Here is a 72,089-nt window from a genome sequence, read left to right as displayed (position 1 = left end):
TTAATAGGGTTTGACATATATTTCATACTGGGTGGTTAACTAATTTTATTTAATATTTTGTTAAATATTGAATATTTTAATATTTATTAGCAATCATGGATGATTTCTTCTTCATGGATGATTTAATATTTATTAGCAATTTTATTATATTTAATAAAATTATGCATCTGTACCTTTGAAGACCCACATATAAATCTCTTAGGGGTGAGTAAAACTGGCGACCTCTGTTTAAGTAGACAAGACATACAGAACTCTATTGTGTTGTCAATCACAACAAAAGCACGGGAAGGTTAAAGGAAACATTGTGAGTACTTGAAACATGTGATGGCAACAGAGAAAATTTTGAGTTGATATAAAATGCTAGGGATTTGTAAGGCCTGGTGAGCCGTGTGTCATCTCTGGATTATGTACCATAAACACTGCTGTAAAAGCAGTAGTCAGATGGTGTAGACTGTCATCACTCAACTCGTCAGCACATGTCAGTTCCGCCTGAGTTTGAAAGCAAAAACTAAAATACAGAAACACACGGAGTTGGCGATATAAAATTGCTACTGCCCTACGTATGAATTCCCAAAGGCAATGCTACAAAAGGGTGCTCAAAAGCTCATCAATACTCCTTGTAATTTTTATCTACTTTGGATTAGCTAGATCCTTCTTGGTTATTGAATATTTTTTGAAGCCTATTAAGGGTAAGAACTTCCACTGACTTATCAATAAAATGCTTTAGATGATGTAAATCTTAACCCCCACCTATGAAAAGAATGAAATTAGTTAACCACCCAGTATGAAATATATGTCAAACCCTATTAAACATTGCAAGAGGTGTAAATCACAGTTACAATTTATTGAGAGTTTTTTGCTTGCTAGAATCTTAATTTGTACATCATCTAACATGATCCTGACAATGTCCCTTCAGGTAACTCTTATTACTATATTTCCCATTGTGAAATGGAGGCTCAGAGAAGATAAGCCACTTGTCCAAATTAATAGAGCAAGTGGATAGAATTTAAAGCCCATGTGATTCTAATTTTTGCTATTTTTTAATAACACAAAACCGAAGTTTAAAATACAATCTTGGTGTCAATTAAAACATTAGGCTATACAATAAACGAATAAGAATACGGGCTTCTAGTATTGGCTCTGTTGCTATGCCACTGTGTGCAACTTAGGAACATGGCTCCGTCTTTTTGAATTTTAAGTTTCCACATATGTGAAATGAACATGTTGAACCAAACAATTTTCACAGTCCCTTCTAGCTTCAACATCCCACCACTCTATCAAAAAAAAAAAAAATCCATGGCCCTGAAATTGGACACCTATTTCCCCTGTATTCTGGTAACAGTAATCCACATATCTTTAGAGGGGACCACCTTTTCCTCTCTCTCTCAGCATAATTTCTACTTCTGACCTCAGAATCTGATGCAAGGTTGAACACATGACTTAAGTGGAAAAATTAGAATAAAGTCTGGGAGTTGTTTGTGATTCATTAGAAGAAATCATCCATGATTGCTAACAGTAAGGATAGTGAGTTAATTCCATGCCTAACGTCAGATCTTCCTCTAAAGTGTTCAGTTTCTTAAGGCAACACATTCTCTGTTCTGCTAAGCAAGTTTAAGTAAGTATTGGGTTGGCCAAAAAGTTCATGTGGTTTTTTCCATAAAATAAAAGACACACCAATAACTTTATTGATTTGGATATTTTGAGTATATAGGCTCTCTCCCAAAAGATATAACATTGATTATTCTCAATTAATGTCTGGATTTGATCGCTATCAACTTCAGCGGGTCTACCTGACTGTACAGCATCATCCAGTAAGCAAACTCTAGCACAAAACTTTGTAAACCACTTTTGGCATGTTCAATCAGTCACAGAACCTTCTGTGTACACTGCACAAATCCGTTTTTGCATTTCAGTCCTGTTTTTACCTTTCTTGAAATAATAAAGCATAATTGCCAAAATGCCCCTTATTTTTTTCAGCCTTCAATATTAAAATGGCTATAAAAAATCCACCAATTTTAATAAGTTTTTTAAAAAATGCATGCCAATATGACAGCTGTCACAATGCAATCTAACAAAATTGTTTCATATGAAGTTAAAGACAACTAAGCGCAGAGACTTCCAGTCAAGATAGCAGCATAATTAAACATGGCATGTCTTGTCATACAACCACATCAAAATTACTACTAAATTACAGAGCAACCATTGCTCAGAACCGTTAGAAATTGAGTTGAATGGAAGTCTGACAACTATAAAATTAAAGAACCCACATCCATCCAGACTGGTGGGAGTGGCGGGGGTGTGGAATGGGCTGGTCCCACATCTATGTGTGGCAGATAAAAATTTAGGAGGGATATCTCAGGAGTGAGGAGCTCTAGCCCAATACCAGGCCTACCAGCCCAGGGTTCCAGTGCCAGGAAGACTAGTTCCCACAACTCCTGGCTGCAAAGACCAGTGGGTACTGAGTTGGTGGAAGAAACTTCTAGAGTCTCAAGCAGTTCCTCGTAAAGAGCCCATACACAGACTTATTCATACTCACTCCCTCTGAGCTCCAGCACCAGGGTAGCAGCTTGAAAGGCACCAGTGGCACACAGGGAGGAACTGAAGTGTCTGGCATCAAGGTGACAGATGGGGGACAGCTGTCTTCCAGAGAGAAAGGTGGGCAGGGGCCATTGTCCCTTTTCTGAGCCCTTCCTCTCTGGAGCCACCGAGCAAACCAGTAGGTGCCATATCTGAGATTCTATCAAAGTGGCTAACTAACACTGTTTGCCCCACCCTGGAGATACCCTGAGGCTCCATCCTACCCAACTTAGGGGCCCACCTAAGTTGTTAACAGAGACTTTTCCAAAGGTTGGTTGGTCTCGGCTCAAGCTTCACAACTTCCTAAATCCACTTAAACAAACAAAAGATGACCTCAGTGACTCCCCAGCCCCCTTGCGTTTTGCTAAGTAGCCCCAGGCCCAATACTAGCAGCAGCCAGCCTAGATTCACAGCTTGGCTTTGCCTGGGAATCTCTAAGCCCAGCACAAGTAGCAGTGATCTCAGATTGCTTTATAGGCAGGTAGGGTGGCCGCAGGCAGAACATAGGTGGGGGCTGACCAGGGCCTGCACCACCTGGGGAAACCCTATAGCCAGTGCACCCAGTGGACAGCTACAGACCACATTGAAGCACCACCCCCCGCCCCCAACCCCTGCACAGCCGATCCTCAACAGAGGGTGGAGATTGGTGGTCAGTGATCACAGCCAGACCTTGCAGCTAACTGGCCTGGGTAAATTCCTCCTAATGACCTGCCAATAGCAATCAAGGCTCAACTATAAGATGAGGGCATACTCAGCCCGCACAAAGGGTGTACCTCAAGTACCCAGCTTGGGTGACAGAGGAGGCTGTGCCACTGGACTCTATAGGACACCTACTACATTAGGCCATCCTACCAAGATAGGGAGTCATAGCAACTCTACCTAATATGTAGAAACAAACACAGGGAGGCTGCCAAAATGAGGAGACAAGGAAACATGGTCAAAATGGGTGAATAGATCAAAAGTCCAGAAAAAGAACTAAACAAAAGAGAGATAAGCATTCTATCAGATGTACAGTTCAAAACACTGGTTATAAGGGTGCTCAAGGAATGTGGTGAGGACCTCAGCAGCATAAAAAAGATCCAGTCAGACACAAAGGATACACTAATTGAAATAAAGAACAATTTACAGGGAAACAACAATAAAGTGGATGAAGCTGAAAATCAAATCGATGATTTGGAACAAAGAAGCAAAAAACAACCAATAAGAACAAGAAGAAAAAAGAATAAAAAAACGAGGATAGTGTAAGTAGCCTATGGGACAGCTTCAAGTGTTCCAACATTTGCATTGTAGAGGTACCAGAAGGATAAGAGAAAAAGCAGGAAACTGGTAATCTATTTTAAAAGATAGTGAAAGAAAACTTCCCTAATTTGGTGAAGGAAATAGACATGCAAGTTCAGGAAGCACAGAGAGTCCCACACAAGATGGCTGCAAAGAGGCCCACTCCAAACACATCATCATTAAAATGCCAAAGGTTAAAGATAAAGAGAGAATCTTAAAAGCAGGAAGAGGAAAGCAGATAGTTAGTTACCTACAAAAGAGTTCCCATAGACTGTCAGCTGATTTCTCAAGAAAAACTTTGCAGGCTAGAAGGGATTGGCAAGAAATATTCAAAGTCATGAAAAGCAGGGACCTACAGCCAAGATGGCTCTCCCCCACAAAAGCTATCATTAAGAATTGAAGGGCAGAATAAGAGCTTCCCAGACAAGAAAATAAAACTAGGAGTTTATCATCACCAAATCATTATTATATGAAATGTTAAAGGTACTTATTTAAGAATGAGAAGATAAAAACTATGAACAATAAAATGGCAATAAATATATATATGTAGACAACTGAATCTAAAAAAAACAATTAAGCAAACAAGAAGAAAAGAGACAGAATCATGGATATGCAGAGTATTTTGATGGTTGCCAGAGGGGAGGGGTTGTAGGAGAATGGGGGAAGAGGTGAAGGGATTATGAAGTACAAACAGGTAGTTACAGAATCGCCATGAGGATGTAGAAAGTACAATATAGGAAATGGAGTAGCCAAAGAACTTATATGCATGACTCATGGACATTAACAGTGGTAGGGATTGCCTGAGGTAGTGGGGGGTGCTGGGTGGAGAGGCAGCAAAGGGAGAAAATCAGGACAATTGTAACAGTATAAATAAAATATAATTTTTAAAAAGACAACTAGGCATTACTAAGCACTACGTAACGGATTAACTTTTTGGCCAATAAAGTTTCTGTGTATTGGTTCATAGGTGCTGATAAGGATATCTGTGAAGAAATGGGCTGGATTCGCATTAGGAGAAGACGTTTGTGGGGGGGAAAAAGCTATGCCCCAAATCTTTGAGATGGGAATGACTCCCTTAGCTGGATTGGAAGCAAAGTATGAAGTCGCAATTAGATATCAGTAAGGAAAAGTTGTACAGGACCTAATTGTCATAGATTCTGAAAGCCTCCCGGGAAATTTTAGACTTGATGATTATGTCAGATTTATTTTTCAAAAAATGCCTTTATGATGTTTTCTTTTCTATCTCTCCTCTTCCCAATCTTGCCATTTTTGGACCTTCTCCTATTGATTTTGGGTGAGTTTTTAGAACTTCCTCAACAAATACAATGCGATTAAAGTAACAATATATTACTTCCAAGGTTAGATCAATAAAAAGCATTATCTTTTCTACCTGGTTCTTTCTCTTTTAGGACATTTACCCTTGGAACTACACTCCATGTCGTTTTGAAGCCCAGGTGGCATGGGATGGCCATGTGTGGGCATTCTAGTTGACAGCCTGTATAATAAAAACATTATCTTTGTCCCTACCTCTAAAACCTTGGAATTTCCTAAGTGATATGAGTATCTTTGTTACTCGTTTTGTTTCTTGATAGGTGACTAAGGATGGGCCCTTAGATAGTTTAAACAAAGAAGATGGCTCAGGACAAAAGGTGACCACTCCAGAAAAACCACCCATCTGACTAGAAGGTTTGGCTTCTGATATTTGACCAACCTACCAGGAGGATAGGGGAGATGGGGATTGAATCACATGCCAGTGATTTAATTAATGATGCCTATGTAGTGAAACCCTGTTGAAAACTCTGGACACTAAACCTTGGGTGAATTTGCACAGTTGGTAATACTCTGCATATTGTCACACAATGACACACTGGAAGAGTAGGCCCACTGTAAGCACAGGAAGGGCCAAGTCAGAGATGGAGATGTGAAGATGGAAGCAGAGTTCAGAGTGACATGAGGGGTCACAAGCTAAAGATGATAGAAGTCGGGAAAGGCAAGGAGACTGATTCTTCCCTAGAGCCTCCAGAGGGAAAATGGCACTATAGACAAATCTTATTGCTTCTGACCTCCAGAACTATAAGGGAGTAAATTTGTGTATTTTAGACTGCTAAGTTTATGATAATTTTCTCTACATCAGTAATAGGAAACCAATGCAAATACGACAGCCTCCCTTATATGCAGGGATTAAATTCCAAGATCCCCAGTGGATGTCTGTAATAGTGGATAGTACTGCACCCTAGATACTATGTTTTTTCTTATAGGTACATACATAATTTTTCACTTAAAGGAAGTACTTTATGGCTTCTCTTTGGCATGCCTGAGTTGCCAGAATCACTCACTACTTTTGTTCTTTAAGGCCATTATTAAGTAAAGTAAGGTTTACTTGAACACAAAAACTGTGAGACTGTGACAGTCGATCTGATAACGTGGACAGCTATTAAGTGACTAATGGGCGGGAGGCGTATACAGTGTGGGTACACTGGACAAAGCAGTGACTCACACTGAAGGCGGAACCAAATGGAATGGCATAAGATTTCATCACATTACTCAGAATGGTGTGCAGTTTAAAATGTAATCACTTGCTTATTTCTGAAATTTTCCATTTAATATTTTCAAACTGCTTTCCTAGGGTTACCACGACAAGGTACCAGAAACTGGCCGGCTTAAACAACAAAAATTTGTTGTTTTACAATTTGGGGACCAGAAGTCCAAAATCAAGGTATCAGCAGGGGGCCATGCTCCCTCAAAGGCAGTAGGGAAGGATCTGTTTCTGGTCTCTTTGAGCTTCTGATAGTTCCTTGGTCTGTGGCAGCATAGTTAAAATCTTCACATGACATTCTCCCTGTGTGTGTCTGTCTTCAAATTTCCGCTCTTTATGAGGACAACAGTCATATAGGATGACCTTGTTTAAATTCATTACCTCCTCAAAGACTCTATTTTCAAATAAGGTCACATTCTGAGGTACTGAGTTAGGACTTCGACACATGAATTTTGCGACAACCCAATTCCACCCGTAACAGGGTTGTAGGTCCCAAGAGACTAAAAACAAGTCTTGTCAAGAAGATGGGTAGGGTAACAACAATAGCTACTTTTATTCTCACAGGGACTCTCTCTAAGGTAGGTGTTTTTATCTCCTGAAGATGGGCAAACTGAGGCTGAGAGGGGGTAGGCAATTTCTCCACATTAACGCAGTTCCACAGGGCCAGAGCTGGGAGCACACCCAGATTTGTCTGGCTCTAAAGCCCAAGCTTTTCATTACCTCCTGGAATTGCGAAAAGAACAGAAGACCTGGTTTGTAGGCCCAGTTCTGCAACATAAGAAGCCTGAGACATTCAATAAATCACTTAACTTCTCTAGGGCTTAATTTTCTCTTCAGCAAAATGAGTTTAATAATAATATGTGGAGAAGTACAAGTACTTCATAAACTGTAAAGCATCCTACCACTGTAATATGTTATTAAGAGTGGCATCAGCAAAAGGCAAAGACAATTAACATGTTCTCAGTGGAGAATGATGATATATTTGTGTTCCCTGGGTTTTTTAGAGTTTATGTTCCATTTATGACTCTCTACCTTCCTTATGGGAGTCTTTCCATTAGCCCATACAACTGTTTTTTGATCTTCTCCCCAATTTAGACCTGGATTTTGTTAACTACTTGCCGTGAGTGGACAAATAATTTTTAGGTTACTTTTTTAAAAACAAGTTTTCTAACTTAAAACCATTGTTTTATTGAGATGGTCCATGGGTAGCTGTGGGGAAAAAAAAGTGTCCTAGTTCAGACTGTTATAACAAAGTACAATAGACTGGGTGCCTTATAAGCAACTGAAATTTATTTCTCAGAGTTCTGGAGGCTAGAAGTCCAAGACCAAGGTTCCAGCCGATTACCCGTCTGGTGAGGGCCTGACTCTTGGTTTATAGATGGCGGAAGGAATAAGAGAGCTCTCTGAAGCCATTTTTAAATAAGGGCACTAATGCCATTCATCAGGGATCCACTCTCATGACCTAATCACCCCAAAGGCCCCATTTCCAAATACCATTATTGTCGGGCTTAGGATTTAACATATGACTTTTGGGGGGCATGCAAATACTCAGTCTGCAGCTTACAGAAAAAGGAGCACTGGATCTCTTCGGAAGCTTGTTGCATCTCTGTCCTTTGCCAAGTTGGTCTGTTGTCACATTGCAAAAGGGCAAACACACAACCAAACAAAAGACCAATTGATTCACTTAAAAACTTCACATAAATCTATTTTTAACTTAGCTTTTATTTACTTTTTGATGTTACATGTTTATTACATATAACATCAAAAAATACATGTTTAACTGTGAAAAAAATCTATACAGCTGTACAATACAGAGTGAACTTGTATGTAAACTATGGACTTTAGAAAATAATAATGTATCAATATTGGCATAGCAATTAAAATAGATGTACCACATTAAAACAAAATAAGGTGTCACAATAGGGGAAATTATATGTGGGGGAGTTAGGATGTTCTGTACTATCTGCTTAATTTTTATGTAAATTTAAAACTGTCCAAAAAATAAAATTCATTAATTAAAGTCTTCCTTCCAAAAAAAAAATACATGTTTATTACGAAGAATTTAAAGAAACACCGTAAGTACAAAAAAAATAAACCCCATCAGGAATCCCATATCTTATATCTGTTTCCCTAGAGAAAGCAACTGTTAATCTTTTGGTTATTTATGAAAAATTGAACTTCTATGAACATTTTCTTTTTTAAAAAATTATTTTTATTGTTGTTCAATTATAGTCGTCTGCATTTTCTCTCCACCACTTTCCTCCATGAATATTTTGCTTCTTGAATTCATTATTGTATTTTGAGCATTTCCATGAAAAATCAATGACTTGATTTTTAATTATTACATAATGATCTAGACTATAAATATATTCCAATCCATTTAACCAATTCTCTATGGGAATATATTCGGATCATTTCTGTTTTTGCTACTCTAACCAGAGCTTAGAAAAACATCCTTTTACTTAAATATATACATTCTAAGGATATACTGTGAAAAGTGAAAATACTGTGTTAGAGCTTTCTTTATATATTATTGTATCACTCAGGCAACAGAAACCACTGCAGGAGTTTACTGCAAGGCGTTGGGCATCCCACAAATTTGTCGGGAAAGCTAGAGTCTCGGGCTGAGAAGAGGGACAGGAATGAAGGAAAGCTGTGCAGCAAGAGACCCAGCTGAGGCCACGCCACAGATCAGTGCACTGAGGCTGAATGGGAACTGTACTGGCTTTGCTACCACGGCTGGTGCTGAGCCTGGATATTGGACAGTAGACATCAGACTACATGCGGAAACCACAGCCTTACAGGTCCTCAAAACTGGATGATGCTACTGCAGCCAGAAAGAGTTCTGTTCTCTCCCAGCTTGACCGTATGACAGGCAGCAGACACACAATCTTGGGTCATCAAGTACCCAAGTCAAGGGGCTGGCAATGAGAGTAATTGTGGGTTGCACTTGGGGACAGAGAGTACTCTGGTGGGTATACCTCCCATAGAGAGAGATGAGCTCTGCCTTCTTACAAGCTGTACAACATGGGAGAGTCCACTCGCTGTCAATTTGATAGGCAAACAAATAGTACCTTAATATTATTTTAATTTGTGTTTATTAATTTGCTAGAGGTGATGGACCTTTTGGATAGACCCATTGGTGGTTTGTCTATTTTCGTCTGTTAACTATATAAGCATATCTTTTATTGACTTTTCTTTTCTGTTTAATTTTATTTTAATTGTTGTTCAAGTACAGTTTTCTGTCTTTGACTCCCATTGCAGCCCACCCCTGGCAGGTCCTCCCCACCTCCCTCCCATTTCCATTCCTAGTTTTTGTCCATGCGTCCTTTACACTTGTTCCTGTAAGCCCTTCCCCTTTTTCCCTGAAATTCCCTCCCCTCTTGATGACTTTTCTATTTGAATAATTAGCTTTCTATTGGAGTACTTATCTTTTTTATAAGTGCTCCTTTAACAGTGAGTTTATGAACACTTGGACAGCTATATATGTTTCATCTTTCCTCCAATTTGACCTTTAACTTCATTTAGAAATTTTTAGTTTTATGCAGAGGTTTGCCAATTTCATAGAGTGAAGTCTCTCACCTTTTTTCCATTATGTTTTCTTACTTTGCTTTTAAATGAGGAGTTAGAGAAACATTCACCTATATTTTCTGATCAGTCCAAGTAAATCTAATTTCTAAATCTTCAGGTGAACTAGTCAAACTGTCATACATTTGCAGAAGGCAGATCTACATTCTAGATCATGAGGGAAATCCAACAAAATCTAGAAGAAGCCACACAGGATTCCCTTTAGGAAAGGTGTTTAATTGCCTCCTTCTCACCCCATCAGTGAGAGAGGGATTCCTGCTTTAGGATTATGGGGATGGCCAAACACCTGACACCTGGCACTAGACAGACAAGATCAACAGGAGTTTATTGATCATATATCCTTACAGGCTGGGGCAGGTAGACAGTGAACGGCATGCCAGGCCATATGGGGGTTACACTTAGCTGAACAAGCAGGGGCTTTGGAAGGTAGACTTTATAGTATTAAGAAGAAGTGGCACCTCTCGATTCCCACAGAAGGTGTGATTGGCTTGTATGAATAATTTTGTGAGCTGGCACAGAACTGAATCCCCTTACTCAGGCATGGCAGGCACTGTGCCCGGTCCCTTTGATAAGAAGTGTTGTTTGGCTAGGAGACCTTATCCACAAGAACAGAGTAGGGAGGGGAACTTGCAGTTAGGCCATCAAGGACCTCTGGATTTTACAAGATATCAAGGCAGCATATAATATTGAGCCCTAATTTCAAGACTTACACAGTAACAGCACTTCAGGACATTGGTTGATGATGAACTCAAAAGGTTAGAAGAAGAGAAAATTCCGGGAGAGAAACTTAGGTCCTGCACAAAAGTTATTTTATACCTTAAGAAATTAGAGATTTCAAAGCAAACGGAAGAAGGAAAACAAATTATCAAGTCAGGTTGGGAGTGGGGGGTGGGCCAAATGGGTGAGGCAGGTCACAAGGTACAAACTTCCAGTTTTAAAATAAATAAGTCCTGGGGGTGTAATTACAGCCTGGAGACTATAGTTAATAATACTATATTACATATTTGAAAATTGCTAAGAGCATAGATCTTAAAAGTTCTCATTACAAGAAAAAATTAATAACTATATACAGAGGTAGATGTTAACTAGACTTATGGTAATCATTTTCATATATATACAAATGTCAAATCGTTATGTTGTATACCTGAAACTAATAAAATGTGATGTGTCAATCCTACTTCAGTAAAAAGAAATAAGAGAAGAAAGGGTGGAGAGAGACGTGGTGAGAGTCAAAGGACTGAGCTAAGAAGGATCCCATCCATGAAGCCTCTCAGGAGACTGCCCGACTCATGCCCAGTGAATTCAGTAACAGAGACAGTGTGGTTCTGTAACTTCATCTGCCCTCTACAAAAAGTATGTATCCTTCGGTCAATGCTGCACTGTGAGGAAAGGAAAAGAGAGAGTGAATCCCACAGTCCTGGGCTCTAGAGACACACATATCCTGCCATCGGGTGATGACAGCTGGAGGAAGCAGCCAGAGAGACTTCTGGGGGCTTCCCAGGGGTGTTTTGTCTAGGCTGACATAAGGTGCTGGGTGGTACTTTCCAAACCCAGGGTTGACAGCAGAAGGCACAAGGTCGCGTATTATTCGCTTTTCATCAAGTATTTGATGAGCACCTATCAAAAGCTCAGAATTTTGTGTGAGGTTGCATAGGACAGAATTCCTCCCCTCAAGGAGCTCCTAATATGCTAGGGGAAATAGTATAATTTTATATAAAGTAGCAATGTAGGAAAGTGTATTAATATGTTTAAGAAGAAGAGCATAGAAAAAGAATGTTACAATAGGAGTCAGTATGCTTCCCTTATGTTGCTTACATTCTATGCTTGAAATAACTTACTATTCAAAACATATGTGGTGAGACGATGTTTTTGTTAATTTTATTAAATTTATTGGGGTGACATTTGTTAATAAGATTATATAAGTTTCAACTATTTAATTCTATCACACATTATCTGTATATTGCATTTTGTGTTCACCACCCAAAATCAAGTTTACTTTTTATCACCATGTATCTAACCCCCTTTATTCTCTTCTACCTCCCCCAGGCTGCTTCCCTTCTGGTAACCACCGTACTGTTGCCTGTGTCTATGAGTGTGTTTGTTTGTTTGTTGCTTTCTGTTTTATATCCTGTGTATGAGTGAAATCATATGGTCCTTGCTTTTTCCAGTGAGACACTTTCTTTACCTATGAGCTGAATCTCTCACGTACCCACAAACAAATAATGGCTAAAGCTTTTTACTGCTTTAGAATGTGTATACGTTAGTCCAAGTGTGTATGGGCATCTGTTAAAGAGTATGGAGTACAGTACAGAAGTCTCCTCACTCACTTCTCACTTTGTTCTGAGAAAAATGGCAGCCCCTGAGCCTGTCAGTGTTCAGTCTCTCCAGTCCTTCGGCCACCCTTGCTGTGGCCACTCCCCTCGCTCCCTTCTGGCCCCACCCCAAGACACTTTGGAATACCCCAGGGCAACAATTGGAGGAATAAATTGGGCTTTGGTTTCTTGGAGAATAAGCCAGATAAATCCAGAGGGTCTAAGCCAGCTGGAGGGTTTCCTAATACACCTTTTTTCACTCCAGCCAAATTCTTGTCCAAGGGCAGACTTTGAATCACACTGGGTAGGTTTCTGTCCTTCCTGTCCACAGCACTTGATCGTATCAACATTGGCTCAAGAGTTCTGCCCCAGTTTCATGTTGTTCTTGGTCCCTAGGTCAGTGGGGGGCAGTCGTGGCTGTCCCTCAGTCACCTGTGGGGATTTTAACTATACAAGCCCAGGTCCTGTCCACAGACATTGTGGGTTAGAGAGTCTGGGTCTTGTCCTACAATATCTATGTGTCAAAGTGAAGAACAGGCATTTACTTAACATGAAGGGAAAACTTGAAACAATCATAGCTGATCAATAATGCCATCGTCCTTTCTGTGAACTCATTGTTACTGGAAGACTTCCAGCAGAGGCCAAATTTATGAATCATTACTCCTCTTTCTCCATCATAAAGCATAACTATTCCCTAATGCAGCTTTTCTACATTATCTCATTAATCTGCATAAGTGCCCTATGGGATAGATGTCATTATCACTCTCATTTTGAAAATGAGAGAAGTGAGACCTAGGGAGTGTAAATAATTTGTCTAAGATCAAATAGTCAAGAAAAAAATGAAAGCAGGGCTATTGTAGGGATAATTCCTGATCTGTTACCCCATGTGTCCTCAATTTGAAGGCATGTGCTGACCTAGGAAGATGGCTGGAGCCAAGGCCATTTGTCAGTTTATTCAGGGATCCTTAGATCTAATGGAGACCAGGGTGGGGTGGAGTGGGGTCACCAGAGCCAGAGATTTTGCTGCTGCAGATTTTTCTATGCTAGTCCCTCTTACCCATCTCAGGCATTTGACTTCTGCTTGGTAATCACAGAGGAAATAATTGCCACTGTCTCTTAAAGGCATCCCATGTGCCCAGGACTTTTGTGAACTGAGTTACATGAGTTCATTTAATCATTACAGCCGTCCCAGCCACCCCTTTGTTTTACAAATGCAGAAACTGAGGTTGAATGTCTTGCCCAGGGTCACATAGCAAGCCACGAATCAAATTCAGGTGGTCAAAGCCTGTGCTTTGCAAAGAGGTCTCTTTTTGGGCAGTGATGTTCTGAAGGGAAGGTAGGATCTAAAGGAATTATTTGCATACTGGGTGTCTCCCACTATCTCTGTGTAGACAATCGTATAAGCCCAAGGGAGCACTTTGAGGACAATTTCAAACCCAAAGGTAACATTTCATTGGGGAATTTGCAACCAGAACAGTTACTACATATAAGATGCTTCAGGATTCCTGAAATTCAACTGGATATTAGAGCCACAGCAGGTACAACGTAAAACGTGCTGAGATGGAAAGAATTGTGTGTATGTGTATGTGCGTGTGCACACACACACACGCACACTCATATGATCGCATGATGTACATCGGGAGCATGGGGTGTGGCCCTGTCTGCCGCTGTATATTTAAGAAAGTCCAAAGAAAAAGTAGGCAGACTGAGGTCTTTTTGAGGACATGCTTTTACTTTATAGATGAAGCGGGTTGACTGACACTTAGGTCTTCTAAAAAGCCTTGAAACCAACTCCCCCCTCCTCATCCTCCAACCTCAAGCCCTCTTTGGTAGCTATGAATCTCCTCAGGCTACAGTCATATCACCACCCCTGTCTCTGAGGGCCCCTGCGTTTCCCAGAAGGGTCTGGGGTCTGCAGTGCTGGCCCGGAGACCCAGGGGAGGCCACAAGCTCATGCTCATCTCTAAAGACCACTGCCACCCTTCAGGGCTTAGAACCATAGAAAAATCAAGGCTTCCAAAGGGCACACTGGTTTTCCCTTCTGGGCTTGGGAGTACAGCCTCGTTTAAAGCGTGAAATGGAAAATTGTGTTCACTTTACTACTCAGAATCATACTTTGAGTCCTAAAGGGTGCCTCTTGATGCCCTCCTCTTACGCTTCCTGACACTGAATGTGCCATCTGTGTTTGTACTCCTCTGGCCGGACCCTCCCCAGAGCTGAGGGTCTGGAAGTGCACAGAAGCCTTTAGGTACTAGGTACTCTGGGGAGGGACTGCGTGATGGCCCAGGCCTTTTGAGAGGACAGCCTTTTTCAGGAAGTTGTTAATCTGGCACATGACTTTGGACTCAGACAGACTTGAGTTTAGATCTTCACTCTGCCCCTGAATAGCTGTATGCTCTTGAGAAGGTCCCATGCTTCTCTGACTTTTGTTTTCTCCTCTGGAAAAGGAAGGCGCTAATGCCTGCTATGCATTATATGCTAATATATATTATATGCTGGTGAGCACTATGTATTTCCACTAGGAGGATGATAAAAACTGAACAAGAAACCACATTTATCATTTATAGTTCATTGTGAGTTAGTTTAATCAAAACCTTGCCAGAAAATAAGTGATAGGGAATTAGAAGTTGAGGGCTCTGAAGGTGATGAAGTCTGTTTCTCTCCAGTCTGCCTCCAAACACAGAGTCCCTGCACACCTGGGAGCAAAATCGGGCCATGTCTCGTACATCTGAGGCAGGTGGACTGATCACAACTCGAGGCTTACAACTGATGGTTGGCCCAGCAATCTCAACCTTCCACTGAGGTTCTCTTTACTGCTCTTACCGAAAGACTTCTTATAGAGCTATGGAGGGATTTTATGTTTGTCATCTTCAATAAAAAGTGACTCCAACAACGCAGTGTAAGGTTACTGTGTCCCAAGAAGCAGACCTGTTCTCTGTCTGGGTTTGTTTCCTTTTATTGCTTTTGAAATCCAGCACTCCTCTTTTTGTTGCTGGCTTGAGTTTCAGGGCAGTACTGGTTTCTCTCAAGTGGATTATTATTTGGAGTTAATTGAAAAAAGAAGCTGGCTAAAGAAAAGTCAAGCTAGTCCAAAGGATAACTGCAATAGGAATAAAAGGGTCACACGTAAGTCAGATGGGTACCCAAACCTGGTTTGGATATTCCAAATATTGACTTCTGAACACCTGTGTTTCAAGGTGCGCACTGGGCAATGCCTAAAACTTACAATGGATGCAGTGTGTCAATGAGGTTGAATAGAACAGAGCTGAAATGTTGGCTGTGATTCCTGGTGCTTCCAAGATATCCCCACAGTATATCAGGAGTAATGTTTACCGGCAGAGGGCAAAGCCGTGAATCATACAGAGTTTGTCTCGAGCCTGTCTTCCATATCCAGCTGGCAAACTCAGACTGCCCCCTCACTAAAATCACCACTGTGGCTTCGCACCTCAGCCCGCCCAAGGATCTAACTTATTTGCATCCCATTTATTCAAGTCCCGATCCTGTTTTTAAAACCGATGCTTTAACATATGACTTCTGACGACGTGAAGTATTTGGATTTTAACGAGGGTCTTCTGTTGGGGGGAGGGAGGAGGGGAGTATAGGGGGATAAATGGTGATGGAAGGAGACTTAACTTGGGGTGCTGAACACACAATACAATGTACAGATGGTGTGTTGTGGAATGGTGCACCTGAAACCTGTGTAATTTTGTTAATCAGTGTCATCCTAATAAATTCAATAGAAGGAAGGGAAAAGGATGGAGGAAAACCTGTTAAGAAACCATTGTAAAAGTCTTTGGTGATTTGGTTAAAGTGTAAACAAGGAGAAGTGGATTAATGCAGGGAATATTTTACAGGTATAATCTATAGGACTTGTTGATAGCTTATTTGGGACTAAATTGGTGATTAAAGGAGAAAGATGAGATTGAAGATAAGGACTATGTCAAGGATGATATACGTTGTATTCCAGCAAGTCATCCTAATGGTGGAAAGTCAGGCAGTAGGATAGATACTTCAGGACAGATTGTCCTTCAGTTCCCTTCAAGTCCTGCACGAAGGCAGCTGTCTGTTCTGGCTGGGCCGGGCTGGCGCAGATCTTTGCTGTGGAGTCAAGGTAGGTCAAAGGGCAGCAGAGCACCAAATGGAACCGAGAATAGAAAACAGCACATGGAGATGGCATTTTGTCCATGGATTGGGGATTACTATCCTAAGCAGCCAGGATTTTTCCAGTAGAGTTTTATACAGTAAAACAAATGTGTTCTGCACTTTTAGTGTTTAAATAAACATGGGGGATTTATTTCTGGCCATAATGTAAATTGGTGATGTAGAAAGTTATGAAAAAAGAATGCATGCTAAAACTTCAGACCTCCTGGTTTCTGTCAGTGTGCAGTGTGCTTAAATAACACTGGTTTCTATATAAATAACCTCTTAAACAATATTTGTAAGATATTTTACTTTACGAATTCCCCCCTTAGAAAAAAGGTACTGTTAATGCAAACAAAAGTTTATGGAAACTAACATGAGTAAACCAAGGGTAAAGTGCAATATATTCCCATTTGAGCTTTTAATTTGCTGTATTTGTGTTTAGAATTACAATTGAACACATGACCCAAGATGTCCCTTCTTAAAATGTACCCTGGAATAGTGGCTTTCCAACCTGTTTTCACTTTGACCTTCAGAAATAAATCTCTTTTACCACATGATCCAATATACACATATACACGCACACTAAAAGTTTCATAAAACAAAGTTTACACTTGTTATATGCAATATACCCCAGTGTTTCCCATTCTATTCTCTTTTATTTATTTTTCTTTTTTAATTGCTATTACTACCCACGAACAAGTTGAGTCCCACAGTTTAAAAAACATTGCCTTAGAGAAACTTGTGTGCACATATATAAACATGTTCATCGCAGCATTGTTTGAAATAGCAAAAAAAGAGGGAAATGCATAAGCTTAATGATAAACATGTGTAAAAAATAACTGTAGGGGTATACTTGCATGGGGTATTAGAAAAGGACTTTGCTAGGAAATGACATTTGGATTTAGACTAGAAGGCAAAGCCTGGCAAAGAGTATATTGTACACTGAACGAGCCTTGAATAAGCAAGGAACTCGGAAGCTTCTAGTAACTGAAGGAGGCTAATGTGGCTGCATTACAGTGAGCCAAGGGGAGAGACACGTGATGAGATTAGGATGGTAGGTGGGAGATAAATTCTGTAATACTTTGAAGGCAATGGTAAAGGTAGTAAATTTTTCTCCAGGTGTGATGGGTTGCCATTGATCCATTTTAAGCTGGGAAATTATGTGATTAAATTTAATTTTTCCTTTTTATTTTTTATTTATTTTTAAATATTTTTTATTTTATTGATTATGCCATTACATTTGTTCTATTCCCCCCTCCGTTCCTTTCCACCCAGCACACCCCTCCCCCACCATTCCCCCCCTTTAGTTCATGAACACCTGTCTCAAGTTCTTTAGATTCTATATTTCCCATACTATTCTTACCCTCCCCCCTATCTATTTTCTACCTACCGTCTATGCTACTTATTTTCTGTACCTTCTCCCCCCTTCTCCTCCCACTCCCCTATTGCTAACCCTCCATGTGATCTTCATTTCTATGGTTCACTCCTGATCTAGCTGTCCTCTTAATTTGCTTTTGTTTTAGGTGTGGTTGTTAATACCTGTGAATTTGCTGTTCTTTCACTGTTCATCTTTTTTATCTTCTTTTTCTTAGATAAGTCCCTTTAACATTTCATATAATAAGGGCTTGGTGATGATAAACTCCTTGAATTTGATCTGATCTGAGAAGCACTTTATATGCCCTTCCATTCTAAATGAAAACTTTGCTGGATAGAGCAATCTTGGTTGTATGTCTTTGGTTTTCATGACTCGGAATACTTCTTTCCAGCCCCTTCTTGCCTGTAAGGTCTCTTTTGGGAAATCCGCTGACAGTCTGATGGGAACTCCTTTGTAGGTGACTGTCCCCTTATCTCTTGCTGCTTCTAGGATTCTCTCGTTCATTTTAATTTTGGCTAATGTAATGATGATGTGCCCTGGTATGTTCCTTCTTGGGTCCAACTTCTTTGGGACTCTCTGAGCTTCCTGGATTTCCTGGAAGTCTATTTCCTTTGCCAGATTGGGGAAGTTCTCCTTTATTATTTGTTCAAATAAGTTTTCCACTGGTGGCTGTTCCTCTTCCCCTTCTGGTATCCCTATAATTTGGAGGTTGGAACGTTTAAAGATGTCCTGGAGGTTCCTAAGCCTCTCCTCATTTTTTTGAATTCTTGTTTCTTTGTCCTTTTCTGTTTGGTCATTTTTTTCCTCCTTCTGGTCCACTCTTTTGATTTGAGTCCCAGTTTCCTTTCCATTACTAGTGGTTTCCTATATATTTCCATTCATTTCAATTAGTTTAGCCTTCATATGTTCCTCTAATTTGTGACTAAAATCAACCAGTTCTGTGAGCATCCTGATCACCAGTGTTTTGAACTGTGCATCTGAAAGTTTGGCTATTTCTTCATTGCTTAGATTTATCAGCTCTGGGGCTCTGAGTTCTTCTTGAGCCATATTTTGATCTGTCTGCCCCCGTTATGTAGGAGGAGAGGCGCCTTAGATGTTCACTAGGGTGGGCCTCTCAGGTCGCTGGTTTGTGATGCTGTATTTGGGGGTGGGGTCAGAGAGGGAGTAATGGCTGTCCTCTCCGCTTGCCCAGTCCACCTCACCGCTCGCCCCCGCCTATTTATCCGAGCGCAAATGTGCAAGCCGCCACCCTGCGCCGGCTGCCGGGGCCTGCGAGATCTGTCTCAACGCTCACCTCTTCACTGGTTTATCTGCATGCAAATGCGTAACCAACTGCAGACAGCCAGCCAGCCATGCCTCTTCCCTGGGTTCCGCCCGTAAGATATACATTTGAGAGTCAGCAGCCTAGACAGATGAGACCAGTCTGGGATGATAGAACACAACAGAAGAGAGGAGAGAGAGAGAGACCAGGATAAAGCTGTGAGGAGGCTTGAGGAGGAGGAATCCAACCAAAAGTATGGCCACAGGAGCGACAGTAAGCCAGGAGTGTAAACTCCCAGAGGAGCCAACAGGGGAGCATGGTTTAGGAATTAGTCAGTAGTCAACAGTTAGACATGATGAGACAGAGAAGTGTCTTTTGGATTTAGTGACATGAATGCCACAGTGGCCTTAGCAAGGGCTGTTTTTTAGAGATTGGTGGGGTTAGAAGAATACAAGAAAGAGAGAGTGAGTGCAGACAACTCTTGTGACCCTTGGCTGGAAAGGAGAGAGGAGTGATAGCAATACAAGCAGAGGAAAGTGTATCATCAAGGGAGGCGTATTTGTTTGTTGTTTGTTTGAGATTAGGAGATAGAAGCAGATGTTTGAATGGTGTTTGGAAGGTTGAACTGGAGAATAAGAGGCTAAAGATACAAAATTGAGAAGATAACAACCAGAACAAGGTCCTTAGATGGCAGGAAGATCATGAGTGGCAAAATGACTTTCGATCTGTGGAGGGAGGTCTCCTGTGTTGTGGCAAAAGGAGAGGAAGAGGGCCTGTTGGTGGGGAGTTCCTGTCTGCTGAACGCAATATTTGTTCTCAAATGAGTTCAGAAGGTGAGTCAGTTTGGATGATTTAGCTACAAGTAACAAATATCCAACCAAAAGTGGCTTAAACAAAAAAAGTTTTATTTTTCTCCCTTAATGTAAAGACCAGGGCTGAGTAGTTCCAGGGATGGGTCAGTAGCTCAGCAAGGTCATCAAGGACACAAGCCTTTCTAGCCTTCCATCCCATCATCCCGCATGTGATGACAATACCTCTCCCAAGCCTGCAGAATGGCTGCATCTGTGAAAAGAGTTGCTGCATTCTCAGAAGAAAGCATCAAAGCAAAAAGAAGGAAAGGAGATTCTTTTCTAAGGAAACCCTCTGCCAAATTCCTCTGAGGTCTCACTGGCTAGGACTGGGTCACATGCTCACTCCTAGACTAATCTCTAGCAAAGGGAGGTAGAAATACTATAATTGGCTTACTAACTGCTCATTTAGCTCTACCTTGTTTATGGAGCTTAAACTGGCCCAAACCTGTTAAAATACTCTGTAAAAACAGAAATCTAAAATATTTAGTTTTTTTCTTTTTGTCTATAAACAAAAACATAGACATTCACATCAAATTTCATTTTTTTTAGGTCCAATCACAGAAAGGTGAAACAAGTATACAAAGAAGCAGATACTTGGGAATTATAATTTATAGATAAATAAGTGGATTTTATGATTGAAAATGATTTAAGTTTATAGCTATGTATTTGGCATAGTTAGAATTAAATATCTTCCTCCAGAGGATGAAGCCAGCCTTACACCCTGGATTGCATTTAAAGAACTTATTGTCCTGCACTTGTACATTATTAATAGAAATTCTACTTTTTATAGTGCAGTTGAATCTACTTTGTGAAAAGCTACAGAAAATGAGAAAGAGGGGAAGGAAGTAATCCTTTTGTCAGGCATACAAAAGGATTATTAATGATGGTTATCATAGGGCTGCCTGGAAAGTGCCCCCTGGAGTTGTACGTGATGTTGCAGTGTTAGTTGTTGAGTGTACAGTGGAATCTGGTACATACTCTCATTGGGCTGGTCCAACATTTAAAAGGATGGTAGGTATAAACACAGTAGAGGAGAAGTGTTTGATGTGACAGCCAGTAAGAGATGTTCACTTGAGGAAAAATGGATGTTAATTTACAATATTCAATAATGTTTTGGTAAATATTAGTGAAAATGTTTTTCTACCAGCCTAACGAATGAATAAAACATGAGTGCTGATCCTTTTAATCTAAGCTATACTGTTTACCTGTTGAGGTCAGCATGAAAGTTTTCACCTCTTTGTCCTTGAAATCCAACAAAATATGCAACCGAGGCACAATTGTAGACACAGATAAAGGAAAGTACTCATTCGAAAGCGACTTCTCACTATTGTGAATGCCAAAGATTCTGAGGGAATAGCTTTGATACCGACTGGTGTTTGCCATCATGCATTTTACCATCTTAAATATATGAATTTCAAGGTACTAAGAGGAGAAATCCAGGAGCCTTGCCATGGATAAAGTCAGGTACACCATCTTCAACCTTTCCAAGTCATTAAATGACTGTTGTCATTACTCCCACTGCCACACTCTACAAAATAACTTAATTCAAAGCATCCCAATACCGGCCAAATGCCCCCTTTCTAAAACTATACTTAACTCTTAACGGAACTACGTTATGAAGGCATGAATCCTTATCAGGAGTTTATGGTGTCTTCATTAAAAAAGCTTCTCTGATATCAATATTTTGAAACATCTCTTGATTTAGAATATTATAGCTTACATCAGTGTAAAACACCCCACAGTAAGATTTATGAAAGGTGAAATGTATTAATTTCTTCCATAAAGTCAAAGACAGGTAATTGCGAGGGGGGAGGTGAAAATAGAGGACCGGTCAAGCATTTTGAGGTGGATAAGTTCAGAAAAATTTACTAAAGGTAGCTGAGAATCTGTGTTCATATTTCCTTGGGAAGTCTTTGTTTCCCTGAAGATGTGCATAACACAGGTTGAAAACTGTCAGTTTAGCCCAAATGTGGTGCCATTCACGGATACAAAATTAGGATTCTGTAAACATGGGTAGAACCTATGGTGTCTGCAGTAGATGTTCTTTTGGGAGTGAGGAGGGAGAAGGAATCAAAGAAATAGTCAATAGTAGTTGCAGAGAATGGGGACCCAAGCTTTCTAGAGAACAAAAATAAGATTGATGGGCCATGTAGACCACTTGCTGAAATCTGTAATTGAAATTGTATTGCAATACCAATCTGGATTGCTTTTGTTATATTTATGACAACACTTAGTTGCTGAGGTATAGGCACTAAGATATCGCTGCATTTAAACTCTTCAAAAAAATAAAAAGGAGAATACAGTTGAAAGAAGAAATCCGTTTGAATGGGGAAAGCCTGAGATTGGTTGCAGGCAAGGAGAAAGAAGTGACAGAGGTCTCATTTTCCACTGGGTTTTCAGCACCCAGGACAGAAAGAATGAAGGAAAGAAAGGGAGGGAGCAAAAAGGAGACAGAGAAAGAGAAGGAAGCAAGAGAACAAAGACACACAGATTTACAAAGTCTGTTGGAGAGGAGAGAAGATTCAGTGGATGTTAGGCACATATTTTGGGGGGGTTCCTATCAACTGAATTTTTTTTTCTTCAGCAGCTACACCTTGGCACTGTCATGGGTGATCTCACTAATGTGAAGAACTAATGTTCTCCCTTGACTCTGAACATTTTCTATTTTTTTCTTCTTTTTCTCATTAATCTTACAGTAGGCACATGGCCTGATTCTCAGTCCAGTCCAGCTCAGCTTGCAGTGCATGAAGCATAATGCTTTCTAATTTGCTCAGATGTTATGTTACTTTTCGAGTGCGGACCAATAGATCTGACCTAGTGCCATCCATGTGGTTGTGTTTGGGCTTCAGGTCACCTCTGACTCACATTCGTTAAGATGGTCAGTTTAATGGTATAATAGACACAGGAAGAAAATACACCTAAGCGGCCCAGGAAGAGATTACACCCAAGACTTTGATCTTTTTACACAGTGTTCAGCACAAAGGGAAAGGGCAGTCATTGGTCTCAGTTGCTCCTTTTCCAGATCTCTTACACAGTTCAAGAAAACCAAGCCTAAAAAGTGCAATTTTCTCCCTAACTCATTTTCACCACAATTCGTATGAGAAAGATTTAATTATATGACAATGAATGGCGAGAACACAGAGCCTCACTCCTTTGTGGTAGTCTTTTCAAGTAGACTTTTCATTTGCCAGCGGCTTGAAGGCTTCTAGAAAGATCTCTTTAAAATCTGAAGAATAAAAGATGTCCTACATTTGAGAATCTGTGAGTTTCCTGTTCACCTAACCAATGTCCTACCAATTGTGAAATGGAACAAGGAACAACAGGACAAGTTTAAAATGGTTTCTGAAAAGAAGCTGAACGCTGTTAACAAAAGACATGGCAAAGGATACAAGCAAGCAGTGAAGAGCTGAAAATGTGTAGTAAAATTTAATATACAAGTATGTGTTGTTTGGCTCCACAGTTCTTTTCTTGGGAAATTAATGCTTTGGGAATAATTACTACAAATATAATGTATAAGAGAAAGGGATTGTAATGACCTAAATATTCATCACCTAGATTTGCTGAATACGCTGTGGTACAGAAATATGGTTGAATACTTTGGAGCCATCAGTAGAGATGATGGAGTGCTACATTTATTGACAAAATGGGTGTTCACAGCATTAAGTAAAAATGCTAGTGGTAAGAAGAGTGTGATGCGATTGTAAAGAATCTGGAAGAGATGTACTACACCGCAGCATGGCGGGGTAAGAGGAGAAGCTCGCTTTCTTCTTTTTCTATATCATTGATTTTTTTTACAATAAACATTCATTGCTTTAAAAGTCATCAGAACCACTAAAACTGTTCCACTCACAACTTCCGTCAAACACAAAGAAATGAAAATATTTGTGTGAGCTAGTAAGAATTTACATAAAAGGTAGTGCTGTTGAAGCTCCCCCCACACCCTTTTCCCCTCTGGTATCGGAATTCAAGGTCAGCATCACTGTGGCAGTAATGCTAAAGGTTGGATGTTTTAAGAACTTGGTTGAAGAAATTCACAGGCCTGAGGATTTTGAGAAAGTCTGAAAAGCTGCCTCCTTTTATGGTGCTGTGTGTGTATGTTTGCATGCCCTTAGCCATAGCTTCTCACGCATCTTTTCCAATGAACCTCAGAGCCTCTGGGTGAATGTCAAGGGTGTGGACTCTTTTCACATTCTCTCCCTCCCTCCCTCCCCATCCCCGGAGGAAGTCCTCCTTTTAGAATGTGAACTCAGCAGCAATCCTGGGAAAACTTCCCATAGAGAAGACTCTCCCTTCCTCTTCCCTGGGACATTCTTCCTCCTCCAGTCCCCCTCCTCACCACCTTCTGTCACCTGAGGCTACTCTCCAACTGCTTGCTTTTGTGAATTGTTGTCTCCCACGATGACTACCTTCCTCTCACGACCTTCCTCTCCAGGCCCCAGAAAAACATTGTCTTCTATTCCCATGGCCCTGGGGAACCACACTACTATTGTGGCAGGGCTACTTTCTCAGTTAGGAGGAAGCAAAACCATACCATGGTATTGGTAATCAATACCCTGACACGTACTATGTCATTGAGGCTAGTCTTATCTTAGAGACTTAACCTGGAATAAACAGTGCGCGATAGTGTAATTTTAGCCAGAGTTACAGACTAATAAGGAAGGTATTTTGGGTGGGAGGAAGCTAGTTAGTACCAATATAAGGACTAGAAGCTTTGTTTCCTGGTTGCCCAGTCCAGGGTCCTTCTAGAAATAACACACTGCCTCTTGTTTTCTTCTTCATTGAGATTCATCATTCTTAGCACTATTTTATAATGTAATGAAAATTCCAACCCTCATCACTCTAAAAGGAAAATATATATTGCTAAAGAATGTAAATATATTGTATATATGTACACAAAGCTGATTTGAACAGGGTTTTTTGTCATTGTGGTGTCTCAAAGGCCTGTTCCATTACAGTATTTCCAGTTTAAGGCAAAAAAAATTTATCAAGGTACTTTAACCCCACCTATACTGTTTGGCAGATAGCAAGATAGTGAGCTTCAGAGCCAGACTGCCTGGATTTAGTGAGTGTATTACTGCAACAGCTAGCTCAGCTCCATGTTGGCTCTGTGACCTTGGGCAAGTTTACTTAACCTCCCCTGGTTTCCATGTCTTTTTCTGTAAAACTCAGGCAGACAGTGAAAGTACCCACCTTATAGGGTTACTGCTAGCATTAAATGAGTTGATGCACATAAAATCACTTAGAACAGTGCCTGGCACAAAGTACTTAATAGATATTCCCTATTATAATTCACAGTTGGAGAAAAGAAAGGATAGGCCATAATTTACATGTACATTTAGTTGGATGCTCAAGTCAGCAAATAATATGTCAAAAATATTGGTGAGAATAATCAGAAAAGCTTAAAAAACAATAACAAAGGCTTGCATTTCTGGGCATTACAATATACAAATACAAATCATTCAGTGAAATCAACAAAACAAAGTAAGATTATTGCAACAGTAAACAGAACAATGGAAGAGAATAGAAATTCTTGAAGACTATTCTAAAATAAGCATGAATTTAGTATCTTACAAAATTGACACTTAAAATTTGAGAAACTGAGCTGCCCAGTAAGTAGCAGTGAAACAAATGGTGAACAATTAAGGAAAGTTGTCAGATCAATGTTTTATAATTTACACAAAAATCTAGGTCAATTAAAGAGTTAAATTTAAAAACAAAATTGAAAATACAAAAAGATAAAAAATAAATATGGATAATAAAGATAACATTCAATCATCAGGGTGATAAAGGACTTAATAAGCTTGAAATTAAAAGAAGCTAAAAAGAAGCAGCTTAATTTAAATACACGAACATTAAAATAAAGATTTGGAAAAAAGTTGCATATGGGGTTAACAGCTTTAATATATAAAGATTCTTAAAATTTACCTAAGAGAAGTCATCAGGGATAGTTGCCAAAAGGTTATTTGCCAAAGTACTCATTGAACATTTCTCATAATAGAGAAAAAGAGAACAAAACACGGGATTGGATAAATAGACAGTGCTTTTTACACATGAAGGGATAATATGCAGTCATTGGAAATGACGTCTGAAGAAGCTACATAATGATATGGAAAACTGCTCACAGCATAGTAAATGAGAATACTAGCTTATACAACAGAGCAATACCAACATTTTTAATATGAATTTTTAAAAGGCTAAGAATGTACTTTAAATTCTTAACAACTATTTCTAATTGAGGACGAAATTGAGGGTTATTTTTTCTCATTTAAACTTTTAACTTTTTACAGAAAGCATGTATTATTTTAGTTGAAATGTTAATCGAGATCATTGTGCACCCACATGCAATTGTAAGAAACAATACAGAGATCGTAGGCACTCCTGACCTTTTGCCCCTCAAGGGTAACCTCTTGAAAAACTTTAGTAAATGTTACCACCAGGATATTAACATTGATACGATTAGTTCATCTTGTACAGTTTCTTATTTTATTGTACTCATTTGTGTGTGTGGTTAGCTCTATACCATTTTATCACATCTATAGGTTTGTGTATCTGTTACCGAACAAGAGGTCCGAGGGAGGGGCAATACAATATTTGGCCCACCTAGGGATGCCCAAAACTGCTATACAACAGGGGCCCCTCCCAAAAACCAAAATACTAATATCTACTGGGCCCTTCTGTCCGCCACCAATTGGAAAGACATCTCTCAATGCCAGAGATTTGTGAAAAGGAAACAAAATGTTTATTTAATGCTATTCAGGCCTAATGCCACCACTAAAATAGCAAAGTCCTTTAGGGTATACACCTACACCCACACAGCGCTCCCTTCTCCCACTGTCCCAACTCCGGGTACCGTAAATCAGGAAAAGAGCACATGTCCCTTTTTCAGGCTGCTGGTGCCATCAGCTGTGTCACTGTGCAGGATCTCGAGTTAATCCAAAGTACTGTGGTACCCTCTCATGGTCCACTGGCAAGAGTCCTTTGTACCCAGTTCCAGTCAAAGTCTCTCTTGCTTTTCAGGCCCCGCGGCCAAAGGGGGCACCCCAAAGCCGCGTGGGCCTCTTCTACCAAAGCTGCAGGAATCCGCACTCCACCAAAAGCATGTGGCTTTCTTCTTCACCTGGCTGCAGGGATCTCCATTCTGGCAAAGCTGCGTGGTATTTCCCTTTCACCTGGGAAAGAGGGGGTCCGCACCCTGCCAAAACCACGTGGCTCCCTCTTTCACCTCACCAAGAGGGGGTCCTCGCTCTGCTGAAACCGCGTGGCTCTCCCCTTTCATCTGGCCAAGCGGGGACCCTTCATGTCTCGGATCCAGTCTTTTCCAAGCTCCCACCCAGGCCTTCACTCAGGAGCGCAGCCCCTAGTTACCATCTGAGTCCAAGCCCTTCTCACTCAGGAGAGCAGCGCCTAGTTACATCCTCCTGAGTCCCAAGCTACTCTCTTCTTCCTCGCTCCAAACTTGGCCACTGCTATTTAACATATCTATGAAACCAGTTAAAGGTGATAGATATGTTAAATAATCATTCTAGAGGTTAGCTGCAAAACTGTTGCTATGCAAAACAGCTCTCAGTGGCCTGGCTCCATTCGTTTCTTTCCCCTGGGGGGAGGTGGTGAGGACATCTTACATGTCTCTCCAATATTCCTATACACTTTGAATTCTGGGCACTATTCCAAATCTTTTTTTTGGGGGCCCCCCTGGCTGCACCCTGTATCATATCCACCGTCACAGGCAAGATACAGAAGAGTTCCTTTGCCATAGAAGCATCCCTCCTGTTCTCTTTATACCCACACCTACCTCCTTTTCCTCCCACCTCCATCCTAATCCTTAACCTTGGAAGCCACTAATCTGTTCTCTATTTCTAAAATTTTATATTTAATAGGTTAAATAAATGTTTAAATTTGTTAAATAGCCCTGGCTGGTGTGGCTCAGTGGATTGAGTGCCAGCCTGCAAAGCAAAGGGTTGCTGGTTTGATTGCCAGTCAGGGCACATGCCTAGATTGTGCGCCAGGTCCCCAGGAGGGGGTGTGCGAGAGGCAACCACACACTGATGTTTCTCTTTCTGTTTCTCCCTCCTTGCCCCTCTAAAAATAAAAAAATAATAAAAGTCTTTAAATTTGTTATAGAATTTAAAAATTGGAGTGTTAAATAACTAGAACATTAAATGTTCAAAATGTTAAAATATATTAAAGACTGCAATGTAAATGCTAACATTTAAATAAATAGAATAATACAGTAAGACTGGCTTTTTAAAAATGCAGCATAATTCCCTGGAGAGTAATCCAAGCTGTTGCATGTGTCAATAGTCCTCTCTCTCCTCAGCAGTATTTCTCGGTATGGCTGTGTCACAGTGTGTTGAACCATTCAGCTGTTGAAGGACCTCTGGGTTGTTTACCGTTTGGGGCTATTACGAATAAAGTTGCCATGAACATTTGTGTATAGGTTTTCATTTGGACATAAGTACTCATTTCTCTGGGATAAATGCCCGAGAGTGTCATCGCTACATTTTATGGTATTTCTGTGTTTTGTTTTCAGAGAAACTATCAAACTGTTTCCATAGTAGCTGCCTCATTTTACAGTCTCACCGGCAATGTAAGAGTTGCTTTGGTTTCTCTCTGTTCCTCGCCAATGTTTAGCGTTGTCACTGATTTTTATTTCGGCATCTGATAGGTGTGCAGTGATACCTAATTGTGTTTTAAATCTGATTTACCTGTTAGCTAATGATGGTGAACATCTTTTCATGCACTTATTTACCATCTTCATTGAAATATCTGTTTATGACGCTGACTCATTTTTAATTATTTGGGTTTTTCCAGTGTTGAATTTTTATTTTCTATATATTATAGTTACCAGTCCTTTGTTGCATATGTAGTATGCAAATATTTTCTCAGTCGGAGTTGGCAGTTTGTCTATTGATGAAATACTCGTTCACCTGGTATTTCATCGAGCAAAGCTCTATTTTTTTTTTTTGCCTATGAATGTCCACTTGATTTAAAAACTTGTCCAAAGAGCATTTGAGAAATTAGGTATTTTTGACAGTGTAAGATGGCTGGGTTATATACAAAGTTAGTAAATGTCCAAAGGTCCATACTCTAACCTTTGGGTCATCTGTTGCACCAAACAGAAATAAATTATTTGCATTTCTGTCAGACAAGAATCCGTAAGTTCACCTCTACTCCCACAGAGCTGTAAATAGCTCAGAAAACAGAAAGTCAAGCTCAGCATTACATTGCTTCTTCCCAAGTTCAGTAGTGTGCCAGGAACATGAAACTAAACTTAAGGCAGTGAGAATTCTCAGGTCTTGAGCTTCAAATGATCATTTTCAAAGGCGCAGGTAAGCCGCTCCCTGGTGGTCTAGTGGTTAGGATTTGGCGCTCTCAAAGGCGCAGGTAATGACACAAACTTCTGGTTCATGGTAGAATGCTTAGTATAGGGGAAACCATTCATGCTGACCAGTCAACTGAACAAGTTCCTCAGTATTTTATGTTCCAAGTGACTCTGAGGAATGCTTGATAGGCTTAAGTGAAATCTTCCTGGGCAGCAGTTTATAACCAGGGAACTAGGTCAGGTGGCCTCATTGGTCATGACAAAATGCAGGGACAACTCTCTACTCCTCACTATCGTCATTCTAGGTTCCATTTTTAATTGTTGGAGTCCTGCCTCCAGGCTAATAGTTCCTGGAATGCTTTCTTCTTCATCTCAGAGCACATTCATGGGCCACCAAACCCCTTGGGGACTGGCCAGTTAATAAACATGCCTGTGTTCATGACTTCTCATGACAGTGATGGACAGCCCTAATTTAGATCCAGAAGCTGCGGCCTCGACTTCTTGGTTGACAGGAGAAGGTTCTGGCATGAACTAAAAAAAGGACTCTTTTTCCTGGTGCACCAGCCTCCAAGGATATGCAGGGAGTTCTCATTTCTACTGCTTGGAGCCTTTCAAAGGCATAATTCCTGATGGTGTATCTATTACCTTGCTCTGAGGAATTCAAAAGAGCCCATTTATTCATTTAGTGCTTCTGAACCATGCTCCAGGATAACCCAATCCTGCAGGTGGCTCTGTTCATTAATCAAGGTCTCAACTAACTTCTTTACCCTCAGCTCCCCTTCAATGACCTGAAGGTGGTTTCTGTTTCTGGAAGATGTGATTTCTCCACCTCCTCATCCCTCATACATAGACCTTTTCATTAGTCTCCTTTTTCTTTTTGCAAAATATAAAGTATAACATCACAATAAAAGAAATATCAAAGACAAATGCGCCACTGTTTAACGTGAAATTATAAAGTGAAAATCTGCAAAACCATTGAATCAAGAAAGAACATTGCCAGCCCCGAAGTCCCAGTGTGTCCCTTTCCAAGTTCAACTCCTTCTTCCCTTCTCTCTGTGGAAGTAACTGCTCCCTTGACATTTAAATTAATCATTTATTTATTTAACTTTGTAGTTTTACCAATTTTGTGCAGATCTCTAAATAGCGTAGTTTAATTTTGCCTGCTTTTAAACTTATAATGAATGGAGTTATATATCTTGCTTCTTTTATTAACGATTATGTTTATGAGCTTCATTCATTTTATTGAGCCTAAATTTAGTTTGTATTCATTCATTGTTATATAATATCATGTGATTATAGCATATATTTATCCAATTTCTTATCCATTCCACTGTTGTTGATCACTTAAGTTGTTTCCAGTCTTAGGTGAATAGGAATAGTACCATTATGTTACTATAAACATTCTTGTACATATTTTCTGGCTCAGATGTGTCAATAGTTTGTCCGGGGTGAATATCTAGGAGAGGACTTGCTGAGTCATAGTGTATGGATATCTCCAACTTTGTTAGAATATGTCAAAGAGGTTTGTCTATTTCCTCTCTCACCAGCAGTCCCTGTTACTCCATGTGGGTAGGCATGCTTTTAGAGTTCTGGTGGAATGGCCTTTGGTGATTTCATAGAGTGAGGCCTTTCTTCTTTGTGCCTGTGGGTCCTTGCACACCAAAAATAGCCAAGTTACTTAGAGCTCATATTGGGTCTTTGAACACTTAGAAAAACTTTGTAAAGCATAAACGTATTTGTTGCACTCAATGACATTAGAAAACAGGCACCGAATCTTTATGGATGATCCTTTATGCAACAAATTGTATTGTTTTTCTGTGCTTTTTACAGACTTGGCTCAATGTATTATTTCAGTATTTCACATAACTGTAGTCACAACGTAGACATAATTTTTTGTTTTGTTCAATTCCCTTAAGATATTGTGAACATTATTTTCTTACCTGCTACATGAGATTACTAATAATTATCGAACACTGTAATATTTTGCCAATAGTGGTAGTTCAGGGGGTGATAGTTCAGGGGGCAGGTTTCATGCCCTTCATCCCATTCTTCACTTACCACATGCAACCCCAAATATTCAGTGTAGGGAAAAAGAACATTTACTCTGTCTAAATTCAGCTGTAAGACCCCTGGCCGCCCTGCAACACAATCATGTACTCCCCTCTCCCCCTCCACCGTGTGGGAACGCTGGTTGTCCGCTGACTGCCAAGGGCGTGTAACCGACTTGATCGTTCCCCTTAGGTGAGCCTTCAGATTGCGTCCAATCCTTTGAAGCTTTAAGCGATGCTCATTCATATGTCCATTTTTCTGCCTTTGGACTATTTCTATAGCATAACTTCTTGGAAGAGGGTTAATGAGTCAGACAGGAATGTTTTCTGAACCTTGATATATAATAATAACACTTGCTACAAAAGTGGTGTTCCAATTTACAGTTGTACCAAGGATGAATGAATGTACATACTCTACACATCAATGTCTTTAGTTAAAGACTAAGAAATGTATTGGCCCTTCCAGAGGTCCAAGGAGTAAGTCTTGGAGGCTCCACCGCCATGAAGGGTGTCCACACCACACTGTGGGGCTGCTCCAGAAAAGACAGTGTTGCTGTCATCAGGAGACACCGCTGCAGCTCACCTGCTGAGTCTGGGCACTGGCTGATGCAAGAAATTTTGCTGCCCCCCAAATTTCTGCTGTCATCTCCATCAGAAAAAGAATTCTGTGCATCATTTGCTTCCTCCAGTTTCCCTCTTCTATATCAAACTCTTAATTGGATATAGTTGTCGGTGACATGTCTATGTTCCTGTTGCAAAGAAGCATGGGGAAAAGAGTTGTGTATTTTCCTTAAGCGTCAGGACTTATAGTTTGACAATTTACTCAGATATAAGAAAGTTTTTCAGAAGATGCCGGTGGCTAGAGACATGATATATGTCTGCCTCACCACGCATAACTGCTAGCATTGGAAAACTACATTGTTTTTGTAATCAGAAGATAATTCTTTCCTCATTTGTCTGATTACTAAATTAAATTTCCTACCAAGTTTCTGTGTGCTAATTTTACACCCACTCAGATGAACTATCAGTCCACCTTCTTCATCTATTAGAAATCTTATAAATATTTCTATTGGAGATATCTAGAATATATTTATTAATATATTTATCAATATATTTCTCACAGATGTATAGGAATTTTTATATAACACAGAAATTAACTTTAGTTGTTGATCTTTCATCTTTCAACATCTAAATGTCACAATCATTTCTATGCAAAGCAAAGGTCAAGTAGGCTCAGCTTTCTCTGGCCTTTGTGCCCTTGCATTGCCACAATATCATCTATTCTAAGAAGCAGCTAGTCTATAGACATATACCCCCCAAATTCTAAGTAACTCTAAAAGAAGAAGAAAAAAACAAATCCATAATTTCAGATATTTGTTTTATGTCTGCACATCTCATGAACTCAGTTATTTTAGGAAGCATAAAAACATTATGCCTTTAAGTGGCTGAGATAGATATTCATGTCTCAGGTGGTATATTTTGGGGAAAAAAAAGACTTGACCTTGGCATTTTCTCCTATCTTCAGTAAGGAGTGATTGATGAAAGAGGCAAGGAAAATAATATTTGTTCTTTATGTCTAATCTTTATCCAAAAGATCATTAGTTTATAAACATGGACCTCAAACGGGACCCAAACCTAATTAATTCTATATTATATAAATGGCCATTTTAGGTAGGGGGTGGGGGATAGCTAAGTTATTTTATTAAGGTTATAAATACTTTAGCAATGGAGCCAGAAATTGGATATTTCTTAACTTTGTCCCTTACTGTTAGTATCTCATATGCCCTTTACACAGAATTATACAACTGCCAAGTCACATTCTCAGAGCCAGGGCACCAGGGCAACATTCTTTGGGGCACTGGGCCATGCTCTTTTCTCCTCCACCAATAACAGTGAAAAAGGTGCAGGTTACCTCATAGACCTTTGGGAAAATGCCTAAGTCCTTCTGGATCAATCTGCCCATGCTTTCTGACACACAGAGCTTTGCCCTTGTTAATGCTGCCCATGATTGCGAATGTCTGTGGAAGGGCTTTGATGGATGAATGGCATTTTCCACTACTTGGTGAATTGTGTGCTCCCATGGATAATAAAAATAAATCCAACCAACTTGATTGCATTTTAGAGAAGGGGTGATAGAGCAGCGAGCAACCAATCAGAAGTATCTAAAGCACCAAATTACGCCCTAGAGGAGTCATCTTGTATATCCTCGGTTCTGTTTCCATGGTAGTAAGGATTGCTTAGGATATTCAAAGGCAATTTAAATGCATTGAGGCCACAGCATACAAGGGGATAATCTTAGGAAAATCAGAGGTGAGTAAACATTAACAGCTAGTAAAATAAACAGTATTAAACCTCACACTCCATCTTACTTGCTTTTTTATTTAGTGAAAAACAAAATTTTTTTGACATCTGGAAATTATGTCTGCTTCTAACTTGGGCTTAGAATGACTCATTTCAAGATAGTGCCACAATTGCCATATGCTAAAATACAGAAATTCAGGCTCTTTATTTTTTTAATTTCTTTTTTCAGCTCGAAGATATGAATTCACATTATCATTCTCCCCATGGCTAGCCTCAACAGGGTGCAAACAAGGCTTGAAAAGGTGCCCCCACCTGAAGACACGGGGGGGGCACCTTTTCAAGCCTTGTTTGCACATGAAGACATGATTCTCCCTGATCATGTGGTAGCACTGGGGATTCTTTTTTTTTTTTTTTTAAGTGCTGGTGACTTTTCAGCCTTTCATACTCTCCAGGGAGAATTCAAAGTCCCCTTGGAGAAGGAAGCTTAGAATGGCACCCTAAACATCACCAGGTGTGATCTGCTAATGCCCTGGCAGAAACCTGGAAAGGGAGGTCAAGATAAACAGAAAAAGAAAAAGAAAGAAGGGACTGAACACAGAAAGTGTAGGTAGAAAAGACAGAAAGCCCATTCACTAATTTTCCCTTTGGGCATTTCGTGAATTGCAATAATGAGGCAAAAGCCTCCTGTCGCTTTATTCATTTTATAATTTTATCTATCAAATATTTTATGGCACTTGCTAGATGTGAGACACCATTCTATGTACTTTACAAGTGTTAAATAACTTATTCCTCATAACAACTTTAAGAAGTAGGCACTTGTATTATCTCCACTGGATAGGTGAGAAAAAGGCACACAGCAGATGGCATGAGGGTCCCAAGGGCACCAGCTAGTAAGTGGCAGAACTGAGATTCTGCATCCAGGTCTAGATGTGGCTCCAGAATCACGCATCTTAACTGCTCCATTCTGCTCATGTAGGTTGATGTTTTCACCTCTCTTTGAAAGCTTTGGTATTTGGGGATGTGTAGAGAAGAGAGGTCCGTTCAACAGTACCAGCCAGCTCCTAGAATGCAGCTTCCAGGTGAGAATATCTGAAAATGTCTGCAGAAGACTTGGGGGGCTGTCTGCTTTGTGGAACATTTAGAGAGCTACAGCAGCTTGCTATCTCTATGTTCATCCTTCAGTGCAGATTTTGAAGTTGATCAGATAAGAATTTTAATCTTTATATAAAAGAGGTTGAACGCCCCCAGAGGGCAGTTGGGCATTTGCTTGATGACCTATGATGGAAAATTCACATTTTATTCACTTGGAAACAGAGAATAGTGGGATGGGAGAAAAAAAGTAGGGAACTTGAAGTCCTTTGTAGAATCTGAAACTCTTCTATGTGGCACAGCATCATGGGAATTTTCTTGGCCTGTGCTGTGAAGGTAGCATGACCCTCTCTCAATGAGGGGTGTGAGTTAGTCACTATTTCCAGCCATACAATTGCTTCATTATGTCCACACCCACATTTTTCTGTTTACGGCCAAAGAAAAGGCCCATTGTTGATGTCAAATCACCATCTGAAAACAAGAGTATCATAATTCACCTAAAATATCTTAGACTGTTCTGGGGAACAGTATATTTTATTTGAGACTGGAATGCAATTTTCAGTTATCCCTTATTTAAGAAAATGGTGTTAAATCTTTCTAAGTATTAAAATACCTAGATCTTTAAAGGTATTAAAAATTATTCTTCACAACGCTCAGAACATGTGTTTTACTTTTTAAATATGTTATGCGTTTTGCATATTAGTAGTTTATCCATGGGAATCTGGGTTTCTGGGCTTTGAGAGCTGAAAGGACTGAAATGGTTGTGAGCAATTGTTCAGAGACCATTGCATCTCAAAGTCTCAGCGGAGTGATTTGCGCCACCCGCCCAAACTTTCCTGTAAACAGAAAACTGGTGGTGGATGTTGTTACTAGCATCTTGTGGATTGGGGCTAGAGGTGCTGCTAAATATCCTACAATGCACAAAATAGGCCTCCTGCAACAAAGAATTGCCTGGCCCAAAATGTTAACAGTGATGGGACTGAGAAACCCTGCAAGAGAAATTTTCAAAATTGCAGTTGTAGGACTTTTTACACAGATGCTTTCTTTTATGTTGCTTGTCTTATAAGTCACTTGTATACACAGTCAGTCCGTCTTGGTTGTTAACCAGCTCACGACAGTGCCCCGCTGGGATCGATGTTCATAGAAGCTCTATATCAGGACCGTAGGTTCCAAACTACACTAAAAAAATTTTGTGAGCTAACCCATGAATCCAACCTCTTTTTAGAACTTGAAAAATATTTGCTGAGTTCTAGTCTTGGAATGAATTTTTGGAATGCTCCTGTTTGAAAACTTGGTGCTGCTTTGATGGCATCTCTCAGTTCAGAACATAGGGATAAGAGTTTGTGTCTGCATCGGCCAACTTCATGCTCTTTAGCACCAAGGCATCCTGAAGAATAAGTCTCTGCTAGTAGGACCTTCTGTGTGGCGAGTACAGAGTATCTTGGAGGTGGTGGTTAGGATGATGGGCTTTGGGTCCAAGTGTCATCACTTTTGGATGTGTGGTCTTCCAGCTCTAATCTTCAGATACTCGTCTGAAGATAGTGATTTGTACAGCCTTGCTTGGATGATATGAAATGGTTTATCCAAATCATGTGCTTCAGTGCCTGGCACCTAATAGATGTTCAATTAACAGTAAATCTCTTCTCCCCATGTATTTTTCCTGGGGAAAAGCCTTCCTTTCTTCTCCAACTCATAAAAATGAAACATCTACCCTTTTGGAAGGACTGGGAAGGGAGCTTCTGTCCTTACTTCCATCTGTTCTATTCTTTTCCAAGGGAGGAAGGAAGACCCATCTGATAAGTGAGTTTTGAGGAAAGCATATTTAGTATAGCCCCCTGATTCACATGGAGCATTTGTACAAATGAGACAAAGGTTTCCCTCCGGATGAACACAGCCCTCTGACCACAGGGCTTCATTAGAAGACAGTACTTTTATACAACACAGACTCAAGCCAGCCTGCTTGGCTAGTGGAGTGTGGGCTGGGCTTCTGCTCCCACCTGCCCCTCAGCTGGCACCCTGTGTAGGGTACAGCTTACGTTCGTGTGTGCATTCTCATCTTTAGAACTGCCATGCCTGCAAATAGCATCCATTTTCCTCTGCCCCTGGTTCTGTGGGTAAGCTCGCATGGGTCAAGGCCCAAGGGCAGGCTTCTGGAGGCAGGCCTGTCTCTACTCTGTGCTTGACAGGTGTGAGGCTGGTGGCCATCTCCCCTGTGGAAAAGTGGCTGTTCAGCAAGTCTTGCCTGACCTTCAGGGTCTAGAAATCTCACCCTGGGGGAAGCCTCACCCCGACTTGCAGGGCCATGAGGCGTACTCCACCTGACTGCTAGCTCTATTGCTCTATAGGGGACAGGGGTGGGATTAGCATTTCAGAAAGTCCCAAAACACAGTCATTCATCTCTGCATGCATTTATTCATTTATTCCAGAACTGGTTTTCAGCATTTTCATGTGGCAGGTACAAAGCTAGAACTTGGGGGTAAAACTTTGAAAAGACACGATCTCTGCTCTAAAAATACTCACAGCCCAGTGGGGGAAGAGAATCCAGCGACAACAACTTGGTGCAGCCAGGTCCCTAACAAACACGTACGTGAGGAGCTTCGGAACATAGGATCAGACTTGATCAAAACTCACTACTCTTAACTTAACTCGAAAACTTTTTTCGAAAGTTAACTTAACTCAGTCTGAGAGGAGCAGAAAAAGCCAGGCTCCTCCCAGGAGAGGAGACATCTGAACTGAGCCCCGAAGGCCGAGAAGGAGCCTTCCAGGTGCGGGTGGAGGTCAGTGGGAGAGCCGCACGTCGGCGACAACTGGGTGAACGACGGCGGCACTAATTAGGGAAGACGCTGAGAGGGAGAACAGTTTTTGACTTGCTGCTTGACGGTGATGTCCTGTGTGTCGCCTTTAGTTGTCTAGTAAGTGGGAGGATATAGGGCTTTGAAGGGAAGAAAAAGAAAACCATATCTTTTACTGAAAACCAATACATGCCAGATACTATATTAAATGATTTGTATGCTTTCTTTCATTTAACTTTCTCAGGCTCCGTGACAAAGCGCATTATTATCCCCACTGTACAGATCAGGGAAGCAAGGCCTTTCTCAAGGCCATACAATGGCAGAGGTGAAGTCCAGGTTGCCTGTGCCAAAGCCCATGTTTTTTCCAGGATCTGACACTGCTTCTGGGTGAGGTGGTGGAGGCTGGGGTTGCAGAATCCGCCTTGGGAAGCTCCACCCATAACGACAGCGCGGTCTGCATTTGCATTCGTCTTATTAAGATTGTATCCAGGTCTGCTTGTCACTGCAATATATGGCATATAGTTTCATTGATATTAGGTTTTCCGTCTGTCTTTCCTTGCAAGTCAAAATTGGGGCTAGATTTCAGTCGGTTTTAATGCCGTTACTATGTCGGGTACAACAGTTTGCTGGCTGACCCTCAACCCATCAGAATTTAATCTGCTTTGATAGAGGCATAACATTTTCACAGCAGGTGGACTAATAGCTGACCAAGCTCACAGCTTAAATTTTGTTTCAAGAAGACAAAAGGTTTATCCCATGAGCTAGAATTAGTATGTGCACAATAAGAACTGCAGCTGCTGATGTCACAAAGAAAGCACCTGAGTTTATTTTTGAGGTTGCCGAAGTTGGTAAGCAGTCCCCGTTTACTCTGATGGGAGTTGTCTCTGTCTGTCTCTCTCTCATCCCTGCCTCCATTTATCTTTTGTCTGACTCTTTGTCAATGCATTAGAATTCATTTGTTAAACTTATATTCTCAAAATAGGAAATGAAGGCTTCTTTTGAGGAACATTTTATCTCACCATATCATTAGGCATGGAGGACTATCCGGACAGCTCAGGTGTCCTGATTTTTATGCATCTTTTATTGAAATTAAAGGGGAAAACTTTTATTTAAGTAATCTTGGACACAACTGTTGAGTAATAAACACAGCTCTTCCAGTAGAGGGCAGTGCTGACTTATTCATGGACACTTTCCATAGAAGATGCAAAATTTAGTAAAGGAAGCCTTTTCTTCCTCCCTCCCTCCCTTTCTTCCTTTCTTCTTTTCCTCTTAAAGAAAATCCTCACCCAAGGACATGCTTATTGGTTTTAGAGAGGGGAAGAAAGGGAGAAAGAGGGGGAGAGAAACCTGGATGTGAGAGAGAAACCTTAATGCAAGAGAGAAACATTGATTGGCTGACCCTTGCAGGCATCCTGACTGGGTACCAAACCTGCAGCCTAGGCATCCAGGCTTGTGCCCTGACCAGGAATCCAACCAGCAACACCTCACTTTGTGGGACAACACTCAATCAACTAAGCCACGCTGGTCAGGGCTATTTCTAATTTTTTGAGGAGCTTCTTGCTCTTGAGGGAGAATATTTTTTCCCCAGACTTCTGCAGTCTGTCTTTTCCCTCATGGAGTCTTTGTCATCCCCCCCCCCGCCCCACCCCAGGGACTGCCAACCTTGGAGGATCTGGATTTTTAAAGTTATTTTAATAGATGCTTTATTATGAAAGTTGACAATTGTCTTACACACAACTGCCTTCATCTTGGCTGATCTATGCTGATAGATCTTTTTTTAAAAAAATATTTAATTTATTTATTCTTAGAGAAAGGGGAAAGGAGAGAGAAAGAGAAGGAGAGAAACATCAATGTGTGGTTACCTCTCATGTGTCCCCTACTGGGGACCTGGCCTGCAACCCAGGCATGTATCCTGACTGGGAATCAAACCAGCAACCCTTTGCTTCACAGGCCCATGCTCAATCCACTGAACTACACCAGCCAGGGCAATGCTGATAGATCTTGAGCCCATACCATCAAAGGTGACTATTGTTATAAGGTCTTATCTCTCCAAAACATGTTCTAGAGAAAGAAAGGAGTGGGGAAGGAGGAGCAAAGGTTTGCAATGGAATGGAAGGAGAGAAGGAAGAGCTTTTTAGGGAAATTTAACCACTTCAAGTAACAGTCTCAAAGACATATCCAGATAAAAGGAAAGTTTTGTAGGCAAGCCTGAAAAATAAAACATTGAGGAGGAAAGCTGTGGTCTTTTTCACTTGCATTATTGTTTTAAAATTATATTTGACCTCTGCCAAGGAAAACAGTCATCAGAGCATGCAAGGTATTCCAGGAATTAAAGAGGCTAGAAGTTCTGCTGCATCATCTCCTAGAATTTTGTTCCTAGCCATGACCTAGTTTCTATGTACTCTAACTGGGGCCCTGTGAGGCTTGTGAATCGAAAATCCTCTTGCTTTTAAATGCTTAAGAATAAGAAAATTGCTGCCATTGATGCCTGTCCAATACATGTAAGTGTTAAGTTGGGAGCAATTCAATGTTTTGAAGCTCATTTCTAGTGTAATGAATCAAGAATAGCATCTGAATAGTTCGTGTAATTAGACCATGATGTTTTGTTTTTGTTCTATTTTTATAGTGTTGTTTACTATGAGGATGTGAATCATTGCTTGGGTAGGGGAGGATTTAGCCCCAAACTACGATTTGTTTGACCAAAACAGATGCTTGAAGTGAAAGTAAGTTTGCGTGTCACCAGTATCATGTTGCAGGGTGTTGACATAGAGTATATGATCCCAGTCTTTCTTCTCTAATTGTGAAAGGACCCTGTCTTAACTGATGGACCATTGTCTTGGTTCGTGGGGCCTTGCGTGATGGCCACGTTCTTTAGCACTGTCCTGGCGTCATGACAAAAATACTGAGACTTGAGGAGAGGGAGCTGCCAATGCTCCTTCCAAATGGAAAGAGAGAAGGGGGACTAAAGCTACAGTGATTCTCTCCTTGTCTCCTGGCAATTGTTTGTTTCCCTGTTCATAAAGGAAATAATGCAGCTTATGTTTGAATCAGCTTTCTTTAATTACTGAAATTTTATATTTAGGTGGTTAAAAGTCTGTCAGCTCATGAGTGGACTGATCCAGGAGAGATTGAGGTTCCACTGCCCCACCAGCCTGGGAGGGGAGCTCCTTTATTTGTTTTTCTGTCCTTTGTTTGCTCTGAGCACTTTGGCTCCAAGTTCTGTGCAGAACAGGAAGGGGCAATGCTGATACTATTTGTGAAAAGAACTTGTTGAGAACCTTTCTCAGAGGCAGCAGATTTAGAGGCTGGATTTTTCTTACCAGTGAAGAGAACAGATGAGGATAATTTTGCACCATAAAGATATTAGTTGCTTATAGCAACTATTAGTTATAATAGTTGCTTTTCTGATGAGAGTAAGGGATTATTTAAACATAATTGAATTGCAGAATGAATTATGCCTCTAGTCAGGTAAATTGAAATTTCTGCTGTTAAAATTTGTATATTGTTTTTATTTTCCAGTGTATGAACTGCCATGGAGGTGAAATGACCATGTCGTTTTATTACAGTTTATGTATTAGTCAGGGTTCTCCATGGAGACAGAACCAATAGGAAACACACACACACAGATACATATGCAAATATATACAGAGAGACTGATGTTAAGGAATTGGCTCATTCGATTGTGGGCGCCAGCAAGTCTGAAATTTGCAGGGTAGGCCAGGATACTGAGACTGAAGGGAGAGTTGATGTTGAAGTTCAAGTTCAAAGGCAGGCTGAAGCTAGAACTCCTTCTTTGGGGTGCCTTATTCATAATCTCACCCATAGGAGGAACCTAATGAACAAAACAAACAAACGAGCAAAATAGAACCAGAGGCATGGAAACAAGGAACAGACTGACAGAAACCAGAGGGGAGCGGGGAGAGGGATAAGGGAGGAAAGAAGGGGAAAAGCCAACTTAAAGAACAAGTATAAACGACCCACGGACAGGACAATAGGATGGGCGTTGACGCTGGGGGAGGCTGCACGGAGGAGAGCAAAGGTAGAGAAACTGGGACAACTGTAACAGAACAACAATAAAATATTTAATAAAAAGTCAAAGTTAGACAAAAATAAAAAATAGAAAATTAAAATATTAAAATACATTTATAACAACAACTAGACAGGTGCTTGACCAAAAACTGGATACCATAGCATAGCCAAGTTAACATAAAATTAACCATTACAGCATGTAAGTTAATAAATGCATGTACATAAAGTTATATACATAAATTTACAGTAAGTACATACATGGGAATGGATGAGACGTTTGTACTGAAACGAGTCATCAGATTAAAAAGCAAAGACATATTTTTGACACATTCAGAGCTCACAGAGTTCTTTTTAAAAAACATTAAAAAATATATTTATTTATTAAATTGTATTGATTTTATTTTATTGATTATGTTACTACAGTTGTCCCAATGTTTCCCCCTTTGTCCCCCTCCACTCAGCACCCCCCACTCCCTTAGGCAGTCCCCCCACCATTGTTCATTTCCATGAGTCATGTGTATAAGTTCTTTGGTTACTCAATTTCCTACACTGTGTTTTACATTCCCATGGCTGTTCTGTAACTACCTATTTGTACTTCTTCTTTTTAAAATTTTATTTAGTTATTTTTCAAGTACAGTTTTCTATTTCTCCCATCCCAGCCCACCCGCCCTGTGCTCCCCACCTCCCTCCCATTTCCACCCCCCTTAGTTCTTGTCCCTGTGTCCTTCATACTCGGTCCTCCAAATCCCTCCCCCTTTTTTCCCCTTAAATTCCCTCCCCTCTGTCCCCTTGTTTTCTATTTCAGTGTGTTTGTTTTTATTCTGCTTGCTTGTTTGTTTTGTTGTTTAACTTCCTGTTAAAGGTGAGATCATATGGTAGTTGTCTTTCAACACCTGGCCTATTTCACACAGCAACATTTTTACTGATATGTCCCCTGGAGCAAGGAATATAAAGGAAAGAATAAACAAATGGGATGTCATCAAAATAAAAAGCTTCTGCATGGCTAAAGAAAACAGTATTCAATTAAAAAGACAACCAACTGTACGGGAAAACATATTTGCCAATGATACCTCAGACAAAGGTTTAATCACCAAAATATACAAAGAACTTATACAACTCCACTCTAAGAAGACATCTAACCCAATTAAAAAATGGGAAAAGGACTTGAACAGACACTTCTCCAAGGAGGACATACAGAAGATCCAGAGACACATGAAGAGATGCTCAATATCGCTAGCTATCAGAGAGATGCAAATTAAAACCACAATGAGATACCACTTTACACCAGTCAGGATAGCTATCATAAACAAAGCAACAAACAACAAATGTTGGAGAGGTTGTGGGGAAAAGGGGACCTTAGTTCACTGTTGGTGGGATTGCAGACTGGTACAACCATTATGGAAAACAGTATGGAATTTTCTCAGAAAAATAAAAACTGACCTGCCTTTTTTGACCCAGCAATTCCGCTGCTAGGATTATATCCTAAGAATCCTAAAACATCAATTTCAAAGAACCTATGCACCACAATGTTCATAGCAGCACAATTTACAATAGCCAAGAGTTGGAAGCAACCTAGGTGCCCGTCAGCAAATGAATGGATCAAAAAATTGTGGTACATATACACAGTAGAATTCTATGCAGCAGAGAGAAAGAAGGAGCTCCTGCCCTTTGCAACAACATGGATGGAACTATTTGTACTTCTTAATCTTCTCACCTCTTCACCCATTTCCTCACACTCCCTTTCCCTCTGGCAACCATCAAAATGTTCTCTATAACCATGATTTTGTCTCTCACAGAGACTTCTTAATCTCTAGAGCTGACCTGCTCCACTGCCATAGTTAACATTTGCAGTTCTGTTCCCCTCTCACCCTTGCAGCAGCTGGAGTTTGTGATGGGGAATCTAGTTTACCTGTGGTATGGTCTGGCTTGTGCCACTAAATCTGACTCAACTCATATTTTACAGAAGGGGGAACAGGCTCAGAGGAAACTCTTAAGAGTTTTTGCACTGTAGTGAGATTTAGAGTCGTATTTTTAAGCACCTGATTTTAAAAGTCATCACAAAGAAAATAAAACCCTTATTGCAAAGGTGACAATCTAACGAAAGTGACTCTTGAGCAGTATCATTCCAAGTTGTAAGGTTAGCTAGCTCACAGCTTCCTCAAGGATTCCCAAACCATAACAATTTGATTCATTGCAATTTAACATTCTTATTGCTTTCACGTGTGAGGGGAACTCTATGGGCGTATACAAGTTTATAAACAAAGTCCCTGACTTTCAGGTTGACATTTGAGAAATTATAATAATGGGAACAAAAAATAATGATAATTAATAGTAATAATTACAAAAGAATGAACCACGGTGTACCAGCCTCTGTCCCATCACATGCACCTTCTCATTTAAATCCTCCTCCATATTCTTTGTGGGTACAGATAATGAAATAATTTCATCAGGCCCACGGTGGGTACAGTTTCTAAGTCCCGCTGGGTTGGCAAAGGTCCCCCACATCCGAGCTCCTAGCGCTAGCGCTCATGGACAGTTATGGTCAAAACTTCACTTTCTCCTCCAGCAACTAGACAAATGTGATTTGCATGGCGCTTCCAAATTTTAGTTGACACGGGGCCAGTTTAACTCAGAAGGACTGGGTTAATTCGGTGGGGGTGGGGTGGGGTGAAAAACAATTTGGTTTGCTCGATTCCTGTAGTTAAAGAAGAAAGATAACAAGAGGAGCCCGCGTCTTTCGGTTGAAATAGTTGTGCTTTCTGTTGACACAACCAGAGCCTTGAAAACTGTCCTCAAAACAACTGCTGAAGAATCGTTTTCTGATATTACGAATCCATGCCTTTTGTTCCAACTGCAACCCTTTATTGGACACACACACAGGCGGAACCAGTGTAGCAATTGCGGGGCGCGTACACTTGGCGCGACCTTCGGGCGCACCCCACGCCCACGGGAGCAGCCGGACTCCCAGAGGAGGTGCGGGACTGGGCGGAGCCAGGCATCGCTCCCCGACGGGAAGGGAAGCGGCTGCAGCCGTCGCTGAGCGCTGCTGCGCCTCCGGGGCGCGGCCGGTCTTCTTCCCTCGGAGCCGGGCGCGCCTGGCCGCCATGAGCTGGGACTTTCTGCTCACGCTGCTGGCGCTGTTCGCGCTCCTGGCGTTCGTGGTGCTGCTGCTGCGCTTTCTGCGGGCTGATGGCGACCTGACCCTGCTGTGGGCCGAGTGGCAGGGGCGACGTCCAGGTGAGGACCCGCAGCCATCCCTCCAGTGGGGGAGGCCGGGCCCCCTTCCGCGGAGTCTGCGCTGCCTTCGGGTCTCCCTGGGTGGCGTGGAGCTTCCGAGTCGCAAGGCTGAGCCTTTTCCAGGGGCTGCGGGTGAGGGAGGAAGTGGCGATTCTGCCTTTAATCTGCTGTGCTGGTCGGCTGGACTTGCATTGTCGCCAAAGTAAGAGAATACTGGAATGGGCGGGCTCCCTCAGGACCCTCAGTTCTTACCTGGCTCTCAGGGATTCTGATGCGGTGCTGGAGGACGGTACTTGGAGTAATGCGCGCGTCCCCCTGGTTTGTAAGGGAAACCTCTTGGTAACAGGAGCTCCGTGTTTCTACTTAATTAAATTGTTTATCCACCACTTTTCACTCTTCTGGGACTTTGAAATGGCAAAACTTGAAATTCTCCACAAAAACAAGACGTAAACCTCAGTAAATTTAAGAAAAGGTTTTTATTTGGGCCAAATTGAGGACATGCCCGAGAGCAGAACTCCAAGAGGCCTTGAAACAGTTGACTTGGAAGAGTGTGGGCTGCTTATACAGGTAGAGGGGTCAGCGGGAAGTACACACATTTCAAAGATGAAGTTTTACATCAGGTGGAAAGGATGTACAGATAAGGCTGGGCTGTCCCCCGCTGGCACAGAGGAATCTGAAAGTAGAGTTCGGAAACATTTATTCTTCAACGCAAACTTTTATCAGGATGCAGAAAGAACAGACAATGCTTTTGATAACCATTTCTTCTTCATTTTGAAAAGTATACGTGATTATCCCCATGGAATGTACCCAGAAAAGAATTTGAAAGGCTCTCTGGGCTCCTTTAGTTACTGAGTTTTAGAGTAGTTAAAGCATCCTTCCTTTCTCCATGTGACCTGGACTTACTCACCTACTTACTCATTGGAGTAGGTAAAAGTATATTCCTGGAAAGAACTGGATTGTGTTTTGACCGGAGTAAGAAAATTATTGGCATACTAGGGGTGTTCCTCCTGTCCCACATGTAACTGTGCCCTGCATAATATTTGCTGGTGGTTAACTAACACATTCTCTGTACTCAGCAGTGTGTTTTGAACCTTTACAACATGTGACCTTTATGTGTCACAAGGACTCATACAAAGTAGTCTTTGTTAATTTTACTTTCCAGGTAGAGAAACTAATATTCAGCAAAATTTAATGACCTGCCCAAAGATGTGCTTTGGATCCATAAGGGCTGGGGGAAGTAGGGTTTTGCTGGACCAAGTTTCCTGTAGGAAAAGACTCATCATGTGAAGAGGTTTGCTTTGGAAGCGAGGGTTACTATGCTTTTAAAATGGAGCCAGGAGAGAAGGGAAGTGGTATTGCTTCCATGGGGTGAGAATTGGTTCTTGGGGACCCAAAAGGAACCTGCAGGGGTGTCCAAACTTTTGGCATCTCTGGAGTACACTGGAATGAGTTGTCTTGGGCCACATTAAATACATTATGACATATCATCACACACAAATCTTAATGTTTTAAGTAAAACTACAATTTTGTGTTGGGCTGAATTCATAACCATCCTGAGCTGCATGCGGCCTGTGGGCCACAGATTGGACACCCCTGAGAGGGTACAGTGTTTTGTGTCTCTAGAAGGCTGAACCCTACCTAACGAAATCTTTCCCCTTCGTTTTTCATTTTTGGTGGGACATGTGCAACATTGACATTATTGACTTCATGGAAAATACAGTACACATGTGCAAGGTCAATGCTACAAAACCATGGCAAATTGATGGCTGTGATTGGCAGACTTTCTCTTGACGGTTTGCTCCATTTCAGCAGATGGAATGCATGTGCCTACTGGCTGTTTTGTGGGTGTTTGTGTTTGATCCTCAGTACTTCTGTGTTAACTTGGACTTTGAGAATTCCATGCAAATAGTTTGTATTTTATTATTTAGTTCTATACAGATTATTCAACCCACTAATTATGCCAAGCTCGGAAAAGGAAAAAGGCTTGTTATATCTAGCAGCCAGTTAAAGTAAAAGTTATTTTCACATAGTAAGCAAAAGTTAAAAGTTAAGGTGACTAAACATGAATTTTAACAAACTTATTTAATTTTTTTCAATGTTTTACTTTTGCTGGAAAAATAACAATTTTGGAGGATTTCTGAAGATTTAATTACATTGCTATTATGTAGTTATGATTCGTTAACTTTCATATGTAGTTTAATACATTATTATTTATCTGAGTAATCACGTTACATTAAAAGTTATTCAGCAAACACAGACATAAGGTTAAATGCTAATAGTGTTTCATTTTTCACTTTTAATTTTTGAATTAAGCCATTCTTACTGAAGAGTAAACTTTATAGAACATCTTAAATATAAGGCACAGATATATGTATAAACAGACAGAGATGGTATCAGTGGAATTACAATTCCATGGGGAGTTGTTAGGGAAAACATAACTTACAGGACCCCTGGGAGTGAGGGGTAATGAAAAAAAAAATGAAGACCATGAGGACAGATTCTGGTCCCAAAGTAGCTCAGATAGGAAAGATGGACATCTTTTATCAAGATGAAAAAACTTATCCTCATCTTCTCTGAAGGTTTATTATTTTTGTCACTTGAAATATAAATAGTATGCTCACATAATAGAAAATTAAAAATATAAAGGATATACAGTGAAAAATAAAGCTGTTTCCCAGTCTTGCCCCAACTACTCCACATGCCTCTCTGGAGGCAACCACCATGTCTTGCCTGTTACATGTTCTTCCAGAGAAGTTCTCCACATTTCCAAGCATGCATCTCACATGGTGACATTTAAGGGTGACTAATTTTAGATATTGCACGTTGATCCAGAAAAAATATCTGGCACAAGTCCAGAGCAGGGCAAGTCTCAACAGCAGCACATGTGAGGAAACTCAGGTTTTAGTTGACAGGAACCTCAAAATGAGGCAACTGTGAAGTGAGTGCCAGAAAAATTAGGCAAGCCTGGGAAATATTTAGCGTCTTGAAGCAGCAAACTCCCAACAACAGATGTGTTCTGTAACCTGGGTCAGCCTTTGTGCTGGGCACTTGGGGACACAGCAGCGACTGGTCCAGCCACTGTCCAGGCCCTCACCCAGGCTGTCTTCTGGAGAACAAGGGAAGCAATTTGGTCACCTCACCCTGCTCTGAACCGTACAGACCCTGTGGGAATCCTGTGTCCTGCTCTGGCCAGCTCCCTTCAATAGGGACATTGACCAGCTAGAGCCTGGGCAGAGGGATGGGAGCAGAAGAGTGAAGGAGAAACCTGATGCCATGTCATCTGAGGGAGGGTAGCAGCAATTGGAGGTGTTTATGTACTTTTAGAGAAGCAAGAGAGGAGAGGACTTGGGAGGACATAACACCTGTCTTCAAATAAATGAGGGTTTGTCATGTGCGAGTCAGGCTTGATCTATTCTTTCTGGTGTCACAAGGTGTCAGAGGCTGGCGGGGAGAAGTTAAAGGTATAGCACATCAGTGTAAGAATCTTTGAACGCCTTGAAGGATTAGACTGGTCCAAAAAAAGGAGTGAGTAATTGCCTCAGAGGTCACTAGCTTCCTCATCCTATGAGGGAATTAAGTAAAGACTAGTCGACCTGAGGAGAGAATTCTCACACTGGGTTTGGGATTGAACTGTAAATTTCTTTGAACTTCAAGAATCTGCTTTCAGAGGCTTTTTAGGGAGGCTGTTGTATATATCAGATTCTGTGCAATTTGTAAACGTTGGTGCAATAAAAAGTTTTCTTCCCCAGGAAGGTGCCAGAACTATAGGTGTACTAAGGTAAATGTGAGCCTGGGGATTTTCATGGTCTGATTTAAATAATATTTGCATTTGGGGGTAAAAGTGAAATCTTTGTTAGTTCTATGCTGGTTAATAAAGTTACAAACTCTACTTACCCTAGAGTCCAAGTTCTGCGAACTTTGGATCAGTGAGTGATGCGGACTCTGACCAGCAGTGTCCACAGTGTTGTGGATGTGATGAACAAATTCACATGGACAGCAGAAGTCCTGTGGAGAAAAAGAGACAGCACAGCCGCTCTCTGAGAGAGAGGGCCTCGACCCTTGCCCAGACAGACTTTTATTGCTTTCTAATAGTGTACATCAAGGAAGGTTTTCATTCATCATGCTCAGATTTGCTTTAGGTGATTACTTTTTTTATAGATAACAAAGGAAAGGGTGTTACTGATTACTTCTTACAGATTAACAAGGAAAAAATGTTGCAAATGCAAGAGAATGATAAGAGTGATTGGTCAGGTTATACTCGTCCTTGGAAGAAATAGCACAGACTTCAGGAATTTACTTTAAAGATATGCAGTAAACGTTTGCTACTTCAACTCAGGGTGAGCGAGTTTTAGCAAGAGCAAGCCTCAAAGCAGTCTAGGTACAATGCAGACCTGGTTTCCCACGGGAAAGCCGATCTGTGGGTCTGGCTCCTGTGTGCTGACTTGCGCCTGTTGGTTTTCCGATAGGGCTGGGCTACATTTGCCATTGCACGTGGATAGGTTCCCTATAATGAGTAGTCGATGAATGAATAAATGACTCTTTGAATATACTCGTACAGTTTTCTATTCCTGAGAAAATCCTTCAGGAAGGTGGCTCAGTTGTGCCCTTCCAGGAAAGCACATCATGTGATGGGAAAGCATCATAGCCCAGACATTGTAACAGGGATGTTTCCATCCTTGGTTCAGATTATTTACATGAAACCCCCTTTCCTGAGGAGGGCAAGTTGCTTTTTCTTGAATGGCTAAAAAACAGTTGGGTTTTAAAACACTGATCATATTAAAATGTGGGCATCATACACTAGTGGCCAGAGTGTGGCCTTTGGAGTGAAATATACCTGGGCTCATATCTCAGCTCTGCTAGGGACCTTGGGTGTTTATTCAGTGGTTGTTTGTGGAGTCCCATCTATATCACAGTGTGCTAGGCACTGAGGACATAGCAGGAACAAGGAACAAGGAAGGCAGGGTCTCAGCCATAAGGAAGTTTGTAGTCTAATGGGATAAAATAATTTCTGTAACTTTGTTTCCTTTTTTATAAAGTGGAGATAATCCATAGTTCATAAGTTTCTTGTGAGGGTTTTAATAAGATAATGTTTTTGAAACACACAGGAAGGAATGAAAAGTTTTGTTAAGCCATTATAGTTAGTAACCTCATTGCCCCTGGCTGGAGAAATTGAAACACGCGAGTTAGTGAGTGAATATCTTGTTTTGCTGCCAAAAGTCATTTGTTAAAGATTTTTAGCAACGATTATTAGTTGACATTTTATTAAGCACTGAGTATGTGCCAGACCGTGCTATGAGAACCCTGCCCGTTTTAACGTGTTCCTCTCAACAATTCTGTGGCAGAGTATTTACTATTTCCTAGTTGTAGAAAGTCGAGGCTCTGAGTTCTCACATAGGAGTATGTCACTGCCACGTGCTGGAGCTGGGCTTTGAACCCTGGCAGCTTCTGCAGCCCATACTGTCAACCTGACAGGTTCCGGGATCACTTGACTAAAGTAGTAAACCAGTTTCCTGATTTTTTCTTTTTCATTGGTTTAAAGTTTCCCGGTAGGTTAGGGTGGACATACAGCTGTTGTACACAAAAATTATCTTTCATTTCTTTTACAAGTAAGACTTTTTGAAGATCTTCTTTCTTTTTTAAAGATTTCATTTATTTACTTTTAGAGAGAGGGGAAGAGAGGGAGAAAAAGGGAGAGAAACATCAACATGTGAGACATCTATGCACTGCGTCTCTATCACCCCAGACTGTGGACCTGGTGCACAACCCAGGTCAAACTCAGTTTCCTGAGTTTTAACTTTCCTAATTGAAAACCAGAAATGTGTATGTTGTTAAGTGACACCTGGTTTGCTATTTTTGACAAATGACAGGTATTTTCATAAACAAGGCACACAGGAACGTTGCATCACAGTGACTCATGTTATACCCTCATTAATTGGTGGTATTGTTTAAAACACTTCTTTTTCTTTGCTAATCTTTGGACATGGGTGGTAATTCACAGCTTATTCTCTTCCTTCTCAACAGAATGGGAGCTGACTGACATGGTGGTGTGGGTGACTGGAGCATCGAGTGGGATTGGTGAGGAGCTGGCTTACCAGCTGTCTAAACTAGGAGTGTCCTTGGTGCTGTCCGCCAGAAGAGTGCAGGAGCTGGAAAGGGTGAAAGAAAGGTGCCTTGGTAAGTAGATCTAAAAACAGCAGCTGTGCTTCCTAGAAATGAATCAGAATCCAAATTCAAATACAGTTTGGGGAATTTCAGCAGGGAGAGTGGGATTTTCTCGGACAGCACAGAGCGTTTCCAAATGCTCCAATGTTTTGACCTGAGTCCTCTTCCTTTCATCAGCTCTTAATTGGCAGCCCTGGCCTTTCTCTTCCCTTCTCTTGACACCGTTCTACTTTTTTATTTTTTTAAATTGCACTGCCTCTTGGTGTTAGGGAGTGACCACCAATTCTCTCAAATTTTGGTGGGTTTTTAGAAACCAAATAAATGCCTTATATTTTTGTCTTAAAGAAGGAATAGTTTGGTTCTTATGTATGACATACAGGTGTGTAACCGTAGAAATTTAATCAGAAAGGATCCTGACTCATTTCGGTAAAATGTCACATACTGAAGTCATGTGGGATGGCATACGATTTCTGTTATAAAGGATGAAAAAATAGGAAGTGAATTAAGCTTTAAAAATGCAACTTGAGATAGTATTTTTCATGTCAATATATAGGGCAACAAAGTTTTTATTTTTGTTCCAGTTTTAGTGTGGTTATGTTCACATTGAAAGCAGCCTGAGGTACTAAAGTTATTACTTAGTATCTAAACTGAGATAATTTTGAATTTTCCAGCAGACCATATTTTTGGTCATCTACCTGTCATTCAGTAGAAATCTTCCTTTCACTTTGCTGATGGAACTAACTATCCAGAAATGAATGTTAGTTGCCCAAGTCCTAAGGGCTCTTGTGCTCCTCCCTGGGCTGTTCCCTGCAGCAGGTGCCCTGCTGGTAAGACCTGCACTAGCAGAGGTGAACCAGGTCAGCATTTCCTGGGTGGAATGAGGCTGCATGTTTTCCTTTTATCTGCCAGACAACTGGTACACACTTTTTCCTTTCTTTTAAAGCTGTTAATGTTTTGTAATTTACTCCTTTGTCCATCAGCCTTTATACATCTGCTGTTTTCTCTACTTGCTTGTTTTCTTATTGGCATTAACTTGTACTCCAAGGTTAGAGTTCAAGAAGATTAAGTTCCAGTTTTTTTCTTTTTTAATGAACAGAAATAGAGAGGGCCATTACAGACCTGCATGATTCTTGGTTGGGAATTCCGGGGTTCCGTACGTCCCCGCGTTTGCCTCCTGGGATCCTCAGCCTCCGGAAGGAAGGCCGGCATGCCAGTGGGGGCTTGAGCTTCTTACTGGTCTTAAGCATAAACTTTGTTTTTCAATGTGTAAAAGAGCAATTGATGCTGTGAACCTATCATAATACAAAAGTATTTCTGTACTTTAAAGAAATTGCTTCAAAATGTGTGCTTTTTTTTTTTATCATGTAGTATAGGCTTGATTTCCTCTAGTCTGTTCCAGTGTTAGACTGTTTATATAGACTACTGCGTGAACAGTCTGACTTTCATAGTCTACTCTAGCTACTTCCCATAAAGAGACACCTAACTCTAGACGAGTTGAGGAGAGCCCTTCTCCTTCCCGTGTCCCCAGCCAGCTTGTTGTCTGACAAGATGTTGCCGTATGACCACCAGTCCTCTTCTTGATCACTGAGAGACTCTCCTGCAGGGCCATGCCGCAGTGAGTTTGTTGCCAAGTCTGGTTGTAAGGATGGGCGTTAGATTTAATGCGAGTGGCAAGGAGCTTGAATAAACTATTGTGTGACTTCCACAGTAATTTTTAAGTGTCTTTCTTTAGAGAATGGCAATTTAAAAGGAAAAGATATACTTGTTTTGCCCCTTGACCTGACTGATGTAAGTTCCCACGAAGCGGCTACCAAAACCGTTCTCCAGGAGTTTGGTAAAGTAAGTAGCATTTTGAATTGCTCAGTCTTGCTTTGAAGTAGTTGCAAGAGTGATTCCCATTGGTGGTGTTGTCATTAAAAGGGCTTTAGGCAAATGGGTCTGTGCAGTGAGATCAGGACCTGTGAGTTGGGCCTTTTAGTTTCTGAGTCTTTGGCTTTGTGTAATTACTACTTTTCATAATTTAATAAGTACTAACTCCTCCATGGAGAACCAAAGAAGCTAGAAACTCAGTGCCTTTATTTTTTATAACACTTTGCACTTTCCATAAAGAGTCACCTAAAATAGGAATTAATTCCACAGGTGAATTCTGTTATATATATATATGTATGTATATATACACATATACACATGCATACACATACACATACACATATGTATATGTGTATATGTATATATGTATACATGTATATATATTTATATGTTATAAAACATGTGTGTGTGTGTGTGTGTGTGTTTATTGCTGACTTCTGGAAATACACCATTCTGATTCAGTGATTCTTCAAGTTAACAATATAAGCAGTCAGCCCTAGGTATTCCATCAATCTCCATGACAGGTCATCCCCAAAGTGCCCCTTCTCTGATTTTATTTAACTAGATCGACATTCTGGTCAACAATGGTGGAAGATCCCAGCGTTCTCTCTTTGTGGAAACCAGCCTGGATGTCTACAAGGAGCTCATAATGCTTAACTACTTAGGGACAGTGTCCTTGACAATGCGCGTTCTGCCTCACATGATCGAGAGGAAGCAAGGAAAGATCGTTACTGTGAATAGCTTCACGGGTATCATGTCTGTGCCGGTTTCTAGTGGATACTGTGCCAGCAAACATGCTCTTCGGGTAAGGCTGCTCAAACTGACCTCAATGTACACAGGGGACATGGCTGCCACTGCAAGAGGTTATGGGAACTATGCAGTGATGCAGAGAAATAGACCCAAGGAGATCTTTGATAGAGGACATCCCCAGAAGATGCCTGAAGAGACTTGAACCTCACATGCCTCTTTCTAATTCAGCAAACATGTATTGAGTACCTGCAACTGTGCCATGCGCTGCAGCAGATCCCGGGGATAGAAAAATGACGAGATACGGTCCCCACCCTCAGGAATTGTATGGTCTAGTCAACATATCGCCCTTCGCCTTTTCCTCATTTCTACCACATCTTCATTGGCAAATTTGGGGTCTGCCCCTGATTTCTTCATATACTTCAGGGTGTCGTTTTCCTCCCTACTCCTGGGACTTCTTTTTCCTCCACCCTTTTAGGTGGGGTTTATTTTACCTGGTCTAACTATATAAGCACATCAGAAATAGGAACTACCCACTGGAGGATCTGCCTTGTGCTTCACAGCCCTGCTGGGACTAGCTTTGACGGTCTTTACCCTGGGTTTACTGGAAGAAGACAGTCAATGCAGAGGATAGGAGAGAAGCTTGATTTGGTTTGCTTAACTTTTGAGTTGTCAGTATTAGAAATGAATGAATTCTTAATGTTGGGTAAGAGTAGATATGAAGAAATGTTTTTAAACTATAACATGGAAAAAATTAAGTCATAAGGTTGAGAGGAGAAGAATGATTAAAGAAGACTTCTAATTTGTAGTTAATGCCGTTGAAGGTCAGTTCACAGAGAATGTTTCACTGTTGGAATCACGAGACGGATAGGTGAATGATCATCAGTTTCAGGAAAATGTGAAGGGTTGGTTCCTTGGGACATCCTTTCCGTTATGAAAAGGAGACAGTCGCGGAGAGTGAGGAAAGGGACTGCCACATGACGATTTCCTCATATTTGGCAACAGGGTATCAGTCACTTCCTGCAGAGCAGCTGGGCAACTCTGAGGCTGGTAGATGAGGGAGGGCGGCTCCCCCATCTGTTTGGCACCAAGTATGTCGCAAGACATGCAGGATGCTCTCAGTCAAACACAATGTGAGTTGTCTGGCCTGCCCTCCAAGACTCACTGTTTTATTGCTGGCTTTGATCCTCTGACACAATGTGTCAGATGCCCAGCAAGCTAGAGAGTGAACTTGTTTATCAATGAGAAGTTCACACTATCATGTTATACTAGATGTGACTTCAAACAAGAAGAGGTTTCAGTGTCTGATGTATTGGCTCTTATGGTGTCTGTCCTCTCTCCTCTTTGCTAAAGAGTGGCAGAAAGTTAGGGGTATGGGAGTTCCTTCCTTTAGAAAGCCTTTTTCCTGTCCATCAGAGTTAGACACTGGCTTAGTCTCTGGCAGCATGAATCTTCATAGGCCCTGTGTTTTGTTGGGGGTCAGAGTTAAGGGCTGGTACCTATTTAACATTGTTGGATCATAAATAAATGTACCCTGGGGGTTAGCTCTTTAGGCTTTTCAGTAGTTAACTCAGCTAATAACAATGTAATCTTGGATCATTTCCCAAATTAGGAAAAGAGATTAGGGAAAGTAGATGTTTACTCCCTATTGGGTTTAGAAATGGCAAGTGTATTTAAGTCTAGAGGGTCTTACTGTCCAGAAAAGATGAATGTTGGCTGAAACTAATTGTTAAACTAGTAATAAATAGAAAAGGTCGATTCCTGCCTTCCTTCTTTCCTTCCTCCCTGCCTCCCTTCCTTCCTTATCTGAGGACATGTTCACTGATTTTAGAGAGAGAGGAAAGGGGGCAGAGAGGGAGAGAGACAGACAGACAGACATTGATGTGAGACAGAAACATCAATTGGTTGCCTCCTACACATGCCCCAACCAGGGATCGGACCCGCAACCTTTCTGTGTCTGGGGTGACCCTCCAACCACCTGAGCCACCAGGGTAGGGCTGAATTCTTTCTCCGTGAGAGTTTCTGTAAAGTACTAATCATGCCCCCCGACCTCCCTACCCAATACTGGCACTGTTAGACCCCTTTGAGAGATAAGAGGAAACCAAACCTGAGTGATTCTCAGTGGAGAACATGCACCCCTTTTGGAGTGAGATATGGGGATTGGTGTAAAGAGTGTGTATCAGCATCTCCAGGGGGTATTTTTTCACCTATCTAGTGCTTGCCTACCTTAAAAATCACTGATGGGATGATCCACCACTACCAAACAGGTGAACCATTCATACCTGGCAAGAGCAGAAAATGCTATTCTAGATGGCCTTCAGTCTTATGGTTAAAAATAAGGTTGCACAATCACGCATTTCAGAACATATTTTGATAATGTGTTGCTGCTGTTCTTCATAGTTGAAGAACTATGTAGGTATTAATTTGCTTAAATATAAGATGTATGTCTGTATTTATCTGCTTTTTTATTTTGTCTACTAGGGTTTTTTTAATAGCCTTCGAGCTGAACTTGTCGAATACCCAGGTATAATAGTGTCTAACATTTTCCCAGGACCTGTGCAATCAAATATTGTGAAGAATGCCCTAAGTAATGATGTCACAAAGGTAAAAATTTCTAGTTGGGATATAATTTGAATGCTTTAGTAGTTATGTGTTGGTGTTACATCACTATGTCTCAGGGTTTTGTGACTTATTTATAAACCGTAATTCATGGCATAAGGAAAATTGTGAAAGTTAGCTGATAGTGTTTGACAGCTAGTTTTAATAAAGGCTAAAGAAATTCTTGGATAAGTAATCCACTGTTATGGGATTTAAAAAACTCATTTTCTATCCATTCACAAAGTATAGCAATACTGAAAGGCTCTGCGTGGCTGAATTTTAGCATATTAAACATATTGCGCTTTTAAAGAGGAATTGCGGTGAAGGAGCTTAGAAAAAGCCTCGTACTGTTGTGGTAATTTTAGGTTAGCTTCACCCAGGCTGATGCTGCCCTCAGCTCAGATTACACAGCGTGATTTCTCAATGAACAGCAAATGTCTGATGAAGACCCCAGTCACTCAGTAATACAAAATCCCTCTAAAGAGCACGAAATTTTCCTTTTTCTCCATTAAGATCTATTTCTACTGAGACATCAATCTGTATATGTTGCTATGTAAGTGCTCATAGATATAATTTATATTTTCCACACTTCCTGTGGAGGCTCTAGGGTAAAATGGAATAATCATCCCACTGTAGAAATCAAGGGACTTAGAATGTCGATGTGGCTATTTTAATGATCTGCGTGAGTGCAGATGAGTTACTACATTTCTGGGCCTCAGTTTATTTATTTATAGAATGATAGTGGGTTGACTGTCTGTAGGGGGTATGTCCACCACGGAGAAACCACTTTTATCTTTTTCCTCTATTTCACCCCTGTGGACTCTTAATGTTTTTCTTTTTTTAAAGATTTTTTTGAGGATGTGTTTGTTCTTAGAGAGAGGAAGAGAGAGAGAGGTTGAGACAGTAATAGACACCAATGTGAGAGATAAACATTGATTGGTTGCTTCCTGTATGCACCCCGACCTGGGGATCAAACCCACAACCTAGGTGTGTGCCCCGACTGGCATCCTTTTGTGCATGGGACTGCACTCAACCAAGTGAGCCATCCAGCCAGGGCTGGACTCATGTGTTAATAGAATTTAATTTGCTAAACGTATGTATGAATTGGCTTAAAGATTTTTATTGCTAAATCTTTATTGCTATAAAGATTTTTATATGATTATCCTAAAGTACATTAAGATGATACAATTCTAATTAAAAGCAGAGAACCTTCATCTTTTAATTAGCCTGCACAGTCTTATCTGGTAAGTGTCTACGATTCCTGTTAGGCTTTTTGAAATATTGTGCACACCTGTTAGTACCTATGGGAGACTCCTAGGCAGTATGAGGTCACATAAAGGAGTCACTCAACTAGATGACTTCTGGGTCCTTTGTAGCTTAAAAGTTTTATGAAACGCCTTGGATAAACACTCAGCATTCATTTCATCTTTAAAATGTTTCTTAGTCTGTAGGTAGCGACCCAGACCAGCCCAACAAGATGGCCACCAGCCGTTGTGTGCGGCTGATGCTGGTCAGCATGGCCAATGACCTGAAAGAAGTTTGGATTGGAGAGCAGCCTTTTCTGTCAATGGCATATTTGTGGCAATATATGCCAACCTGGGGCATATGGCTAATGAACATACTGGGGAAGAAAATCATTGCGAACTTTAAGGGTGGTCTGGTAAGTACAATTTTACACACTTCTTAATACATATCAAACTTGTAGGGAAGCATGACATTTTCTAGTGCTTAAAAACTTTTCTTAATCCTCTACTAATCTCATGACATCAATACAAAAGATATAGAAAGTATTCTATCCCCCATATGTATTTGTTGGCTTATTAGAAATTACTACTGGTCTTGGGGAAAGAAGTTTACTTCAAGGTAAAATCCAAACCAAGATTGTCATTTTTTTCTTCTACACTTACTGTTTGACCAGTGTGTATGCCGAATGCCCTTTCTTCTCGCAAACTCCCACTCACCCTGCAGAACAGCTCTGGTGTCGTGTCCTCAGGTTGATACTGGCCTCCCATCTCATTTCTCCCCAGGACTGCGTGAATGTCAGCCCCGTGCTTACCTCTGTTGAAGCACTTGTGCTGTTAAAACTGAGGCGCCCTCTCTGGGTCGAGCTGGTTCCTTTGCACTGATCCAGAAACACTCTGTACATCCGAGATGTACCTGTGCCTGTGTCTAAAAACAGGCAGATTGTTCATTCTTTCAACACTCCTCCTTATAGAAAAGTGAAGAATATTATGAACTATTTCTGAGAAAATTGTGACCATTGAAAGAATTTAATGTATAAATAAACAGCACAGGAAATGTTAAGGAATTAAGCCAAAAATTATAGAGGTGATTACACAAAGAAAGGTTATTTCTGTGGGTGGTTTTTATTGTGGAAGCATTTCTTCCAATGATACTGCCTTCTTCCAGAAATAAGTGAGTAGGGGTTGACACAGAAACAGAGTTAGAAGATGGGATTACCATGTATATAACCTACCACTAGTTAAGCAATCCATGAATTGTTGGATGTTTAATTTGCTCCAACTTTCTGCAGGACAGTAAAAACGAATTAGTGAAAAAGGCAAAAATGCTTGAAACAAAATGCTGCACTAACCCGTCCAGAGCTTGAAAAATCATGAAGGTGGTGGGGAAGAGGGCGTGGCTGTACGTTTTCTCCCAACTTGTACTGTGGACCAGTTTGCTTTGGGCCAAATCATGTGTTAAGTGTTTTGGTAATATTGGGGCTTGGTACTGTGGGATGGTTCTAAAGGTAGAGCTTCATCAATGATTACATCTGAGTTTTAAGTTTGGAATATAGGTGACATAGTTGTGCCCACTGATGGATAAGAGTCGAGATGGAAATGCCACCTTACTAGTGAGGTAACACAGCATCCCGAAGGCATGGGTTGAAATCCCAGTTCAGTCCTGTTCAGTCCCATGACCACAGCCCAGCCCAGTTACTTCTCTGTCAGTGATGTCCCCATTTACAAAATGGAGATTAATGATGACAACAGCACCTAGTCATAGAATTGTCACAGGGACTGAACGAGTTAATATGTGGAAAACTCTTAAAACATACTGTGGAGTGTTGTACTTGTTAAGGTTTAGCTGTTAATACTTTCATTTTGATGGTAAAAGGATATTGAGCTAATAGATAGTGTGAACATTAGAGAGTTAAATAATATGGCAGAGAGACACATACAGAAATAATTGTTTCAGAGGGGAAAGAAAGACCAGGGTCTAGAGCTTCAGTCCCACTGTCGCAGATGTTACAGTATTTTATTTTATACAATATTTAACTTTAAGATCTAAACATTATTCAGTAAATCTAGCACTCAATGGTCTTTTCCTACCACTGTCTTGAATATATTGCTTATTATTTGGTCTTATTGCTTTGTCACTTTTTTAAATGATACACTGGGCATCATTTCATTTCTCAGTACTATTTCTGAGACATCATACCTCATTCTTTACACAAAACCATTGGAACTTTTAAACATTATTTCTCATTTTGTTAACTCAATTCTCTCCTCCCTGCTTCTTTCCTCCACATTGTTTTTTCTATTTTATATATCCATCCTCTTGTTGCAATTTGTTTATAACCTAAGTTAAGAGAATACCAGTATAGCTTTATGCCAAACTTAAATATACTTGGGGATAATACTTGAATTTGTTTCTGTCTTTTAGGCTAGGAACACTATGTCTGGAAGTTTGTTTTGGTAAATGTTTATTATTTTTAGAGATTAAGAACAACAGCTACATTCAATTTTGTGTTTTCTCCTTCTGTCTTAGTGCAAATTCTTGGAAGTAGTAAAAGCATGTCTTCCCCAAAGAAATGTCACATCTTAGGGATGACTGAGTGGCTTTGTTTAAAAGCAAAATACTCAAAAGTTCACAAATCATTTGAGAGTTATCTGTCAAATATTTCAATTCTAAATATTCTGATTCTTTGTAATTATTAAGGCAAGTCAGTGCACGTATGGTAGGCTGCTCCAGAAGAGTGGTCAACAAAACGCATTAACGAAATGTTAATGTTCAGCATTAACAAAATGACATGAGCAGATGCTTATCTGTGATAGAAGGGATGATTCCAAGCTTATCCTGTAGGTCTAGAATTAACTATGATTTTTATTCTAATTTAAGCATTTGCCCAGGTTTTATCAATAAAAATTCTCAACAGGGAATCATAATGATGCAGTTCCTTAAAACAGAAGGAATTGTCAAATATTGGGGTCAATACAAGGAGGGACTGACTCGTGTTACTATCACTCTGTTACAGGGCACATTTTCTCTTAACACCCGGAAGACAAAACATGACTGACGGGTACTTGCATTTTCAAGCCACTGGAGGAAGAACCGGAAAACGTGAAAACAGCCACCTTCTCTTGCACAGAAGAATAACTTGTGATTTTACTTCTTAATAGATACCACTTTTTTTCAACATGTAATAAACAAATAAAACAGCAACAAATAAATCAAACAAATAAAAGATTGCCATGAATCTTGCAATAAAGAGTAATACATACTACATTCTTGAAAAAAAAAGCATTTTAATATACTCTATCATTTATCCTTAAAATCTAGGTTAGCAGAATGGTAATCAAACAATTACAGTAATCCATGTAATGTAAATATATGGAATATTACACAATGCTGAGTGCTGAGTAATGAGCAGATATAAACACCTGTTATATGTCATTTGCTGTACTGAGGTGTTTTGTGTTAATTCATATAATACAAACTAAGATAGGTGGTCATATCCACCTTTATAGATTAAAAATGAGGTGCCCAAAGCAAGTAGGTGTTGCTTTCCCAAGGTCACAGGGCTAGTAAAGGGTAAAGTCAAGATTAAACACCAGGAAGACTCCATTGGCAACTCCTTATTCTAATTTTACTTTAATTTTTAGCACCTTGCAGCAGAGAACGTGCATAGACCACAAGAGAAAAGCTTCACAGAAGAAAACCGTGGTTCTTTATAAGCATTGCACAGTTTATCTATAGGCAAGGTAATGTACATAACTGTAGAATTGTTGAGAAGGTTGGAGGCCACCCTGGCGGCTACCCTGGGGAAAGGGGAAAGGTGATGTGTGGTGAAGGTGCACCATGGGCACAGCAAGTAAGAGTGATGTGATAAATGCACACACAGTGATGCGGATGTGTCTTAGAAGCTTGGTGATGCATGACTAAAATGAAAACTGTAATAACTGTGCTAATACATGCTGAAATCTATGTGCCTAGAAGGTAGTGCTCATTTTGTAAGACTACAATGAAGGGATAAACATTTAGATGTATTATAATGGTTGCTCAGGATGGGGGAAGAATGGGCGTGTAGTACGGGGCTAAAATATAATGAGGGAGGGCTGTTGTACCACCGGCGGTGAAAACTGACTAATCAGCACTGTGCCTGGGGTAAAAACAAAAGGTGGATTGTTGGAACAACTCTAGGATGCTACAGAGTAACACCACGTGGCATGGTACAGACTAAGTGCGAGTTCAGAAAAGGGTAAGATTTGCAGATAGGTTAGTGTTGAAGCTCCTTGTTTTGTTAAAAAAATTTTTTTTTATAGAGAGAGGGGGAGTGAGAAAGGGAAATATCGATGTGAGAGGCACATTGATTAGCTGCCTTCTGTACACACCCAGACCAAGGATTGAACCCATAACCTAGGCACATGCCCTGACTGGTAATTGAACCCATGGCCTTTTGGCTTGTGGGAAGATGCCCAATGGAGTCACGCTGGCCAGGGCACTGTGGAAGCTCGCTGTAGAGAAGGTGTGACTTGAACTGAGCCTTGAAAGGGTGCACTTTAAGAGAGGCTTCAGGAGATCACGATCCAGGTCAAGCTTGTTTTACTTGGCATTGAACCTACAGTGGTTGGCATTGTGCTTGTCCATGTTCAGGGTTTGTTGTGAGTATGTTGGCTAGGCATTCTTTTTTTTCTAATCCTCAGTCGAGAACATTATTTTCATTGCTTTTTTAGAGAGAGAAGGGAGGGAGAGAAACATTGATGTGAGAGAGAAGCATTGACTGCCTCCCATACACACCCAGGCTGGGGACTGGACATGGATCTTACGTGCCTGGACTGGGGATTGGAACCTGCAACCTAGGCATGTGCCCTACTGGGAATCGGTCCCACAATCCTTTAGTTACAGGATGACACTCCAACTGAGCCACACCAGCCAGGTCAGCGAGGCATTCTTTGCCTCCAGAATGTCATGTATGAAAAACTCAGACTGAAATTAGCATGGTATGAGGATAAATGAATTCAGTGTGCTTAATTACACCAGCCAACGAATGGTAGCAAAGGTATAATTTTAAACGATTTTTAGAATTTCATCTATGGTGTTTTTTATAGCATGTAATTAATATCTATATGAGCCCTCTGTCATTCTTGGGCTATTTTGGCAGCAGCCCAAGATGGAAAGGTAGATTTTTGTCAAAGTTCATTTTTTCAAATATAGTCAAGAAAAGTGAAACAAAGTGTTCATATATTGACTTTAAGAAAAGTATTATTTTGCGCTGACATCTCATTTCCTGATTATTATCTCCAGTGGCCCTTTGAAATAGGAAGGAGATGGTATGTTCCATTCTACCAGTGCTGAAAGTGAGGCATAAATGGGTTTGTGCAAGAGGATGGCTGGTGAGTTGGTAGAAAAGTCACCAGGAGAAGCTATGGCTTTAGGGTGTGTCTGCTATAGTACTGGGTGCACAAATAAAATCACATGAGACCTTAGTTACAGTCAATTATTGATAGGCAGATTTAATAAACATCCTATTATTTTTAACACATTTACTGAAATATAGTTGATGCACAATAAATTGCATATGCAAAGTCTGTCCAGGAGATATCCAGCCATGTAATATGAAAAACAGAGATATTTACTGAAGAAGATACAAGAAACATTGTACATAGGACAATTGACCTTTTAGTCCCCTTCAAAGTAGGCATCTTGGGACCTCACAGTTTCCCAATTGCCATCAGCTACTCCACTGTATTTTCCTGAGTCTCGCTGACAGTGTGAAATCTGTTCTCTTTCAAAGGTGATTTTAGTGGTTTGGGGAAAGCCAGAAGTTGCAGGGTGCCGGATGTGGACTGGAGGGGGGTTGAGTCACCTGAGTAACTTGATGTTTTGCCAAAAAACTGCATGAGAAGTGATGTCGTGATGAAGCTGCCAATCACAGTTACCAATAGCTGTGGCCTTCTGAATCACTGAAATAGTTTCTAGAGAGGAATGTCCAAGCTTAATGCAAAATTTGATGCAGATTTGTTGCTCTAGCTGCTCAGTGATTTTGAATGGGACGACCACACAGTACACATGCTCACATAATGTCATCTACTGCTCCCACAGACTAGTACAGTGAAATCATTGTTCACACGTGTGCATTCCAGTCCACTCTCCTTGGCTGTCAGGTTACATCAATGTCATACAAACTGTTACATTAACAATGGCTGGACTTTTTCTGGACAGATCTCATATTTTAAGTGTACAATTTGATAAATTTTATCTTTCTCCTTCGCCTATTACACTTTCCTCCTCAGCTTAGTAATTGCATTCTTTTTCTATTTTTTAGTGGTTATCCTATAGGTGATACAGCAAAATCTAATTACTTGGTACTTTAAAGTTATTTCTGGATAATACAAGGATATAAACTCTTTTAACTGTTAATTCCTGCACCAGCTAATATACTGCTATTGTTATATATTTTGACATTTATTTTAACCTCAAACTATTTTATACCATCATCAATATACAACTAACCATATATTTATCTTCTTTATTACTGTTCTTGCTTTCCTGTATCTCTGACCTACTTCAGGATCCTTTTTCTTCTGAAAATATATTTCCTTTTATGAGAATCTGCTATTGAACATATTGTGTTTGAAAGTGTCTTTCTCTTCATCCTTAAAGAGTTGTTTTCTGCGAAAGGCTGAGTATAATGTCTGTTTGAAGTTACTGTCTTTTAGCAAATTTAAGTTATTCCACTGATTTCTGGTTTCCACATTTTCTATTGAGAAGTTGTCAGTTTGCTAATATTGCTGTTGTTTTGATAGCAACGTCTGTTATGTCCTTCTGGCTGGTTTTATGATTTCCTTTTTATATATTTTTTCTTATGATGTGCTGGGGTGTGGTTTTATGTATCGTGCTTTGGTATTACAGGGATTGATGGCTCTTAACAATATGATAAATTCTCAAGTCATTATCTCCTAAAATGTTGCTCTGGCTAGATTTGCCTCTCCCGGAATTTCAGTGACTTGTATGTCAAATCTTATGGCAACCCTATGTCTCTTAATCCTTTCATTGTATTTTCCATTCTTTTGTGTCATTTTTCATATCAGTTACTGGGTTGGCCAAAAAGTCCATTTAGTTTTTTCCATAAAATAAAAGACACATTTTCCATTTTCACCAATAACTTTATTGATTTGGATTTTGAGTATGTCGGCTATTACTTGCTATTGCCTTCTAGTGGGTAGAGGCCAGGGTGCTGCTAAACATCTTCCAATGCATAAGAAAGCCCCACAGCAAAGGATTATTGGGCCAAAATGTCAACAGTACCAAGAAACTTCACAAACCACTTATGACCTGGTCAGTCACAGCACCTTCTCCATAAATTGCACAAATCATTTTTTGCATTTCAGTTGTTTTTATCCTTCTTGAAACAATAAAATATGGTATGTTCAAAATGTTGCATGTATCTCTCATCTTCAATGGTAAAATGGCTGCACAAAAATTCAGCAATTTTGATGTTTAAAAATGCACACTGTTATGACAGTTGTCACATACAATCTAACAAAATTGTTTTGAATGAAGTTAAAGACAACTAAGCACTACTAGAGTCACTGTTTGGAAAAAACAAAAAAACTTTTTGACCAAGCCAATATTTACTTCTGACCTAACTTCTAGTTCACTAATTCATACTTTAGGTGTGTCCAATTTCTATCAAGTATATTCACTGAGTTCGTAAACTTGATTAATGTATTTTTCATTTTGGGACTTGTCAATTCTTCTGTACTATTTCTAATTTTCTGCAGAAACTTTAAGTCTTGTGTTCTATATCTTTGTACCAAACATCATAATTACCAAGCCTGTGTTTAAAAACTCATTATCTGGATAATGACCCCTGTGGGTCTGTTCATATTGTCTATCATTTCTCTTTGGTTTTGATTACGTTGTCTTACCTCCTCAGGTGCTTTAGATTGTCTAATACTAAATATGAAAAATGATAAAAAATAACTCGAAAGGTCAGTCCAGAGAACATTTACATTTGCTCTGGGTAGTGGCTAGCTTTGCTATATATAATCCAGGGTCACCTTAGTCCAGTTTTAGGGATTGCAAAGACTCAAATAGCATCTATTTTTTGCTCCCCCTTAAAATTAGGATGTAGTCCTTGAGGTCCCAATCCAAAGTGTGGTCAGTTACTAAAGTCCCTCCCTCCTTCGTAGAAGAATCTTGGACTCCAATTTTTCTCTCTCTAACTCTGAATTAAGGCTATAAAATTGTTTAGCTTCTCAGGCTCTCAACCATTTCCTCCTAAATGGCAAATGCTCCTAGAAAAAAAAGCACCCCAAATGCTGAGCTCAGGTCTCTAAATTTTATTCTTTGGATCTTGTTGATGGAATTCTTCATTATCTTCATAGTTCTCTGATACCTTTAAGTAGGTTTTAAAATGTTACTTTGCCCAGTTTGGCTAGTTGTTTTTTTTGTGAGATCATTGCTGTGAATTACCTTCTACTAAAGTAGAAGTCAGAAAAGCAGGTTTTTAGGGAAATTCAGTAAGGTCCCTTTTGAATACATCAGAAAGGAAAAAAATTTACTTATATGTGATCAGTGCTAAGGAGAGAGGTTGAGGGGGGTATATATGGAATGGTTGCAGTTGTTCACAACAGTAACACAATAATAAACTCTGTTTTGCATACTCGCAACAATAAACACACAGGGGATTACACTGTTCATGGCAGGTGTGTCAAACTCATTTTCACCAGGGGTCACATCAGCCTTGCAGTTGCCTTCAAAGGGCCGAATGTAATTTCAACTCCTTTACAGTTAAGGAGTAGTTACATTTATACAGTCCTAAAATTATTTCGCCCCTTTGAAGGCAACTGTGAGGCTGATGTGGCCCCTGGTGAAAATAAGTTTGACACCCCTGGTCTATGGTGACTACACATTAAGAAGAGGGGGCCTGGAACCAATTGGTGAGAAGTTCCAAAATTTAGAGGTCTGCTAGAAAAAGGAAAGCAGCAAAAGAGAGCAAGCAGTCAGGGAGACAGGAAGAAAACAAAGATGATGTGGTATCATGGGGGCCCCGAAAGAAAAAGTAAATGTAATGCAAGGAGGGCTCAGATGTGTCAAAAGCTACTTAGAGGGCAAATAAGATGAGAACGTGGAAGTGACTAGTTGATTTGATAATCTGAAGGCAAATAGTGACCTTAGTTAAAGCTGTCTTTGGGGAAATAGAAATGGAATCCAGACTGAAATGGTTTTGTAGTGGGGTGCATAGTGAGGGTCCCCTAAAATAGGAGAAAACCCCCTACCACCCTTCACCTGGGGCAAGGAAGAAGTGGATGATACGTTTAAGATACTTTGGATAACAATGGCAAGTCCATAGTGGTCCCTTTCTTAAATGGTAAGAGCTTATAGTGACTTGTGACATAACCAGGGAAGGTGGATGCCCACCCCAGATGTCTGTGCATCACAGGGAACTCTTGCCCTGAGTAAAGATGGCAGGTGAAAGAAGGTGGAAGATACCGGGGAACTGGCAAAAGTGGCACATCACAGGAGAGGCCAGACATGAAGTCACACAGGAAGTTCTCTGCCAAGCATTTATGATAAGGGCAGGCTGAAAGAGAAGGGGTCTGGCCCACCATGAGGCCTGGAGATGCCGTAAGGACTGAGGAAGAGCAAGCTACACGGCTTGGGGTAAGAAAGAGACCTGCTGGGAAGCTTGCCTGAAGATGGTGGCAGAGCCGATGGAGCCATGCAGGGGCCTGACTAAACAAGCATATATTCGTGGGAGATGCTTGGAGCTGGACCGTGACTGGGATTGCTGAGCTACTTCTGCTTCCACTCTCTTGGGATTTGTGCCTCCTTGGACTCCACCATGACCCAGTGTAACGGGCACATGTTTCCCAGAACCACTACATGGAGGGTGAGAAGACTGTACCCTATATCCTGAACGAGAGCTGCCGTGGAGAGGATGGCAACTCTGAAACCCACGAAGGGACGGAGACATGTCTGTGCAGCCGGCTTAAGAACAGATGAGGGACGTGGGGAACTGCTGGGCATGCTTTTGCTTCCGACCTGGTGGGGAGCACGGCAAGTGCTGGGTTTCGTGGGAGAACAGGACTCTGAGCAGGGGTGCTCTCGGCCCCCTCAGAGGCTGGAAAGCAGTTAATAAAAACCTGTTTCTTTCAACGCTAATTGTTGGGTCATGTATTAAGGTGACGTGTGGCAGAGCCCCGGTTTGCTCGGTCACAGTTAGACAAGGGAAAGATGAGGAAACCTGGCTATAAATGAATAAGGACATGGAACAATTTGAGGAGCAGGCAAAGTAAAGGAAAAGCATGGGCTATCATTATGATAACAATGAAAAATCTTAAAACGGCTTAAAATGCCCATTATTTGGCGGGGGTTGCTATACCTATTAATGTTATACAGTCATTACAACTGATAATTACATAGAGTGCTTTTAATAAGAAAACTTTCACAGGTGACAAAAAATACTTAAAACTGTCTAGCTAGTAAATCTCAATTATGTAAATCATAAACCTGAAATCTGAATTCAGCTGTAACATCAAGCCCTATCTTCTATATAACTATACTGCTTCTCCAAAATTGGCTAAGATACAAAACTCATGAATTCATTATTTAAAAACTAGTCTGAAAGTTATCCTTTAACATTGCTGGATCAAACTGTTCCACAAATGAAATAAGTGGAATAGTAGTAATAATAACCTAATCATTACAGTTCAAATTATTTCAAACATTTATAAAAAGAATGAATTACTGTATTACCAACTTAGGAAGCTATTATAGATTTAGGTGAAAATAAAGTAACAGGTAGAGGAAATTAATGTCTCAAGTAATGCAGATTAATTGTTTATCCTCATCATAAGTACCTCTAAAAAGTCTGTAAGGAGCTAGAGCAGGAAAATAAAATCCTGATGACATGAAAAATTTTCTCCCAAGATCTCTTTCTGTCTTTAGCTCAATACCTTAAGACATTAGTAACTGCCAGTCCTGTAAGTCATTTTTCAGGAGTATATTCAGTTGAAAAGAAATGCATAAGGAGTCAGGTCTACAGAATGGCCCCCAGCAATCACATGCAAATTACCCTAACTTTGCTAATCCTGTGAGTATTATGGGATACTCACAGGAATGATGAATGGGATAAATCCCTTTCCTTTCACATATATGAAAAAGATACTTGGAATAAAAAGGTTTTATTGGAAAAGATTTTATTAAAAATTTTAAAGGTTTCTGAATTGAAGTATATGAAAAGAAGACAATTATATAAAAACATTCAGACCATGCTAAATGTTAAAATAAAAATGGCACAAAGTTTGAAAATACTATAAAGTTTAATTGTATTTCAAATAAATAAATATACTTTATATAACCTTGGATAGCATCTGTTATCATTACTTAAAAACAGTAATGTGTCTTTTAAGTATGTAAAAATTACGTAGTTGTTGACTTTATAAGGCAAGTCATCTATCACACATTTAAGAAAGCATTATACAATTCATTATCTAATTTTATAATAATGTTTTATATTTAACAAAGCCTACCATAATCCACAGGACAGAAAAATTGGCCAATAGTTTTAACTTGCATGTAAGGCATATAGTTTTTTCTTCTTGGCCATTAAGATATCGGAGAGAGTCAGCTTTATAGAGCTTAGCTTTTCCCCAGGCATCTGACTTGTGGGAGGAGACAGAGGTCAGTGAAGTTTGAGAGATCATCCTTACTCTTCGAGAAAGAAAAGATAAGACATCTCATTTGATGACAACACATGCACAGGTCAAAATGAGCTCTAATACAAGTGGATATGGAGAGGTTTTGAAGAATAAACTGGATATCCCAGGGGAGGATCAGCTGCTTGTACTGTAAGGTTTCTTAAAAGTAGTGGATGAGCTTGTATACTATAGCGTTCCTCGTCATCATTTGTGGCGTAAAGCAACTCCCATGAAAGATTGGCCCACTGACCTCTGACAGCTTCAGCATTTAACTTCCCAACTTGGATCAATAATTCTTGAAGGGTAAGTACTCTCCCAGTGTAAACTCCCTTTAAGTATGAAAGGGGTGGGACAGAAAAAAACCAAGGTTATGTTCAGGCCTTTATATTTTACTTATAAACTTAGAAAAGATTCCATTGTATTGAGGCAAACATAAACAGAAAGTGCTATGTTAAAATGTATACACAAGTTGCTTGTCTTCAGAACTAAGTCACCTGACAGCACTTCACTCAATGAACAGAAGAGCAAAATCTCATTGCTTCTCTCTTTCTTTAATATACTTTATTGATTATGTTATTACAGTTGTCCCATTTTCCTCCCTTTATTCCCCTCCGCCCTGTACAGCCCCTCCCACCAGCATTGCCCCACTTTAGTGCATGTCCATGGGTCATACATATAAGTTCTTTGGTTTCTGCATTTCCTATACTGTTTTTAACCTCCCCCTGTCTATTTTGTACCTACCATTTATGCTACTTATTATCTGTACCTTTTTCCTCCTCTATCCCCCTCCCACTACCCTGCTGATAACCCTCCATGATCTCCATTTCTGTGATTCTGTTCCTCCTCTAGTTGTTTGCTTAGTTTGGTTTTGGTTTTGTTTAGGTTCAGTTATTAATAACTGTGAGTTTGTTATCATTTTACTGCATATTTTTATCTTCTTTTTCTTAGATAAGTCTCTTTAACATTTCATATAATAAGGGCTGGGTGATGATGAACTCCTTTAACTTGACATTATGTGGGAAGCACTTTATCTGCCCTTCCATTCTAAACGATAGCTTTGCTGGATAGAGTAATCTTGAATGGAGGTCCTTGCCTTTCATGACTTGGAATATTTCTTTCCAGCCCCTTCTTGCCTGCAAGGTTTCTTTTGAGAAATCAGCTGACAGTCTTATGGGCACTCCTTTGAAGGTAACTGTCTCCTTTTCTCTTGCTGCTTTTAAGATTCTCCCCTTATCTTTAATCTTGGCTAATGTAATGATGATGTGCCTCAGTGTGTTCCTCCATGGGTCCATCTTCTTTGGGACTCTCTGAGCTTCCCAGCCTCCCTGGAAGTCTATTTCTTTTGCCAGATTGGGGAAGTTCTCCTTCATTATTTGTTCAAATAAGGTTTCAAATTCTTGCTCCTCTTCTTCTGGCACCTTTATGACTCAGATGTTGGAGCGTTTAAAGATGTCCTGGAGGTTCCTCAGCCTCTCTTCAATTTTTTGAATTCTTGTTTCTTCATTCTGTTCTGGTTGAATGTTTGTTTCTTCCTTCTGGTCCACACTATTGATTTGAGTCCCAGTGTCCTTCCCATCAGTGTTGGTTCCCTGTACATTTTCCTTTATCTCACTTAACATAGCCTTCATTTTTTCATCTAATTTGTGCCCATATTCAACCAATTCTATGATTATCCTGATTACCAGTGTTTTGAACTGCACATCTGATAAGTTGGCTATCTCTTCATCACTTAGCTGTATTTTTGCTGGAGCCTTGATCTATTGTTTCATCTGGGCCTTTTTTTTTTTTGTCTCAGTGCACCTGTTACTTGGTAAGAGCCAGAGCCTTAGGTGTTCACCAGGGCGGGGCAACCCACGTAGCTGTGTTGTGACGCTCTATGTGGGGGAGGGGTCAGAGAGGAAACAATGGAGCTTGCTACACTCTGTCAGCTTTCATTCTCTTCCTCCGCTACCCACAAGTAAATTGGGCCCTTTTGGTGCTGATTCCTGGTGAGTGGGTTTGTGCATACCCTAGGACCCTGTGGGTCTCTCTGAGGAACTCTCCCGTGAGGCTGGGAGTTTCTCCGGCTGCCGCCTCAACCCCCACAGGTGTTTTCAGTCAGAGGCTTTGAGGTTTTATTTCCCCGTACTGGAACCCTGGGTTAAGCAGTCTGTCTTGCTCCCCAGTTGTTCCTCCCAGTTTATCTGCACATAAATGTGGGACCTGGTTCGCCAGCTGCAGCCCTGCTGAGAGTCTTCTCTGTCTGGCTGCACATCCCCGCCCCTCCTACCGGTCTGGATGAATGAGTCTACTTTAACTCCTTGGTTGTCGGACTTCCATAGTTCAATTTTCTGTTGGTACTGGTTGTTTTTTGTTTCTAAATTGTTTTTGTCCTTCTTTTGATTGTGCAAGGGGGGACAGTGTGTCTACCTATGCCTCCATCTTGGCTGGAAGTCCTCCTTCTCCTTCCTTTTTCTCTATTCCTTTATCCTACCTGGCCTTAGCAATGTGTAAGTCATATACACTAGTCAGTGGGCAATCATACAATGGGCTCTTTCCAAAAACAGCTTCACTAAGATATAATGTACAGCCCATACAATTTACTTATGTAAAGTGTGCATTTCACCCATTTTTAAAATGGTTTATTCAGATATGTACAACTATCACCAGTCACTGTTAGAACATTTTCATGACCTCAAAAAGAAACCTTGTACTCTTTAGCTATTACCCTCCTATCTCTTCACTCCCCTAGGCCTAAGCAACCAATAATGTACTTTGTAACTCCAGAGGATTGCCTATTCTGAAAATTTCATATGAATGGAATCATATAATAACGTGCTCTTTTATGACTGGCGTCTGTAACTCAGCATGTTTTCAAGGTTCATTCACGTTGAGCATTTAACAGCACATCATTAGTTCTTTTATAGTCAAATAACATTCCATTGTATGGAAATACTACAATTTGTGTATTCATCAGCTGATGGACAGTTGGGTTATTTCCACCTTTTGGCAATTACAAATAACACTGCTATCAACATCCACGTACGTATTTTTATTTATAGT

At 40.5% G+C, this 72,089-nt stretch overlaps 2 protein-coding genes across 2 annotated transcripts in view; one reads left to right on the top strand and one right to left on the bottom strand.

Moving 5' to 3' along the window:
• The first annotated feature begins 44,467 nt into the window (after positions 1–44,467).
• DHRS7 (dehydrogenase/reductase 7) lies at positions 44,468–67,509 on the top strand. The gene is made up of 7 exons (XM_037132424.2): positions 44,468–44,739; positions 50,761–50,913; positions 52,634–52,740; positions 53,336–53,575; positions 55,999–56,121; positions 57,560–57,775; positions 60,374–67,509. Exons 1-7 carry the CDS (start codon positions 44,607–44,609, stop codon positions 60,413–60,415), a joined length of 1,014 nt encoding a protein of 337 aa, XP_036988319.2. The 5' UTR covers positions 44,468–44,606; the 3' UTR covers positions 60,416–67,509.
• Positions 67,510–68,259: 750 nt separating this feature from the next.
• PCNX4 (pecanex 4) overlaps positions 68,260–72,089 on the bottom strand; it is a 34,940-nt gene continuing 31,110 nt past the window's right edge. The window contains exon 11 of the mRNA XM_037132379.2: positions 68,260–69,376. Within this exon, the coding sequence (XP_036988274.2) occupies positions 69,125–69,376 (252 nt within the window). The 3' untranslated portion in view covers positions 68,260–69,124. The remainder of the gene's footprint in view (positions 69,377–72,089) is intronic.

Source organism: Artibeus jamaicensis, unplaced genomic scaffold (assembly GCF_021234435.1).
Source record: "Artibeus jamaicensis isolate MK-2021 breed Jamaican fruit bat unplaced genomic scaffold, CSHL_Jam_final contig_851, whole genome shotgun sequence".
Taxonomy (NCBI): domain Eukaryota; kingdom Metazoa; phylum Chordata; class Mammalia; order Chiroptera; family Phyllostomidae; genus Artibeus; species Artibeus jamaicensis.
Note: the sequence above shows the minus strand (reverse complement) of the source record. Positions and strands in the feature narration are given on the sequence as shown.

Excerpts from the sequence above, each read along its gene's own strand:
- DHRS7 (XM_037132424.2), top strand. The coding sequence starts at position 44,607 with ATGAGCTGGGACTTTCTGCTCACGCTGCTGGCGCTGTTCGCGCTCCTG. Across the intron at positions 52,741-53,335 it reads TTCTCCAGGAGTTTGGTAAA|ATCGACATTCTGGTCAACAA; the intron begins GTAAGTAGCATT and ends TTATTTAACTAG. Across the intron at positions 53,576-55,998 it reads CCAGCAAACATGCTCTTCGG|GGTTTTTTTAATAGCCTTCG; the intron begins GTAAGGCTGCTC and ends TTTGTCTACTAG.